At 38.7% G+C, this 72089-nt stretch overlaps 1 pseudogene; it reads right to left on the bottom strand.

The window, feature by feature from the left end:
• Positions 1 to 63405: 63405 nt before the first annotated feature.
• LOC102412892 lies at positions 63406 to 71490 on the bottom strand (annotated as a pseudogene).
• Positions 71491 to 72089: the final 599 nt, after the last annotated feature.

Genomic DNA, 72089 nt, shown 5'->3' with positions numbered 1-72089 from the left:
CGATCTGCTAGTGTTGGAGGGTCTCCTGTGTAGGTGTGGGTTAGCAGGGGCTCATTGTTAAGGGCAGCAGTAGTCCTGGGAGGTACTCTTCCGCATAAGCCTTCTCGGCGTTTACCATTAACCCCACCATAGAGCCTGCAGAGTCTGGGGCTGGGTTGCCTCAGGCCAAATCAAGAGACAATTGGATTAAAGTTCTAGTGAACTCAGCCTTGCCCACCAGAGCAAGACCTAGTTTTTCGCACCACCAGTCCCTCCTATCAGAAAGTTTACAGAAGCCTCCTAGCCTCATCCACCAGAGGGCAAACAGAAGAAGCAAGAAAATCTACAGTCCTGCAGTGGCCAGAAAGAAAACCACATCACAAAAAGTTAAGCAAAATGAAAATGCAGAGCATTGTGTACTAGATGAAGGGACAAGTTGAAATTCCAGGAAAACAACTAAATGAAATGGAGATAGGCAACCTGCAAGAAAAATTCAGAATAATGATATTGAAGATCATTCACGATCTTGGAAAAAGGATGGAGAAGATGCAAGAAATATTTACCAAAGACATACAAGAACTAAAGGACAGAGATGAACGATACATTGGAAGGAATCAATAGCAGAATAACTGAGGCTGAAGAACAGATATGAGACAGAGAAGACAGAATGGTAAAAATCAGTGCCCCAAGACAGGATATAGAAAAAATAATGAAAAAATGAAGATACCTCTGGAGCAACATTAAACATGCCAACATTTTCATGATAGGGGGCCCAGAAGGAGAAAAAAGAGATAAAAGGCCCAAGAAAATATTTGAAGAGATAATAGCTGAAAATTTACCTAACATAGGAAAGGAAACAGTCAACCAAGTCCAGGAAGTGGAGAGAGTCCCATGCAGGATAAACCCAAGGAGGAAAACACTGAGACACATAGTAATCAAATGGATAAAAATTAAAGACAAAGATAAAATAGTAAAAGCAACAAAGGAAAATGAAAATACACAAGGGAACTCCTGTAAGGTTATCAGATGATTTCTCAACAGAAACTCTACAAACCAGAAGAGAATGGCACAAAATATTTAAAGTGATGAAAGGGAAGGACCTACAACCAAGAATACCCAGCAAGACTCTCATTCAGATTTGACAGAAAAATCAAAAGCTTTACAGACAAGCAAAAGTTTAGCGATTTCAGCACCATAAAACCAGTTTTACAACAAATGCTAAAGCTAATTCTCTAGGCATGAAACACCAAAGAAGGAAAAGACTTACAAAAAAATAAACCTAAAACAATTAAGAAAATGGTAATAGGATCATAAATATTGATAATTACTTTAAATATAAATGAATTAAATGCACCAACCAAAAGATATAGACTGGCTGTGTGGGTGAAAACATGTGCATGTAAGCACTTCTACTTATCACATCACTCTATTTAAGTCCCCAAATTATAAGTAGTTATTTTACACTGTTAGGTTAATCATGTCTCCATTATGACTTGCAATTGTAATTATGTTCTATATATTGTCTGGCTATTGATTGTGAAAACTGATTAAGTCTTATTTACTATTGAGATTATGTAACTTGTATTTTTAATACTACTGTTGTATGATGATTGGTCAAGAGAAAATAATATAATTTTTTATCACTAAAACTACCATTTAGTAGAAAAACCTGTAATCAGTTTTTAAAATCCAGATGCACAATAGAATTATCTTGGAATTTTTTGAAAAATACAAATACCCAGATATTGTTTTTTCCTGCAAAGCTCCAGATATGATTCTGGTGAATAGCTTTGTTTAATAACAACTGAACCATATGATGATCTTTTACTTCTGTCTAGTTTGTCTCACTTTTTATATTTCATATTCAGTGGTCCCATCTCATTTAGTTTATGTTTGCCAGTTTTCTGTCTCTTTTTTTATTGTTCTTTCTCAGGCCTTTATTAAGGATAGTAATAAAGCTTTTGTGTGTATATACGTATATAATATGCATAATATATATTCTAGAAAATGTATGAATTTTTCCTAGCTAAAGAATTATGATATGTTGATTCCACTGTTTGACTAAATATGAATAGAATGCTGTATCTCTAATATATATTCACATAAAACTTTGATATAGTTCCATTTATTCTAGCAATACTATTACTGCTAAAAGTCTAGAAAGTTTATTATTTTAGAGACTTTTTTAAAAATTGCATGAGGCTTGAAACTTCTAACTCAATTCTTTTTTTTTTTTAAATTTTATTTTATTTTTAAACTTTACATAATTGTATTAGTTTTGCCAAATATCAAAATGAATTCTGAGAATATAAAGAAATATTCTGCTGTTAAAAAGAAATTAACCTGTAATGCAGTATTATTAACTAAAGTACAGATTTTGTTCAAATTTCACAAACTTTTGTGTGTCCATTATTTGTTTTCGTATCTTATTCAAAATTCTACACTGTATTTAGTTGCATTGAGCAGTTTCAGTTGCATGCAATAAATTCTGATAAATTCTCCTTTCATTTTTATTTTGTTACAAATATTTTCTAATTTTCCTTGTTAAGGGTTCTTACAAATACCCATCATTTAGAAGTGAAGATTTAATTTCCAAAAATATGGGGTTTTAAAGTATGTTTGATATTAATTTCTCACTTTGATATTAATTTTTCATTTAAATGCTTTCTTCTCTGCGATCACCCCCTGTGTCTTTTCAGTCTTCTAAATTTATTGAGGCTTTCAATGATTAAGCCAAAGATCTCTCTTGGTAAAGGTCACATTGCCCTTGAAAATATGTAGGTTATTCTAAGATATCTTTTGATATCAATTTCTAACATAATTCCACAGTGATAAGAGAACAAATTCTGTATGATTTCAAGACGTTTAGATCATGACATCTTTTCCCCCTGTTTTATGTTCTTGGATGTGTTTCAGTGTCTCTTGGTTTAAAGTCTATGGGAACTTGAATAGAATTTGTATCTTCCAGTTGTGTGGAAATTACATAAAATCTTAATTATGTTAAATTGCTTCATAGTGCTTTTCAGGTCTACTCTATCCTACTTTTTTCAGACTATTTATTCTATAAATTTTTGAGAGTTTGATATTGAAACTTCAACTAAAATCTTAATTCATCTACTTAAAAATAATAGTAATATATTGTAAAGCTTTCTGTTTTCCAAGTCTCCTGTAAATGTGTTATCATATGTTCTTAATTTAAAAACTAAAAAAGAAACTAAATAAAAAATAATATTCTGTGACCCCTGAACACATAGGATGCTTAAATTTCAGAGTTCATATATACAGTTGTATTGTAACACAACCACGCCCATTTGTCTACATGTTGTCTACATCCACTGTCATTGCATGGAGGCAGATTTGACTGTGACAGAGACTATATGGCACTGAAAGCCTAAAACATTTTCTATTTGGCCCTTTGCAGAAGAAGTTTGCTGACCCTTGACAAAGAGGGGAAAAATCTGAGTGGGGAAGAATCATTCTTCCTGACATTTTTACTGCAGGTGGAATCTCCCTCTGTTTCTGTCTTTGATGTGGGACCAAACCTTCAGCCCCACTGCTGAAAATCTGGTAGGCATTTCATGATTTTCCTTAATCACCTTATCTAACTCATCATCAGGTTTTTTTTTTTTTTTTCCGTTTCTTCCACTTTTCCTGCAAGATTCATATCTTCACAATTAGACAAACTGCTGCAGGGGCAGCACTTTTCCAATTAGACATCTTTATTCCACTATCTCCTTCATCTTTTGGAATTGAAAATAACTTTAGAGACTTTCTATTCAATCTCTTCATTTGAAAAATGAGGACACTGTTACTCTATGAGGCAAAACTTGTTGTTCAGCCACTCAGTTTTGTCTGGCTGTTTGTGACCCCATGGACTGTAGCACGCTAGACTTTCCTGTCCACTATCTTCAAGAGTTTGCTCAAACTCATGTCCATTGAGTTCAGTGATGCCTCCCAACCATCTCATCTTCTGTTGCCCCCTTCTCCTCCTGCCCTAATTCTTTCCAAGTATCAGGGTCTCTTCCAAGAAGCTGAGGCTCTTCAAATCAGGTGGCCAAAGTATTGGAACTTCAGCTCCAGCACCAGTCGTTCCAGTGACTATTCAGGGTTCATTTCCTTTAGAATTGACTATTCTGATCTCCTTGTTGTCCAAGGGTCTCTCAAGAGTCTTCAGCACCACAGTTCAAAAGCATCAATTGTTCAGCACTCAGCCTTCTTTATGGTCCAACTCGCACATCTGTACATGAATATTGGAAAAACCATAGCTTTCCCTATATGGACTTTTGTCAGCAGAGTGATGTCTCTACTTTTTAATACACTGTCTAGGTTTGTCATACTTTTTCTCCCAAGGAGTAAGCATCTTTTAACTTTATGGCTGCAGTCACCATCCACAGTGATTTTGGAGCCCCCCAAAATAAAGTCTGTCACTTTTTCCATTTTCCCCCATCTATTTTTGCCATGAGGTATAGGCCTAGATGCCATGATCTTAGTTTTTTGAATATTGAGTTCCAAATCAGCTTTTTCACCCTCCTCTTTCATTTTCATCAAGAGACTCTTTAGTTCCTCTTTGCTTTCTGCCATTAGGGTGGTGCCATCTGCATATCTGAGGTTATTGATATTTATCCTGGCAATCCTGATTCCATCTTGTGCTTCATTCATCCCAGCATTTCATATGATGTTCTCTACATATAATTTTAATAAACATAGTGTCAATATACAGCCTTGATGTACTACTCCTTTACCAATTTTGAACCAGTTTGCTATTTCATGTCTGGTTTTAACTGTTGCTTCTTGACCTGAATACAGGTTTTTCAGGAGGCTGGTAAGGTGGTCTGGGTACTCCCATCTCTTAAAGAGCTGTCCAAAGTTTGTTGTGACCCACACAGTCAAAGGCTTTAGCATATTCAATGAAGCAGAGGTAGATTTTTTTTTCTGGAATTCCCTTGCTTTTTATATGAGCGATCAGATGTTGACAATTTGATCTATAGTTCCTCTGCTTGAACATCTGGAAGTTCTCAGATCATGTACTGTTGAAGCCTAGCATAAAGGATTTTGAGCACTTCCTTGCTGGCATGTGAAATAAGTGTAGTTGTGTGGTAGTTTGAACATTCTTTGGCATTTCCCTTCTTTGGGATTGGAATGAAGACTGACATTTTCCAGTCCTGTGGACACTGCTAAGTTTTCCAAATTTGCTGACATATTGAGTGTGGCACTTTAACAGCATCATCTTTTCAGATTTGAAATAGCTCACCTGGAATTCATCACCTCTACTGTGTTTGTAGTAATACTTCTTATGGTCCACTTGACTGTTACACTCCTGAATGTCTAGCTCTATGTGAGTGATCACCTCAGTGTGATTATCCGGGCTGTTAAGACCATTTTTTTGGTACAGTTCTGTGTGTTTTTGCCACTTCTTCTTAATATTTTCTTCTTCTGTTAAGTCCATACTGGCAAAATAACTTCCCTAAATTTGCACATCTAAACTGATAGACTAGGACTGGACTCCGGGTCTCCAAATAATATCCAAATTATTATTGGATATTATTGGATACTCCAAATCTCTCCAGAGATCCTTCTACCATGGCAAGTTCTTTGTTCATATTGTCCTGTACACAGCGTGTCCAAGAAAAGTTTATAATCTAGACCAGGAATAAAAACAAAAACAAAAACAAAAACATATAGTACATTGGCCAAGTTTTGCTCTCCTCCTGCTTTTTGGAAACTGAGCTTTTTGGGACCTCAGCCACAGTGATTTTCTTACCTATTGTCTATGGCTGCTTTTGCATTACTGTCTGTGGCAGAGTTGAGAAGTTACATCAGAAACTCACAAAGCCTGAAATATTTGCTCTCTAGTCCTTGAGAGAAGACATTTGCAGAGTCCTGATCTAGAATCACTCTAAATACTCCACTCTACTCCACATTATTCCCTGTGGCACTGATGTCTAGTTTATTCTTATTGATGCCTATATTTATTTCTACTTTTAACAGAAAGAAAATTTTCTTTTTTTTTTCATGTGCTTGTCATGCTAAGCACATGCTAGCCTGAAATGAAGACCACATTTTTTAGTTTCCCTTGTGTCCCAATGAAATCTATGAGAATCCAGTGGATTTCTGTGTGCAATTTCCAGCAATTGTCCTCAAAGGAAGAAAGTGTCTTTAAAAATGAAAGACTCTTTTTTGTTTCTTTACCTCCTCCCTTCCAGCTAGAATGATGCCAATATGACTGGAAAATCTAGCTTGCACAACCAGAGCCACAAGATAGAAAGATTCTGGGTTTTGGTGTCGGAGTGTTTCCACCACCCTCATATCGCATAGCTCTGGGATTTTACATGAGAGACACATGCAATTGTATTTTAAACAAAGCCCTCCAATAATTAGGATTTCTCCACACTTATAACTCATCCCAAGTGATACACTTTGCAAGAGGAAATTTCTCTTGCAGATAAGCCAGTGATTTTAGAACTTGCTGAATCAGCCGTGCCCACTCCCACATCTCCATATTTTTGCTCATGCTGGACTGGTCCTTCACTCCTGTCCATCTGACCACGTTGTATGAACTAGTCAAAGCAGTTGATTTTCTAGCCACATCCTGAGGTATTTTTCTTCTCTTTTCCTGTTTAAGAGTAAGTACAATGAATTTGGGCAACTGCGATTATACACTGCATTACATTCTTTGAGTAATGTGTTTTGAACTTTTGTGCTCAATGATGACATAGCCTTATGAAAGATTGGGATTATTTTTGTTGTTGTTGTTTAATCTTTATTTTCAGGGTCCCCATACATAACCTCAGATTGTTTGGTGGATTTGTTTGAGTAAATATTGGCAAAAGTAGTCATACATACTCATGAGCTCACAGGCTCTCATTCTTTAAACACTGGATGTCTCCCAACACCTGAATCATAATGTACGAACTATCCAAATGAAAATCTGTCCCAGGATAAGTCATTTGAAAATGTATATGATGGACATTTAGGCATAGTTGTATGCTGTCTAGTAGCAGCATCATGAGAAAATGAACATCACCTTGAGGGATAATAAACTGGCCAGATGTGCCATGTTCTCACTGAAGTGAGTAAGTCAATTCTATGTTCAAGTTCTTCCCTTTATTTATGAGATGCTCTGAAGCCCTGGAAGCTATACAGCCATACCTTCTGCCAAGGTGATTGCACATTAAACAGATATATTTAAATGCTGGAACAAAAAGCTACTCAGATACTGTTTATATTTGTCCCAGCTCATGAAAGAAACAGAAAGTACTGACTTGTGAAGGACTTGAATAGCAGAGCTCAAATGTTTCCTGAGCCAAGACACAGGCGGCTTGCTCCCTGTGGAACTACGGAAGGTAGGTTAAAGCTTGTTTACCTACAAGGAATAGGGCCGTTCATGAAAAACCCAGCCTGCAGTTCTTAAATGGTGATGTGTAGTCTGTCTCTTCACATTAATTGACAGCAGAGCCCTTAGAACATTCTTACAAATGAATTGATTTCAGTGCCAGACAAAAGCCTACCTACATATAAGTGCCAGGAGCTGCTGAAGGTAGAAGTGAGTGAAAACCACATGAACCCTGATTTCTGTGTACATGAAAGCTGCTTGCTCCCAATTCTCTGCATTCACCATTTAGGGTAGCCCAAAAGCCAGCCTCCTGGGGAGACAGACAGTCGCCTATCTGTAGAAGCAGCAATTTGTCAGATGGCTCAGGAACAGAACAGCTCTCTAGTCTTTTGTTTATTGTAGTGAAAGTGTTCCTGTCCAGATCCCCAAAGCCTTCTTCTCCAGGTTGAACTGAATATTTTGTTCAAATTGTCTTGATTTCTTCATTAGTTGTTGCTTTCTTGAAGTTCTTGTCAGAAGTTCTCTTTTTCTTAAAGAGAATATGTCATTAAGTTGTGACTTAATGCCAAGTCATTAAGTTGTGACCTAATGACATATGTCATTAAGTTATGCCATTAAGTTATGACTGTTTGCACTGTTTCTGCCAACTTTGGTTTGAGACAAAAATCATACTCCTTTATCTGGCTTCTCACTTTCAGCCCAGCTCTGCCTACTTTAGAAAATTAGAAAAGCCAGAAGCCCACAGAGCATTCTGAGACCTCAGCACCAATGGAACAGGAACAAAAGTTACACACTGCCTTTTATTTTTAAGGTAGCAGTTCTTCTTAGGTGTCTTAAGTCACATGTACACTTCAGCTCCCATCCATTCCTCGATACCCTATTATAGACCACTCTCCATATTTCCACTCCCATCTTTGTCAGGGACTTCTCCAGCTGTAAAATTTATCTTATTCACTGTAAATATTCTTCCTTACTTCATGAGTCCTCCCTTCACTGATTATGTTAGGAAAATATAATTAAAAACAAAATCTTTTCCCAACCCAGAAAACCTTCCCACAGAGGAAGAGGAGAAAGGAAACAGCATCCTTATGGAATAAGCATTAAACCAGAGTGTGATGTGCATCACAGGCAGTCCACAAACAGATACAAAGACAGATATCTTACCCTTTATACCTCAGTGCAGATACAGCATGCTCCATGTGTGTGCAGGATGAACAATGACTAGTGCTTAAGTAAGAGGGCTTGACAGCACCGTTTGTTACACAGACTTCATCCTGGCTCAACTGATTATTGGGGTGACCATTTGTATTAGCTAATTGGCTTTATCCAGGGGAAAAATAATCTCCTCATCTCTTTGTGACAGGAGGCAATTTTGCAGCTTGGAGGCAGATACCCTCAAAATTAGTCTCCAGCCTTCCCACAGAGATGGAGAGCCTGGGCAGTATGACTCTTGATGTTTACATTTCAAAGGATGGTTCTTGAGAAAGTCATTCCTGTGTCATAAAGCTGACCAAAAGCCTATCTAGCACTCAAAAGGATTTATAAAATCTTACAGAATGGAGAAAGAGCTTACTAAAGTAAGTGCTCTAAATAAATTAGAGAGGGGTTGTCTCTTTTCTTATTTTCTGCAGAGATAATTGGGCTTCTTATTTTAAATTTGTCATGACAATTATACCTTAACATTAATCTCCTTGTTCTAACTAATACAGTCATGGGTAATGAGGGAGGAGAAGTATGAAGGCCACTTATGGAAAAGCTCCAAAAAGGAGACTGTATAGAGGAAACCCCTTCATGGATCACATCCTTGTCATGGCAAAGAGGCTGGCTTGACTCAATGAAGCTATGAGTCATGCCATGCAGGGCCACTTGAGATGGGCAGGTCAAATAAAGTCCTTTATGATTACACAGTAGAAGTGACCAATAGATTCAAGGGATAAGATCTGGTAGACAGAGTGCCTGAAAAAATACGGGCAGAGATTCGTAACACTGTACAGGAGGCAGTGACCAAAAGCATCCCAAAGAAATGCAAGAGGGCAAAGTGGTTGTCTGAGGAGGCCTTGAGAATAACTGAGAAGAAGAGAAGCAAAAGGCAAGGGAGAAAAGTAAAGATATACACAATTGAATGCAGAGTTCCAGTGAATAGCAAGGAGAAATAAATAAGCTTTCTTCAATTAACAATGCAAGAAATAGAGGAAAACAATAGAATGGGTAAGACTAAAGCTGTCTTCAAGAAAATTGGAGATATCAAGGGAACATTTCACTCAGTGATGGGCATACTAAAGGGAAAAATGGTAAACACCTAACAAAGGCAAAAGAGATTAAGAAAAAGTGGCAAAAATACACAGAAGAACTATACAAAAAAGGTCTTAATGACCTGGATAATCATGATGATGTGATCATAGAGTCTGAAGTCAAGTGGAAACATTACTATGAGCAAAGCTAGTGGAGGTGACAGAATTCCAGCTGAGCTATTTAAAATCCTAAAAGATGATGCTGTTAGAGTGTTGCACGCAATATGTCAGCAAATTTGGAAAACTCAGCAGTGGCCACAGGACTGGAAAAGATCAGTTTTCATTCCAATCCCAAAAAAGGACAATGTCAACGAATTTTCAAACTACCATGCAATTGAACACATTTCACATGCTAGCAAGGTTATGCTCAAAATCCTTCAAGCTAGGCTTCAGCAATATGTGAACTGAGAACTCCAGGATGTATAAGCTATATCCAGAAAAAGCAGAGGAACCATAGATCAAATTGCCCACATTCATTAGATCATGGGGAAAGCAAGGGAGTTCCAGAAATACACCTACTTCTGCTTCATTGACTACACTAAAGCCTTTGACTGTGTGAATCACAAGAAATAGTGGGAAATTCTTAGAGATGGGAGTACCAGGCCATCTTACCTGTCTCCTGAGAAACCTGCATGCAGGTCAGGAAAAAACAACTATATCAGACATGGAAAAATGGACTGGTTTAAAATTGGGAAAGGAGTACAAAAAGACTGTATATAGTCACCCTGTTTATTTATCTTCTATGCAGAGTACATCCTGCAAAATGCCAGGCTGGATGAATCACAAGGTGGAATCAAGATTGCCAGGAGAAATATCAACAACCTCAGATATGCAGATGATACCAATCTAATGGTAGAAAATGAAGAGAAACTAAAGAACCTATTGATGAGGATGAGTGAAGAGAAGAGTGAAACATCTGGTTTGAAAATCAACATTAAAAAAAAAGAACTAAGATCATGGCATTCAGTCCCATCACAGCATGGCAAATAGAAAGGGAAAAAGTGGAAGCAGTGACAGGTTTTTATTTTCTTGGGCTCCAAAATAACTGCAGACAGTGACTGCTGCCATGAAATTACAAGATGCTTACTCCTTAGAAGGAAAGCTATGGCAAACTCTGACAGCATATCAAGAAGCAGAGTCATCACTTTGCAGACAAATGTTCATCTAATCAAGGCTATGGTTTTTCCAGTAGTCATGTCCTAATGTGAGAGTTGTACCATAAAGAAGGTTGAGCACTAAAGAATTAATGCTTTAGAATTTTGATGCTGGAGAAGCCTTTTGAGAATCCCTTGGACTGCAAAGAGATCAAAATAGTCAATTCTAAAAGAAATCAACCCTGAATATTCATTGGAAAGACTGATGCTGATGCTGGAGCTCCAAGAGTTTGGCCACCTGATGCAAAAAGCTGACTCATTGGTAAAGATCCTGATGCTCAGAAAGATTGAAGGCAAAAGAAGAGGGTGGCTTAGGATGAGGCTATTAGATAGCATCACTGACTCAGTGGACATGAATTTAAGCAAACTCTGGGAGACAGTGGAGGACACAGGAACCTGGTATGCTACAATCCATGAGACTGCAAGGAGTCAGATACAACTTAGCAATTAAACAACAAGAAAGAGAGGTACAAAGGAGAAAAGAAGCATAGACCTTGCTCTTGGGCAGGAGGAAGATATGGTTCTTGAATGCAGTTCAGAAACACTGATTGTCACTGATGGATGAAGTATCAGGTGGGCTCTTGGGACCCACCACAGACATTTGCATTCAGTAAGTTTCAGGAGCTTAAATTTAGGGTTCAAAGCATACAATTAAAGAAAAATTTCTTGGAGAGATCAATATGGCAGTGTAGGAGGATGGCAAGCTCATCTCCTGCAACAAACATATCAGAAATACATCTCCATCTAGAGATGGAGCAATGCTCAATGATAGCAAATTGGAGACTGGGAGAAAGACTCCTGTACAATCAAGGCTATAAGAAAGATCCAAACAGATCCAGGTAAGAAGGGAGAAGTGACAAGGTCAGGGCCCATGGCTCTGGGAGCACAGGAAGGAGCTCAGAGGGAAAGGGTTTTCACACAACCTGAGGACCACCTGGAGAGTGAGTGGTTGGAGCCACGTGTTGGAAACCAAGGCCTGGGATCCAATACCAGGGAAGAGGAGTCCACTCAGCTGGTTAAAATCCAATGGGACTGATATAGACCTGTAAGAAATCTGTATTACTCTTGTGAATAAAACACAAAGTCCATCTAGTCAAAGCTATGGCTTTTCCAGTAGTCATGTGTGGATGTGAGAGTTGGACTATGAAGAAAACTGAGTGCCGAAAAACTGATGCCTTTGAACTGTGGTGTTGAAGACTCTGAGAGCCCCTTGGACTACAAAGAGAAACAACCAGTCCATCCTAAAGTACATCAGTCCTGAATGCTCATTGGAAGGACTGAAGCTGAAGCTGAAACTCCAATACTTTGGCCACCTGATGCGAAGAACTGACTCATTTGAAAAGACCCTGATGCTGGGAAAGATTGAAGGTGGGAGGAGAAGCAGATGACAGAGGATAAGATGGCTGGATGACATCACCGACTCAATGGACATGAGTTTGAGTAAACTCTGGCAGTTGGTGATGGACAGGGAGGCCTAGTGTGCTGCATCCATGGTGTTGCAAAGAGTCTGACACGACTGAGCAACTGAACTGAACAAAATAGCAAGAAGTACATGCCTATCAATATCACTTTAAATGTCAGTTGAATAAATGCTCCAAACAAAAGACATAGGGTGGACGATTTATTTAAAAACTCTATATGGTGCTTACAAGAGACTCACTTCAGAGCTAAAGACACACACAGACTAAAAGGGAAGGAAAGGAAAGTTATTCCATGCAAATGGAAAATACAATAAAACATGGATAGTTATACTCATATCCAATGAAGTAAACTTTAAAAGAAAGCCTATAACAAAGAAGGGTATTATATATGGATAAAGACATCAAAAGAGGAAGCTATTATACTTATCAACATATAGGCACCCAATACTGGAGCTCCTAAATATATAAAGCAAGCAGTAGCAGACGTTAAGAGAGAAATGTACAATAAAACAGTTATAGTCTGGAACTTTAATGTACCACTGACATCAATGACAGATCATCCAGAAAGAAAATCAATAAGGAAATATTGGTCTAAAATGACACAATAGGCAAGTTGCACTTAGATATCTACAGGATTCCACCTAAAAACAGCAGAATACACATTTTTTTTCTCCGCATGTTCTCTGAGATAGATCACATGTTAAGCCACAAAACAAGTCTCAACAAATTTAAGAGGATATAAATTATATTAGCATTTTTTCTGAACACAGAAGCACTAAAATAGAAATTATTAAAAATTATAGGGAAAGACATATAAACACATGGAGACTAAACAACATTCTACCAAAAAACCAAATGGTCAAAGAAGAATTCAAAGAGGAAATTTAAAAAAATACCTTGTGAGAAATGAAAATGGAAACACCACTGTCCAAAATGTATGAAGTGAAGCAAAAGCTTCTAAGAGAGAAGTTTACAGCAATACATCAAGACATAAGAAAAATATCATAAAGCAACCTAACCTACTATTTAAAGGGATTAGAAAAATGAAGAATAACCGAAGCCCAAAGTAAGCAGAAGGAAGGAATTAATAAAAATTAGAAAACAATTAAAATAGAGACAAAAATAGAAATGATCACTGAAACCAAAAAACAGCTTTTTTTGCAAAGATAAACAAAATTGATCAACCTTTATCCAGGGTCACCAAGAAGAAAATAGAGATGTCCCAAATAAACAAAATAAGAAGTGAAAGAGGAGAAATAACAATTGATGCCATAGAGGTATCCAAAACCATAAGAGGATACTGCTAGTTTGCTTCAGTCGTGTCTGACTCTATGTGACCCATAGACGGCAGCCCACCAGGCTCCCCTGTCCCTGGGATTCTCCAGGCAAGAACACTGGAGTGGGTTGCCATTTCCTTCTCCAATGCATGAAAGTGAGAAGTGAAAGTGAAGTCACTCAGTCGAGTCTGACTCTTAGCGACCCCATGGACTGCAGCCCACCAGGCTCCTCCATCCATGGGGTTTTCCAGGCAAGAGTACTGGAGTCGGGGTGCCATTGCCTTCTCCAAAGAGAATACTATAAACCGTTATATGTAAACAAATTAGATAATACAGAGGAAATGGACACATTTCTAGAAATATACAAACTTGCAAGATTTAATCAGGAAGGAAATAGACAGTCTGAACAGATCTGTCACTAGTGATGATATTGAAGTTGTGACTAAAAAAAACTCCAGCAAACAAAAGTCCAAGACTGGACTGCTTCACAAGGGAATGCTACCAAATATTTAAGAAGAACTCATATCTATTCCAATAAAATAAAGAGGATAGAAGACTCTTTAATTCACTTAATATTATAAAACTGATTTAAAATGGGCAGAAGACCTTTAATAGATATCCCCCCCCCCAAAAAAAAAACTATATAGGTGACTGACAGGCACATGAAAAAATGCACAACATTGCTAATCATCAGGGAAATACACAGTGAGATATGATCTCACATCTGTTAAAATGGCTATCATCAAAAAGTCTACAAATAACAAACATTGATGAGGATGTGGTACAAAGGGATCTTTAGTACATTGACATGAATCCCAGTGTTCATAGCAGCATTATTTACAATAGCTGAGCTATGGAAACAACTTAAGTGTTCATCAACAGAGGAATTAATAAAATAGGTGCATTATATATTTGTATGCTGTAATAATACTCAGGATAAAAAGAAATAAAATTTTGCCATTTGCAACAACATGAATGGACATAGAGGGTGTTATGCTTAGTGAAATGTCAGACATAGAAAAAAAAAAAACACTGTATGTTTTCACTTACATGTAGAATCTAAGAAATAAAACGAATGAATATAACAAAACAGAAATGGACTCAGATGTAGAGAACAAATTAGTAATTACCAGTTGGGAGAGGTAAGGTGGGGGGATGGGGGCAAGATTGGTACAGGAAATTGAGAGATACAAACTACTATGGATAAAATAAGTAACAAAGATATATTGTACAGCACAGGGATATATAACCATTAATTTATAATAACTTTATATGGAGTATAATCAATAAAATATTGAATCATTACATTGTATACCTGAAACTAATACTATAAGTCAATGATACTTCAATAAAATTTACTTATTGCTTAATCAATTAGCAGTAGAGGAGATGAAAACCTCTTCCAAATGATATTTATAGGCACCCAGATATAAGAACAATTGCCTTGGGGGTATAACAGCATTAGCGTTTCTCTCATCTTTCCCTTGATTCTATCCTACAGAGTTTGCCCTAAGATCTTGGAGAAACCAAGATATAAATAAATAAAATATGTAATACTAGTAGCATATTAAAAAGATAAATAAGCAAAGGCCAGTCCATTTGAACATTTTAAAAACAGAATTAAAAAATATTTTTCCTACCATAGAATATAGAGCATTTTTAGATTCCACCTATGAGTGATACCACACTGTACTTGCAGAGACACAATAGAATGCTGGTTACCAGGGACTGGGAGTGGAGGAACTGGGGAAATATTGGTCAAAGGGTATAAACTTGCAGTTAGAAGATAAATATGTTCTGAAGATCTAGCGCACAGCACTGTGATTGTATCTAACAACTTCAAAGTTTCTAAGAAACTAGACCTAAATGTTTTCATCACACACAAAAAAGACAGGACAATGATGGGATATGATGTGGAGTTAGCCGGTGCTACAGTGGCTGCTGCATCTTGATATGTAAATGTATTGATTCCACACATCATATACTGTAAACTTACATGATGTTCTACATCAATTATTACTGGGGTCCAGCCCCAGCAGGATTCAGGGGTTTCAAAGGGGAGACGGCTTCGGTGATCAAGGTACGATAGAATTAAAGATATAAAGAGTGATTAAATAAGGATAGTTCAGCGAAGAAATTTAGTGAAGATAAGAGGCTGAATAACTTGGTTTACGTGGAAAGCCAATAAAATTCCAAAACAAGCAATTTGCGTCATCTACATAGGCCACAGGCGTCCTCCCGTTCTCCCGAAGGAATGGAGACACTAAGCCCTCCCCGGTCAGATCTTAGAAGCCCAGGCAAAATTAGTAGGCTTGACGAGCCTCCATGCTCCAGATGGGAATTCAGCCAGAAGGTGAGAGAAAGAACGACATGGAGAGAACAAGCTTCGGTGAACAAGGCCCTCACTTTATTTTCCAAAGTAGTTTTTATACCTTAAGTTGTGCATAGAGGATAATGGGGGAAGGGGTAGAGTCAGCAGTAAGCCAGGCTTTCTTCCTGCAAACTTACCATATGCAAAAGTTTAGGTGATTTACTTCATCTTCTGGCCAGGAGGCCTGTTAACATTTTATGATCCTTTCTTCAGAAAACTTATTTTTATCTAAAGGTGATTATTCTAAAGTCAGGCACTACCCTCCAAAAGCATTAGATAAAGTTGCATTCCTATAGGGCAAAGTTGTGGTGGGCTATAGCAAGAAAAGAATTAACTCAAGGGTCCAAGGTTACAAACATTAAAGCTATTACTTACATTCCTATACACCAATTATATTAATCAATACACTCCCAGGGACACAGTAGGTAAGGGATATGGAAGCTTAGCAGCAAACATTGGCCCAACAAGTGAAAAACCCTTCACCAATACAATTTCTAATCAATCTTTTAACTGCTCAAAGGAATCTGTATTTAGACAGTTTAGAATATCTCATGCCTCTCACGGCTGGGAGGCTGTGAACAATCACATGTGGCCGGAAGAACCTGTTCAGGCAGGCTAGAAGACTTCCAAAGGCGTTTGTAGGTTGAAACATTCTTGTCACGCCTAGGAACTTTATTAACTGGAGCTGTAAGTTAACTCATTTTCAGAGAGAGGTGGTGGGGGACAGCCCCCCGTAAAGTCAGAGGTGTAGGTGAGAGCACAAAGTAGTAAAATAGGCAGACTCTGGTTTTGGGGGTAGATGCTTGAGAATTTCCAGGGGGACTCCTGAGGCTCGATCCCGCCTTTGCATATGCCGAACCTCCTTCCTCATGACCTTTGCCACAGGCGGAGGGAGTTCCTCACGCTGGCTCCCGGAAAATTATATTTCAATAAAAAACAATAGAGGGCTCTTCCTACAGGTGATTTCTGCTCCCCTTCTGTATGTCATGGGGTCTGAGGTGTGGATGTCAGCCAAGGCCCTGGGGCTTCAGAGGAGGCAGACAGAGATACCAACCACAGAGGTCTCTAAGTCACAAGAAAAGGATGCTTCCAGGAGGTGGGAAAGACTTGAGGGAAGGAGACATGGGTGGAAACTCAGATCAGCTATCATTACCCTCAACCTCATTCTCTTGATTGCCTTCATCCAGACTTTTATTTGTTCAAGTGCAGATTTTTTGAATTTTATTTTTTATGTGTTTGTTATTTTTTGGCCTCACTGTTCAGCTTGTGGGGTCTTAGTTCCCCAACCAGGGATTGAACCTACACCCCCTGTAGTAGAAGCACAGGCCACTAGGGAACCACTGAACCACCAAGGAAGTCACCAGACCTTTAGATGTATGATGAAAAGCCAAAGGTGAAGGCATCGTTTCTTCTGACAGTTAACTGACAGCAATAATTAAGGACAAAGATCGGTTGAAGGTTGCGTTTTCTGAGTACCATTTGGACCTTTGGAGGCTGATAAAATATCAATTTCTCAGCCCCTGTGTTTAGACTAGAAAGCCTACAAAAGATGTTTTTGAGAGTTCCTGGTAGGGAAGCAGCACTGTTCAGTAACAGTGTTCTGTCTCAGAAACAGATGGTCTAGAAGTAGGATCTTGAGCACAGTGGGATGGGTGGAGAGACGCAGCAGTGAGATAAGAGTGCACAGGGATGCTTTTATAAAGCAATGTGATTTAATAAACATCACAGGGGAAAAGCAAAAGGACCTAATAAAAGGATTTAAATTCAAGACGGACTGGGATCAGAGATGACATTAAACATAAATGCTTTTTGAAGCCCACTGTAGGTAATATGAGCCTTTTATAATCTTATCCACCAACCAGAACCATATCCATCCGAAAACCTCAAAACTGGAGTAAATACCATTTCACATCGCTGGAGTCATGAAAGCAACAAAAAAAAAAATGGAAGTGACTCCTATTCTCAAATGAAATTCAGCCTTTTCTGATAATTAGTAGATATCCAATTTCTCCAACAACATTGCATTGAGCAGACAGGCTACTGAAAATGTACTTGTAAAGATGCCGTGAGAAATACTGCTATGGTTGAGCACCTCCAGTGTACCAGGCGAGAGGCGAAGTATCCTGCACAGGTTGTCTCAGAAATGCTCAGAGTAATTATAAGAGTTAATTAGGTATCATTTACATTTTACGAATACGGAGTCTAAATTTCTGAGGAATTCATTGCTCAGACTTATGCAATGAGAGGTGGTGGGGGCAAAACTGAATGTGGGGAGATCTTTTCATCCTGGTTCCTAGTATCAGTTCTGTGGACTGTGTGTCCTCTGGGCTTCTACTCTAGAAACTGATTCTAAATGGTCATGAGACAGAGGAGCTCTTATTAATCCTTTTCTTGTCTGACATGCTGACCCTGATGACTTTAATCACCCAATTATCTTCAAAAGGGCAGTCTCACATTCTTATTGCCAGTGGTCTCCTGAATCAGTGGTCTCTGAGCTTAATGTTCCTGTATGTCCATAATTTTTTGACAATGCAATACCAATACATGTATATTTATTGATCATTTTATACTAATATATTAACTGTTACATACATTATTACAATTGTCCAAAAATACAATAATTTTACCTTGAGATTAAATAAAAAATTTCAAGGTAATAATTTTCAGTACTTTTAAGTTTTATTTACCAAAACTGCCCAAATATATTGAGTACAATATGATTAAATATACTGCCTTATTTTTTAAAATCTTGGCTTAGTATCTTGTTATGATTAATTAGATTCCAGGTCAGTTTCTAAGTTCAGTTTATTTTGATATCTACATGAGGCATTTTCCATTAGGCCATGGCCATCATTAAAAGCAAATACTTAACTGTTAAATATGCTTTTCCTTGATCTCATCTGACTGTGCTCGAAACTCATTAGACAGTATAGCTTGTTCTTAACAAGGGGTTTCAAATACCAAATAAAATGAAATATTTTTATAAAATTTCAGTTCGGTTCAGTTCAGTCACTCAGTCATATCTGACTCTCTGTGACCCCTTGAATCACAGCATGCCAGCCCTCCCTGTCCATCACCAACTCCCGGAGTTCACTCAGACTCACGTCCATCGAGTATGTGATGCCATCCAGCCATCTCATCCTCTGTCGTCCACTTCTCCTCCTGCCCCCAATCCCTCCCAGCATCAGGGTCTTTTCCAATGAGTCAGCTCTTCGCATGAGGTGGCCAAAGGATTGGAGTTTCAGCTTCAACACCAGTCCTTCCAATGAACACCCAGGACTGATCTATCTCCTTCAGGATGGACTAGTTGGATCTCCTTGCAGCCTAAGGGACTCTCAAGAGTCTTCTCCAACAGCACACTTCAAAAGCATCAATTCTTCGGTGCTCAGCTTTCTTTGTAGTCCAACTTTCACATCCATACATGACCACTGGAAAAACCATAGCTTTGACTAGACAGACCTTTGTTGACAAAGTAATGTCTCTGCTTTTTAATATGCTGTCTAGGTTGATCATAACTTTCCTTCCAAGGAGTAAGCATCTTTTAATTTCATGGCAATCACCATCTGCAGTGATTTTGGAGCCCAGGAAAATAAAGTCTGTCACTGTTTCCACTGTTTCCCCATCTATTTCCCATGAAGTGATGGGACCAGATGCCATGATCTTCATTTTCTGAATGTTGAGCTTTAAGCCAACTTTTTCAGTCTCCTCTTTCACTTTCATCAAAAGGCTCTTTAGTTCTTCTTCACTTTCTGCCATAAGGGTGGTGTCATCTGCATACCTGAGGTTATTGATATTTCTCCCGACAATATTGATTCCAGCTTGTGCTTCATCCAGCCCAGGGTTTCTCATGATGTACCCTGCATATAAGTTAAATAAGCAGGGTGACAATACACAGCCTTGACGTCCTCCTTTTCCTATTTGGAACCAGTCTGTTGTTCCATGTCCAGTTCTAACTGTTGCTTCCTGACCTGCATACAGGTTTCTCAAGAGGCAAGTCAGGTGGTCTGGTATTCCCATCTCTTTCAGAATTTTCCACAGTTTATTGTGATCCACACAGTCAAAGGCTTTGGCATAGTCAATAAAGCAGAAATAGATGTTTTTCTGGAATTCTCTTGCTTTTTCCATGATCCAGCGGATGTTGGCAATTTGATCTCTGGTTCCTCTGCCTTTTCTAAAACCAGCTTGAACATCTGGAAGTTCACAGTTCAAGTATTGCTGAAGCCTGGCTTGGAGAATTTTGAGCATTACTTTACTAGCGTGTGAGATGAGTGCAATGGTGCAGTAGTTTGAGCATTCTTTGGCATTGCCTTTCTTTGGAATTGGAATGAAAACTGACCTTTTCCAGTCCTGTGGCCACTGCTGAGTTTTCCAAATGTGCTGGCATATTTAGTGCAGCACTTTCACAGCATCATCTTCAAGGATTTGAAATAGCTCAACTGCAATTCCATCGCTTCCACTAGCTTTGTTCATAGTGATGGTTCCTGAGGCCAACTTGACTTCACATTCCAGGATATCTGGCTCTAGGTGAGTGATCACACCATCGTGATTATCTGTGTCATGAAGATCTTTTCTATATTTAGAATATTCTCTTTCCAAGTTTCTTAGATGTGTATGGGGAAAGGAAAAATGGGTGTGGGGTAAATGTGAGTGTATAAGTGTATGTATATATGTGTATGTCAATGGCACAGGTTGCTCAATGATTGAAAGACATCCAGATGTTCACTTTCAATATACTTTCTCTATAGTTCAAAAGGCAGTTATTTTCTCACTTAATGTTATTACAAAACTTCATGTATATACCTATATGGAATCTAGAAAGACAATACTAATGATCCTATGTCCAGTAAAGGAGACACAAACATAAAGAACAGAATTTTGGACACAGTGGGAGGAGAGAGTGGGATGATTTGAGAGAATAATACTGAAACATGTACATTACCAGATGTAAAATAGACAGCCACGGGAGTTTGATGTATGCTGTAGGGAACCCAAAGCCGGGGCTCTGTGACAACCTGGAGGGGTGGGGGAAAGGGGGAGGGGGTTCAGGAGGGTGTGGACACAGGTATGCCTACAGCTGATTCATGTTGATGTATGGCAGAGGCCATTACAAAGTTGTGAGGCAATTATACTCCAATTAAAAAAAAGAAAACTTAATGTGGATAATGTGAATGCATTTAGTAGACTCTATTAGATCTGAGCAGACTGTCACTGTTTCTAACCACGGAGTGCGGCTGACACAGAGCTCCAGCCACAATGTTACTCTGACAGTTTCTTGTGTGCATGGGTGCTTATGTTATAGATATCATTTTCAAACTGTAATCTCCATACTAATATTTTAAGCCTCTTTTCTGTTCCCTGAGGTATATTTATTAAACTCCATAATAGGCTTGGTAAATCCATTTATCCAATAATGTTACTGTGTGGCAAGGCCCTGATTAGACTTGTGAGGGGCCACTGTCAGCCCAGTCTCAGTGCAAAATTAAACTCTACATGCAGGGAATCTTACTTACTATGTATAATCAATCCTATTTAAAAAACAAAACAAAGCAAAAAAAAACAGAAGGACAACCCAGGAACCCCAGTGCCCATCCATGATGACATTTAGTAAATTTTAATTCTTTTCATAAAAAAATTAAAAATAAATTTAATCAGAGATTCTTATATTTTCTCCATACACCATAAGTGGTGCCCAACCCCTTCCTGGAGATTGCTGAGTGGACAACTCTAACTTAGATGCCCTATTGACACTCTAAACAGTTTACCCAAAACAGAATTTCACTTTTTTATATTCTGCCACAAACCAAAACGTTCCCCTTTCCTGTGTTCCTATCTTTAAATATTAAAAGAAAATGCTCCAAATCACAGATGGAGAGAACAAATGTATGGATACCAAAGGGAAAAGTGGGTGGGATGAGTTGGGAGACTGAGATTGGCATATATACACTACCGATCCTGTGTATAAAACAGATCATTAATGAGAACTTATTGTATAGAACGGGGAACTCTACTCAGTGCTCTGTGGTGACATAAATGGGAAAGAAATCCCCCCAAAACCGAGGATATGTGTATGCATGTGTGTGTGCTCAGTGGCTTCAGTTCAACTCTGTGCGACCCCATGACCTGTCCATGGGATTCTCCAGGCAAGAATGCTGGAGTGGATTGCCATGCCCTCCTCCAGGGCAATATTTGTATGTGTATAGCTCATTCATTTTGCTGTACAGTAGAAATTAACACAACATTGTGAAGTAACTAGATGCTAAATCACTTCAGTCATGGCCTCCTTTTTGCGAACCTATGGACCACCAGGCTTCTCTATCCAAGGGATTCTCCAGGCAAGAATACTAAAGAGGGTTGCCATGCCCTCCTCCATGGGATTTTCCCAACCCAGGGATTGAACCTGCATCTCTTATGTCTCCTGCATTGGCAGGTGGGTTCTTTATCATCATTACTACCTGGGAAGCCCCCAAAAGTAACAATATTCTGAAAAAAGAAGAAGTTGTGCAGTTTCCTAAGTCTCATATATTCATTAATAAGTAATTATGGTTATGTAAGAATAAAATTTCAAAGAACAGTTTTCTTTCCAAAGGAAAAAAAAAAGGAAACATCTGTTAGTACTTACAAGGTGCCAGTATTGTGTCAGAAAATACAATGCAAATCCAACCCAAAATGTCAAAATTCTTAATCTACAATGCACTTTTATAAACTGATAATAAAAAGTGATGAATTTTTAGAAATTAATGAAATGAGATTTGACTTCATTAGTAATCACATAAGCACAACTTAAAAAAAGAGAGGTCACTTTTTATCAGTCAAGTCACACAAGATATTTTAAATAGCTGTACTCTGTACTAGTGGTGAAGGGAATGATCTTTATAGAAGACCATTTGACAGAATTTGTCAAGGACTTTAGAAAGTTTGTACCACTTTAAAATATAATTAACAATGTCATTTTCATAAATTTATTCCAAATAAATAATCATAAATGTACAGAAAGATTGATTTAAAATTAGCCTAGTAAAAAGTGGGAGACAATTATATATTCAACAGTTGAAGATTAGGTAAATGAATCACAGTGACTCTAAACAATAGACAACTGTGTGATTATTAAAATTAGATTTTGGAACAAAATTTAATGATATAACTGTAAGTGAAAAAAAGACAGGATATAAAAGGATATAGAGTAAATAAAGTTTTGTAAAAAATTTTCTTAAAAAATAAGAATGGAAGGAAAAATTTTTAACAATGTAGGTCTCTTTGTGATGGAGTTATTAGTGGTTTCTACATAAATTTTTTATGCTCTTTCATATTCTGACAAATTTCTACAATGAATATATGTATTACACAGGTATATGTTATGCACACACCATACACACATACAAATTCTATTCAATATAGACATTTCTAAAACTTGAGATATATTTGCATATTCTCTTATGCAGCCAAATCAAATCCTGTATACATGTATACTTATGCATATACAGGATTTGATTTGGCAGCTCACCATAGAAAATCCTAATACATTGCCTAAGCAAGACAAAGGTTTTTCTCTCACTTGACTGAGGTCTGAAGGTAGGGAGTCTGGAGTCTGGCAGGTCCAGGTTACCAGTGGCCAGGGCTCTTCATATGTTTTTGTTCTACAAGTAGAACATGTGCTCCTTGCTTGGCGTCACCTTACCGTCCATTCCATCTGCTTTCCTGGCAAGAAGAGGGATGAAAGAGGGCGGGCAAAGGGCCCACCTCATAGCAAGGTAAGCCCTGTGAGGAGCCTGCTGGGAGTCCTGCCCAGTAACACTCATGGCCACCGGGTCTGCAGGCTGTGACCAGGAGCCTTTACCTGATACACATCACAGCTTGGAGGAAATGCAGGGTTATTCCCTAAGGAAGTAGGAAAGATGGCATTTGCATAGGCAATTAGCGGACTGTACTACACTGATAAAAAAAAAAAAAAACTGCCTTTTAAATTTTTCTGTAAAGTATGATGATGGCAGAACAACAAAAAGAACCTATATGAGAAAAAAATGGAGGTGAAAAGAGGAGATGCAGATAAAACTAAAGGATCACCGAGATGAAAGATTATTTTGACACTCTTTAGAGGGGAAAGAGAGGACTCAGCAATGCATTCAAATATCAGCAAAGCTAAATTTCTAACATACCTGTACCACTTTCCAAAAATAAATTCAAAGGAAAATAAATTGAAAAGGAGAGAGAAATCTGAAGGTCTATGACATTCTCTCTTGCTTATCTCTTTCCAGGATTCCTAGGAATTGAAATCAATCTTGGGAAGAGAGTACATACACAAAAATTAGGATGGGGAGGGAGATGGAGGGGGGTTCAGGATGGGGAACACGTGTACACCCATGGCAGATTCATGTTGATGTATGGCAAAACCAATACAATATTTTAAAGTAATTAGCCTCCAATTAAAATAAATAAATTTATATTAAAAACAAAAATTAGAGTCTGGTTTCTTCGTTTCTCCCTGTGTAAAATAGAGAAGGCCAGAATTCCTATAATGTATAATTTGTATCTTAAAAACATCAGTGCAATCAGTCTCCTACCCTGTGGGGTTAACATTTCTATACAATGCTTGCTATTAAACACATTTCCTGCTTTTCATGTGAATTTGCTGTTAAATATGCTGCTGCTGCTGCTAAGTCACTTCAGTCGTGTCTGACTCTGTGCGACCACATAGACGGCAGCCCACCAGGCTCCCCTGTCCCTGGGATTCTCCAGGCAAGAACGCTGGAGTGGGTTGCCATTTCCTTCTCCAGTGCATGAAAGTGAAAAGTGAAAGTGAAGTCACTCAGTCGTGATCGACTCTTAGTGACCCCATGGACTGCAGCCCACCAGGCTACTCTGTCCATGGGATTTTCCAGGCAAGAGTACTGGAATCGGGTGCCATCTCCTTCTCCCTGATAAATATGAATAATACATATATCTTTATATGTAATTTTCAATATTTATATGTAAATAATAGATATGTAATTTTCTGTATTTGGGCTTCCCTGGTGGCTCAGACGGTAAAGCATCTGCATGCAATGCAGGAGACCAGGGTTCGATCCCTGGGTCAGGAAGATCCCCTGGAGAAGGAAATGGCAACCCATTCCAGTACTCTTGCCTGGAAAATTCCATGGACTGAGGAGCCCGGTAGGCTACAGTCCATGGGGTCGCAAAGAGTCGGACATGACTGAGTGACTTCACTTCACTTTCTGTATTTACATATAAATACAGAAAATTACATATAAAGATATATGTATTATATATATATATATATATATAACTTTTTTAGCCATAATGAGCCATTTTCACAATGACATATTATGAAACTATCAAAGGAAAGGATTTTGACTTTATCTTGAAGTTAAAAGTTGAACTTTATATCAGGCACATGATGCTAGGAAAGTTGGTGCACAGAGAGTAACAGAAAGCCTTAAAATTAAATAAACACAAAGGATCATCCCAGTTTATCAGTTATGTAGCTGAAAAAGTCACAAGAAAAAAAATTCCTACATAAATTGTAGATTAGCTAACAGAAAGATATTAGCATTTCTGAGTTAACAGAATGGTCAAAACTCCAAAGAGAATTTGATGACTGGGTCTAAAATGGAACTACAATGCTTATTCTGGAGAGAACCATTAGAAGACGCTCAACATTGAAACATGGAGGTCTTCTATCTCTTCCGAGATGAAATTGAGTATATGACAGTGGCATTGCCTTCCATGCCACCCCAGAGGTCTGTGTTTTCACTTCCTTTTTTTTTAATTTGATAAATGTGAGATTGTGTGTCTATTGACATAGAGCCTGTCTTGCAAAAGAAACAGTAATATCTATAAATACCTACTGACACTTCCACAATCAATAGACATTTCCATGATGCTCCCCTAAAAGTGATGGCCCTTCCTGTTCTAAGGCCTAAGGTCTATGATAACACCCAATCCCACCAGAAAGCTGCCTTTTGATGCTAAGCAATAGGATGTTGATAATCACAAGAATTTAATTTCCCCACTTAATGTCAGTAGTAAATTTGGTTAAGGCAGGACAACACCATTATCAATGAACAGCTAGCAGATCATTGAAAGGCTACTAAATTATGCCATGGGATCTTCCAATTTATTATCACTGCATTCTACTGACTCATTTATCTGTGGCACCAGAAAGCTCCTAAATTCTGAATCCTTCTTACTTGATCATTCAGAATCAAGAAGCTGAACAGCATTTATCAGAAGTTTCCTGGGATGTTTTCCAGTATTGGGAATTTTACCAAGAGAATATAATACCTGATGTCTAGAAACTTTCCTTGTGAAAACAAAGCCTTGTTAAAATGTTAAAAAGAAGTTTAACAGCTGCCTGTTGTGTACTGTTCTTTGTCACACATTGTCCTAAATGTGTCATAACAACCCAGCATAGCTGGCACAATTATCTTCATTAGATAAGGCAGTGGGCCCAATAATACAAAACTAATCATAAGTGATACCAGTTTCAAATATAACTCAAATAACAACAATGGCCTGGACCCACATAGAGCAGAAACGGCCAAATTTTCTAAGCACAGCACAACTACAGTACGTTAATTTTAAAATATGGTGTTTAAATATATTTGCAACATAAATATGAATATATTTTATAAATATAAGCAAAAACCAAATGAAAGCACAAATAACTTAAACTGAAATAAGTCCACATTGGCTTCATTTAATCAACTAGGTTAAGACAAAATTTTCCTAGTCAAGGCTCAATAGATAATAACTTCTATTAATATTATTATTATTAAAGTAGTGAGCTTTGTGAGGGGTGGGGTGGCTTCTTCAGGGTCTCAGCAGTAATCTGCCTGCAATGAAGAAGCCACAGGAGATGTTGGTTTGATCTCTGGGTCAAGAAGATCCCCTTGAGGAGGGCATGGCAACCCACTCCAGTATTCTTGCCTGGAGAATCCCATGAACAGAGGACCCTGGTGGGTTATAGTCCATGGGCTCATAAAGAGTCAGACACGACTTAGCACACATGGACAATGAACTTTAGAATAATTGAATAATATGAGGAGTGTGGGTTCCCTGATTGGTTATCACCCCAAATCTCAGATCCATAATAAATGCCTTTTCCTTCCCAGCTGATACTAGACATCTAGAAGTAATCCAACCAGAATACCACTTCAAAATAGGTAAAAAATTAAAATCAATTCTTTCTTTACTGTGATACAGGCAGATACTACAACACCAGCTGTTAATGCACGAAGATCCTTGCTTCCTTCAGTCTAATGCTGGACTAATTTTCCCAAACCTGGGAATATATCCCCAGCCTAGCTATCTCTGGCCTGCACATCTCCCTGGATGAGTCTTTGCTGTCTTTTCTGTAATGTAGCAACTCTGCATGGTTGAAGAGTTAACACTAATCATAAACGAAGTGTCAGGGAGGAAATAGAAGAGCATAGATGTCAGCTCACGTGGGATTAGCTCTATTCTTCTGGATCTGAGAGCAGCTTTACTCAACACAAAAATCTTCAGGATACAAAATAAAGCAACTATTGATGCTTTTGAACTGTGGTGTTGGAGAAGACTCTTGAGAGTCCCTTGGACTGCAAGGAGATCCAACCAGTCCATTCTGAAGGACATCAGCCCTGGGATTTCTTTGGAAGGAATGATGCTAAAGCTGAAACTCCAGTACTTTGGCCATCTCATGCGAAGAGTTACCTCATTGAAAAGACTCTGAGGCTGGGAGGGATTGAGGGCAGGAGGAGAAGGGGACGACAGAGGATGAGATGGCTGGATGGCATCACTGACTCAATGGACGTGAGTCTGAGTGAACTCCGGGAGTTGGTGATGGACAGGGAGGCCTGGCGTGCTGTGATTCATGGGGTCACAAAGAGTCGGACACGACTGAGCGACTGAACAGAACTGAACTGAACTGAAGCTATACTTTGTGTCTTCAAGTCAAAAAATCCATCACTTAATGTAAAAAACTTAACTTAAATATTGTCAATAAATCACCCTCAGTAGCAGTTTCCAAAACAAAACAAAAGGTAAAATATAGCATATTGTCCGAATTTATGGCTTGTCTGCATTATAAGACAAAAATGTATCCCGATGAGTTTTCTGAATGGTAAACTTATACTGCCGAGCCTATCAAGTGATTCATTTTCAGGCTAAAAGGCCAGTGTTTCCATCTTGACTCATTTTTATAGCTACGTTTACTAGATTGTTATGACCTAGAGTTTAGCATTCTGGTATACAAACAATAAACTCTTAGAATCTTAGAAACATTTTATTTATATTTCTTTGCAACAACTGAAATGTGTTAAGCCTACGAACTTTATTTGTAGATTTGTAGAATGTCAGAGTAGATGAAACATTTTGGGACACAGATATCAGAAAAATGCAAAATACTGTATTGGTCATGTTTATAAAATTTGTTCATTGTATTATTAGTTTCTTTCATGGGGAAAGTTAATATTTATGTTTAAACAAGTACAATTAAAAAGTCAACCTGTACTTTTCAACCTGCACCAAAAGACGATGAGGTTTTTAGCTTAGGTTTAAGATTTAAAAAAACCTAATTTTATAATGGTCAGATTCAATTATTTCAGTTTTAAAATACTTCATGGCTATGTCTCATTAATATTTGAAAAAACTAATTGTGAATATAAATTTGAATATAAAAGTGAATATAAATTCACTTTTCTAGATTTAATAACATATGTTCAACTTTCTAATCTACGTTTACTAATTCTTTCACAAAAATCTAACTTTAAATACTTCAATACCAACAGTATGGGTATTGAAATAGTTTCCCTAGTTTTTTAATGGTTTCTGGAGGCAATTTATTGGAACAAAGGAATAAGACATGGATTTTAGATTTAAACAGACCTTGAAGAATGGAGGGAGAGAGAAAGATGACAGATAGATACATACAAACAACATACTTACAAACATACATACATAAAATATTTTGTCTTGTTTCATGGATTCTATTTCTTGGTTATTCTCTCTGAAAAACCCTTGATTTATCCTTTTGATTTTAAACATAGTTATTTTAACCTTTGTTTCATATTGCTGTGCAGTTTCCTGTTCTTGGGAATAAGTCCTTTCTCTCCTGGTAATGGACTTTGTTGCATACCTTGCAATTTCTTTCTGTGATCTCCTCTCTGATGGAATGCACCTTCAGATAAAAGGCTTTCCAATGTCCAGGTTCGATGCACGATACTGGATGCTAGGGGCTGGTGCACTGGGATGACCCAGAGGGATGGAATGGGGAGGGAGGAGGGAGGAGGGTTCAGGATGGGGAACACATGTATACCTGTGGCGGATTCATTTTGATATTTGGCAAAACTAATACAGTTATGTAAAGTTTAAAAATAAAATAAAATTTAAAAAAAGGGGGGGGAATAAATAAAATTGAAAAAAAAAAAGGCTTCCCAATGACTTATTTTATTTTTAAATGGTGAGAATGGACATCTTTGTCTTTTTTCTAACCTCAGGAAGAAGCCCTCAATATTTCACTATTAAGTATGTTTTCTGTAGAGTTTTTAATAGTTAACCTTTGTAAGATTTTGTCCTTTATTCCTAGTTTTCTAGATGTGTTGAATTTCAGATATTTATAGGCATCTATTAAAGTAATGCTCAAAATTCTCCAAGCCAGGCTTCAGCAATATGTGAACCGTGAACTTTCTGATGTTCAAGCTGGTTTTAAATTGCCAACATCTGTTGGATCATGGAAAAAGCAAGAGAGTTCCAGAAAAACATCTATTTCTACTTTATTGACTACGCCAAAGCCTTTGACTGTGTGGATCACAATAAACTGTGGAAAATTCTGAAAGAGATGGGAATACCAGACCACCTGACCTGCCTCTTGAGAAATTTGCATGCAGGTCAGGAAGCAACAGTTAGAACTGGACATGGAACAACAGACTGGTTCCAAATAGGAAAAGGAGTATGTCAAGGCTGTATATTGTCACCCTGTTTATTTAACTTATATGCAGAGTACATCATGAGAAACGCTGGACTGGAAGAAACACAAGCTGGAATCAAGATTGCCGGGAGAAATATCAATAACCTCAGATGACACCACCCTTATGGCAGAAAGTGAAGAGGAACTAAAAAGCCTCTTGATGAAAGTGAAAGTGGAGAGTGAAAAAGTTGGCTTAAAGCTCAACATTCAGAAAACGAAGATCATGGCATCCAGTCCCATCACTTCATGGGAAATAGATGGGGAAACAGTGGAAACAGTGTCAGACTTTATTTTTCTGGGCTCCAAAATCACTACAGATGGTGACTGCAGCCATGAAATTAAAAGACGCTTACTCCTTGGAAGGAAAGTTATGACCAACCTAGATAGCATATTCAAAAGCAGAGACATTACTTTGCCAACAAAGATTCATCTAGTCAAGGCTATGGTTTTTCCTGTGGTCATGTATGGATGTGAGAGTTGGACTGTGAAGAAGGCTGAGTGCCGAAGAATTGATGCTTTTGAACTGTGGTGTTGGAGAAGACTCTTGAGAGTCCCTTGGACTGCAAGGAGATCCAACCAGTCCATTCTGAAGGAGATCAGCCCTGGGATTTCTTTGGAAGGAATGATGCTAAAGCTGAAACTCCAGTACTTTGGCCACCTCATGCAAAGAGTTGACTCATTGGAAAAGACTCTGATGCTGGGAGGGATTGGGGACAGGAGGAGAAGGGGATGACAGAGGATGAGATGGCTGGATGGCATCACTGATTCGATGGACGTGAGTCTGAGTGAACTCCGGGAGTTGGTGATGGACAGGGAGGCCTGGCGTGCTGCGATTCATGGGGCCGCAAAGAGTCAGACACAACTGAGCGACTGATCTGATCTGATCTGATTGAGATAATACAATTATTTTCATCCTTTTATTTATTAACGTGGATGTTGGTGTTCAGTCACTAAGTTGTGTCTGACTCTTGGCAACCCCATGAACTGCAGTGTGCCAGGCTTCACTGTCCTCCCAGAGTTTGCACAACCTCATGTCCATCGAGTCAGTGATGCCATCCAACCATCTCATATTCTGTTACCCTCTTCTCCTCTTGCACTCAATCTTTCCCAGAATCAGGGTCTTTTCCAATGAGTCAGCTCTTTGCATCAGGTAGCCAAAGTATTGGAGCTTCAGCTTTAGCATCAGTCCTTCCAAGGAATAGTCAAGATTGATTTCCATTAGGATTGACTGGTTTGATCTCCTTGCAATCCAAGGGACTCTCAAGAATCTTCTCCAGCATCAAAATTTGAAAGCATCACTTTTTGGTGCTCAGTCTTCTTTATGGACCAACTCTCACATCTGTACATGACTACTAGAACAACCATAGCTTTGACTATTTGAACTTTGTCAGCAAAGAGATGTCTTTGCTTTTTAACAGGTTGTCTAAGTTTGTCATAACTTGTCTTTCAAGGAGCAAGTGTCTTTTAATTTCATGGCTGCACTCACCATCTCAGTGATTTTGGAGCCCAAGAAAATAAAGTCCATCATGCTTTCCATTGTTTCCCCATCTATTTGCCATGAAGTGATGAGACTGGATTCCATTTTCTTCATTTTTTGAATGTTGAGTTTTAAGCTAGCTTTTTCACTCTCCTCTTTAACCCTCATCAAGGAGTTCATTAGTTTCTTTTCACTTTCTGCCATTAAACTGGTATCATCTGTATATCTGAAGTTATTGTTATTTCTCTTGGCAATCTTGATTCCAGCTTGTGATTCACATAGCCTGGTATTTTGTACAATGTATTCTGTATATAAGTTAAATAAGCAGAGTGATAATATATAGCCTTGACTGTACTCCTTTCCCAATTTGGAACCAGTCTGTTGTTTCATGTCCAGTTCTAACTATTGCTTCTTGTCCTGCATACAGGTTTCTCAGGAGACAGGTAAGGTGGTCTGGTATAAATTCTATCTATTAATATTTTTAAAATTAATTTATTTTAGTTGGAGGCTAATTACTTTACAATACTGTGGTGGTTTTAGCCATACATTGATATGAATCAGCCACGGGTGCACATGTGTCCCACCATCCTAAACATCATCCCTCCTGCTCCCCACCCCATCTCTCGGGGTTGTCCCAGACCACCAGCTCTGAGCGCCCTGCTTCATACATCGAGCTTGCACTGGTCATATATTTTACATATGGTAATATACATGTTTCAGTGTTATTCTCTCATATCTTCCTACCCTCACCTTCTCCCACATAGTCCAAAAGTCTGTTTACATTTGTGTCTCTTTTCCTGTCTTGCATGTAGGGTCATAATTACCAGCTTTCTAAATTCCATATATATGTGTTAATCTACTGTATTGGTGTTTCTCTTTCTGGCTTACTTCACTCTGTATAATATGCTCCAGTTCATCTACCTCATTAGAATTAATTCAAATCTGTTCTTTTTTATAGCTGAGTAATATTCCATTGTGTATATGTACCACAACATTGGCATTTGTCTGCCGATGGACATTTAGGTTGCTTGCATATCCTAGCTATTGTAAACAGTGCTACAATATTTATCGATTTTTTAAAAGTTACTAAATCATACATACCTGAAACAAATCCATATTGCAAAAATTTTGACTTTTTATTTTAGATTGGAGTATAGTTGGTAAGGGCTTCTCTGGTGGCTCAGATGGTAAAGCATCTGTCTGCAATGCAGGAGACCCGGGTCCGATCCCTGGGTTGGAAAGATCCCCTGGAGAAGGAAATGGCAGCCCACTCCAGTATTCTTGCCTGGAAAATCCCATGGACAGCGGAACCTGGTAGGCTACTGTCCATGGGGTCGCAAAGAGTTGGACATGACTGAGTGACTTCACTTTCATTTTCTTTCATAGTTGGTTAACAATGTAATAGTTTCAAGTGTACAGCAAAGTAATTCAATTACACATGTACTTATTCTTTTTCAAATTTTGCTCTTGTTTAGGTTCTTACATAACATTGAACAGAGTTCCCTGTGCTAAACAGTAGGAAGTTATTGGTTATCCATTTTAAATATAGCAGTGTGTACATGTCAGTCCCAAATTCCCTAACTGTATCTCCCCCAACTAATTCCCACTGGTAACCATAAGTTTGTTCTCTAAGTCTGTGAGCCTATTTCTGGTTTGCAAATAAGTTCATTTGTATCAGGTTTTTTTTTTTTTAGATTCTGCATATAAGCAATATTATATGATATTTCTCTACCTCTGTCTGACTTACTTCACTCAGTATGGTGATCTCTAGGTCTATCCATGTTGTTTGCAAGAAAAATTTTAAATTAGCCATGTTCATGGCTCTATGGAGCTCACTATTTCCAGGCAGTTATTATATTATCATCTTAGTTTGGGGTTATGGTACCAGGAGGATAATCCAAATGGCCATCTGAATTTAATAATCTAGAATCATTTTTTTGTGGATATATGATACATACCTCATGCATGTATGCATATAAATACAGTGGATTTCTATTATTCTGATTATAGCTCACTTTTCCAACAAAGCTAAGGAACTTAATAAAAAATGAATATTTAAATGTAGAAAAAAATTTACATTTTCCTAAAATTTACTGATTTTTACCCAATAGAGTTCCTTGGGCATTGGCTTGAGCATGAGACTGATGAGAAATAACTAAATGAAGGAGAATTTAGGAAAATAGTTACAGGCAGGATCATGGAGCAAAGTGCCAAAAGCTGATGAAGGCAAGAGTCCTCCCCTTCTTTGTCTTCTTGTGGGCAAACCAGAAGGAAATCTACAGCTCCTGGGACGTGGGCCTCATAGTGTAGGGCAGTGCGACAACAAATGTTTATAATGATGATCCTGCCATCTAGAAAACATTAAATTATGTTTATTATGTTATTATTTTGTTCTGATTAAGAATACATAAAGGTTATTCCAGGTATTTTATGTGAAATGGTCGACATTCCAAGACTCATAAAGAGGCAAACTTTTAATTATATATATATATATATATAGTTGTATATAAAGTTATACTTTATATATCATATATTAAGGTATGTGCATGTTAAGTCACTTCAGTCGTGTCTGACCCTTTGTGACCCCATGGACTGCAGCCCACCAGGCTCCTCAGTCCATGGGATTCTCCAGGCAAGAATTCTGCACTGGGCTGCAATATCCTCCTTCAGGGGATCTTCCCAACCCAGTGGTCAAATCGCATCTCTTATGTCTTCACCACTGTCAGGCAGGTTCTTTACCACTAGTGCCACCTGGGAAGCCCATATAAAGGTACGTTATATATAATAAAAATAGCATTATAAAGCTTTAAGTGAATATGTAGTTATATGTAATTTTATCCATATAATTATGTATTTAAGATTCACTTTTAGTTCTCAGAATAACTGAAATATAACTTTTCTATGGCCATGAATTCATTCTTTGTCACTCTTATAAAAGTAAATGCATTGTACTTATCAGCTAAGAAATTTCACCCAGCAATTTCAGTGCTGGTTTGAATAAACAACATCTGTCAAAACAGTATCGATTTACCTGCTCTCCCATCTTTACATCCATAAACTCTGTTACACAAGAATGTACTGAGGAATAATTAGTTCATGTTTTTAAAAACATTTTGAAGCTATAAAAGATCACTCCAAATGCTAATTTTGATTATTATCATAATAGCTAAAAGGCAAGAAGAAGAATATAATGCAGTGATTCTAACTGGTGACTTAATGCAGATGCCTTCAACCATCTGTAAAAGGGATAAAGAAAAAATCCTTTGGGCCCAACAGCAGAAGCAAGGTAACAAACTCAAAACTGAAGAAGGATGGGGTTTCTTGTTAGACAGTCCTAAATGGATTCTTCACCTTCTGCCTGACAGAGCATAGTCTTCAAAACAAAGTAATCCTTCCGTCTTTAACTGTATCCTGACGTTTCCACAAAATTCTGTTAGGCACTAAAACCCATTCTAGAGTAAAATCCAAAGTTTATGGGACCTGAGATAGCAAAGATGGCAAATTTAACTTTATGGTAAGACATACCCATTTACGTGCCCTGGGTGTTTTGCATCCACAGAACAGGTGTATGTCCATATGAATGTCTCCTCTATCGCATACACGTTGGTAACTTCCACCTGTGTATCTGTGGACATCTCCCCTGAGCTCCAGACGCACATGTTCATTGTGATATCAGATGTCTGTTTGATAGCTCCAGCTGAATGTCTTACAGGCACCACAAATTTCATATACATCTCAAATATAGTGCCTACAATACTCAGTCCTCAGGTTTTTTGCTGTATATATTCCACAATTTTCCCTGTGTGGCACCACCACTCCCCTGGGGCTGTTTCTGATCCCTCTTTCTTTCTCAGCACTTATGTATAATCGATCTTCAAGTCTTATCCACTCAACAACAAACCTGTCTCGATTCTCTTAGCTGCCACTGCTTTAATGACTCTTGCCTAAGTTATTATAAAGTCTATGTATAATCCTTCCTACTTTACTACAGCTATTTTTGCTACAGTAGCCAGAGCAGTCTTTTAAAAATATAAGTCTGAACATGTCACTTTCCTGTTAAAAGCACTCTAATGATTCCCATTTCACTTAGAACAAAATAAAGTAATTTGTTAAGGCCTACAGGACTGCGATCAGGCCCAGCTTCATCTCTCCTGTTCCTTTTCTTGAGTTCCTGCCCCAGCCACACTGGCCTGCTTTAGGTTATCAAGCACACTGAGCTCTTCCCTTCCTCAAGGTCATCACAAAGGCTGTTCCTTCTACCTGAAACACTCTTTCTTCTGATGGCAGACTTCTCAGGTCTCATGACTAATCTCAAATATCTCCTCCCCAGGGTGCCTTCTATTAATACGATGCTGTCCAAAACAGTTTTATCAACCCCAAAATATTTCTCAATAGTCTCTCTTACTGTACGCTTTATCTCCTTTTCACACCATCTATTAATAGTAAAATTGATTAGATATTTGCTTGCTCGCTTACTTATTTTCTTGTCTCTACCCAGGCTACAAGTTCCGTAGGACTGGGGCCAGCCTCTCCTGTTCAGCAGTGTGAGTACAGCACGGTGGACTTGAAGCATGCCTGCGTGGGGCTGCTGATAGGTGTGTGTTTACGGAAAGTAGAGAGTCTTCAGTTAAACCGGCTTCTCATTGCACTCAGTTCAGAGGCTGATGCTTAGCTGATAATGGGATGTTAGAGTGGGCTGCTGCAGTGCTTTCTAGGGGATTGAATGTTCACCATATGCTAAGTCTCCTCTTTTCACTTTCTGTATTTTATCTCTTCTCCCTTAGAAAATAGCTAGTCCTTCATTTGCTAGGCAAAAGAATGATCTTCCTCCTTTACAGCTCTCGGTGGTACTCTATCCTGAATTGCCAGTCAGTCTGGATGTCCACGTCACTCTCCGCAGCCCAGCTACCTGTATCACCGTGATCGCTTCCCCCACTTGTTTCCAGAGCACTAGTCAAGAAACAACACTCCCTTCCCCTTCTGTCTCTCTTTCTATAGATACTTTATAGGACAGTTTATGCTATTTCAAAAACCTAGAACAAGTTCCCATCTGCCATCTGTTAAAACATCATTCCTCCTTCATTAAAAAATCTTTTTAAAATTCAAGCTCATTTCAGAAAAAGTATGAGTCTGGGAAGCAGTGAGTCTCAAATTTTGATTCATGTGTCTGGTACTGTACTCTATATCTACCTGGGTCTCCTTAATAAGAGTGGGGCTTCCCTGGTGGGTCAGTGACAAAGAATCTGCCTACCAAGGCAGGAGACACGGGTTCAATCCCTGGGTTGGGAAAATCCCCTGGAGAAGTAAATGGCAAGCCACTTGAGTATTCTTGCCTGGGAAATCCCATAAGCAGAGGAGACTGGCAGGCTACAGTCTACTGGGTCGCAAAAGAGTCGGACACAACTGAGCAACTAAACAAAAACAATTTAATAAGAAAACAAAAATTTTTAAGTGCCAAAATAGAAAAGTAGAATTGTAGCATTTATATATTTTAAACACATGTGACCATATTTATACATATGCATATTATGTTTGTGACATGCTACAATTTTGCAAAGCCTTTTTTTCCCCCAAATCTTGCAAAGACTAGAACCATGCTTCCTTTCTACACACTGCCTAGTACACTGAAGATACGCAATAAACATACATGTATGTTATAAATGTGATAAAGTGCAAATTGCAGGTAATTGCATATGAAATTTGAAGAGAATTTCAGATTGGCAGTTTTTGTTAAACATAACCACTGGTCTATTTCACCTGACTGAGGAGGTGTCTCTACACAACAGTGTCAAGCTGGCTGACATATATATAGCTCTCCTCTTCCTGAAGTATTTACACATTTTGTGTTCTTAATGAGGCTACACTCACCAATGTAGGATAAAGAAATTTGACATCTCCACAATGTGGGTGCAGTACATCATTAATATCAGGCTAGAAATAAAGGAAGCTTTGGTTAAACTTTGTCCCAAACCAAACACTATTGTAATTCTGTAAATCACTGACTAGCTAGGCATCAGGACCACAGTTTAAAAATGGTGCAACTGATAACAGACCTTGAGTTCATTGTGAGTCAGCAATGGGTTATTAAAGGACTCCTACTTAGAGGAGTCAGCCAGATGAGAGGAAGCACTGCTTTCCCTATACTTGTATGCTCTTAATGTTGATCTCTGTATTTTAAGTTTGGATAATTTGAAAAAGATGCTGGAAAAAAAGATCAAAATTATGGGTAGGTAGAGTTCTCTGTGCTATACAGTGGTGACCTAAATAGCAAGGAAGTGCAAAAGGGAGGAGATATGTATATACGTGGCTTATTCACTTTGCTGTACAGTAGAAACTAACACATCATTTTAAAGCAACCATACTCCAATAAAAATTAATTTAAAAATTATGAGTAGGATGATAAAGCTTATTAGGAAATAATGAAGCATTTGGATTGTTTAACCTTCAGAAAAGAACATAATGGGATGACAGCTACTTTAAAAAGTAAGAAATTTTTATATAAAGGGCACTTCCTAGGTTTGCCCCTACTATGAGAGCTATATAAGGTGGAAAGTAGATTTATATTGTGATTAAGAAGAGGCTTAGAGAGTAGAATGATTTGTTGATAGAGATAACATTCAAAAAGAGGCTTCTGCAATAAACACTGGAGTACGTCATGCATTGTCTTTTTTAATTATAGTTTTCTTGGGGTATATGCCCAGTAGTGGGATTGCTGAGTCATATCACTTCATGGCAAATAGATGGGGAAAAAGTGGAAACAATGACAGATTTTATTTTCTTGGACTCCAAAATCACTGTGGATGGTGACTGCAGCCACGAAATTAAAAGATGCTTGCTCCTTGGAAAGAAAGCTATCACAAACCTAGACAGCATATTAAAAGTCAGAGACATCACTTTGCAGACGAAGGTCGGAATAGTCAAAGTTATGGTTTTTCCAGTAGTCACGTATGGATGTGAGAGTTGGACCATAAAGAAGGCTGAGCACCAAAAATTGATGCTTTTGAACTGTGGTAGTAGAGAAGACTCTTGAGAGTCCCTTGGACTGCAAGGAGATCAAACCAGTCCATCCTAAAGGAAATCAACCCTGAATATTCCTTGGAAGGATTGATGCTAAAGCTTAAGCTCTAATACTTTGGCCACCTGATGGCCAATTCTTTGGAAAAGACCCTGATACTGGGAAAGATTAAGGGCAAGAAGAGACGGGGGTGACAAAGGATGAAATGGTTGGATGGCATCATCAACTCAGTGGACATGAGTTTGAGCAAACTCAGGGAAATAGTGGAAGACAGAGAAACCTGGAGTGCTGCAGTCCATGGGATCGCAGAGAGTCTGATACGAATTAATGACTGAACAACAGTAACTACAATGGTGGTTTTATTAATAGTTTTTAAAGAAATCTGCTTACTGTTTTCCATCATGGTTGTATCAATTTACATTCCCACCAACAGTGCAAGAAGGTTCCCTTTTCTCCACATCCTCTCCAGCATTTACAGCTTGTAGATTTTTTGATGATGGCCATTCTGACTGGCCATTTTTAATGTTGAGGTGATACCACATCATACTTTTGATTTGGATTTATCTAATAATGAGTGATGTTGAGCATCTTTTCATGTGTTTGTTGGCTATCTGTATGTCTTCTTTGTCAGGACATGGATGCAACCTAGATGTCCATCAACAGATGAATGGATAAAGAAGTTTTTGTACATGTATACAATGGAATATTACTCATCCATGAAAAGAAATGAATTTGAGGCAGTTAAAATGAGGTGGATGAATCTAGAACTTGTTATACAGAGTGAAGTAAGCCAGAAAGAGAAAAACAAATATTGCATGTTAGTACATATGTATGGAATCTAGAAAAATGGTATTGATGAACCTATTTGCAGACCAGGAATAGACACACAGACATAGAGGGTGGTCTTGTGGACACAGCAGGGAAAGGAAAGTTTGGGACAAGTTGAGACAGTATCACTGACATAAAAACAGCACCATGTGTATAATGGATAATGGGAAGCTGCTATGTAACACAAGCCTAGCCTGGTGCTCTGTGATGACCTAGAGGGGTGGGAGGTGGAGGTAGGAGAGAGGCTCATGAGGCAGGGGACATATGTAAATGCTTATGGCTGATTCACATTGTAGTACGGCAGAAATCAACAGAACATTGTAAAGCAATTCAGTTCAGTTCAGTCACTCAGTCATGTCCGACTCTTTGCGACCCCATGAATCGCAGCATGCCAGGCCTCCCTGTCCATCACCAACTCCTGGAGTTCACTCAAACTCACGTCCATCGAGTCGGTGATGCCATCCAGCCATCTCATCCTCTGTCGTCCCCTTCTCCTCCTGCCCCCAATCCCTCCCAGCATCAGAGTCTTTTCCAATGAGTCAACTCTTCGCATGAGGTGGCCAAAGTACTAGAGTTTCAGCTTTAGCATCAGTCCTTCCAAAGAAATCCCAGGGCTGATCTCCTTCAGAATGGACTGGTTGGATCTCCTTGCAGTCTAAGGGACTCTCAAGAGTCTTCTCCAACACCACAGTTCAAAAGCATCAATCCTCCAGTAAAAGAAAGAGGCTTCTATAGACATTAGTACAGTCTCCATACTCAGAAAGCCTTGGAGAAGGATGCATCATAATCTATCTCAGGTTGCTTTGGTATCAGAGAAAAGTATCCTAGCAGTTTGCACTTAATAATTGATATTCTGTGATCTTCTTTCAGTGACTCTGGGAAATATTTTCCTTAAAAATAACAATTTTTTATTTCAATAGTATATGGGCTACTATTTTAAAACACTAATGCTGATTATTAGAAATCTCTATGATGCAAAGAAAGAGCAAGATGTCAAAATGAGGCAGTGAAGAAGGGGGGAGGATAACTTTCCTATGCTCATAGGTTAATTGTAAAAAAAGCATATCTTTTTTTCTTCTTTCTCTCATACTTCTGAAGGTCAATTCTGATGCAGCATGAATCCTAAAAGTGAGGAGTTAGGAGCAGTTACCACTAAATTTAAACTCTGGAAAAGTTTAAACATGGAAAGCTTCATAATTGAACTTGTCACAAATATTGCATGCCGAAGAATTGGCATTAATTACACACAGAGATGTCCTCATTGCCAATTTGCAGAACCATTCAAGAGTGATGGGGTCACCCCTACATCATGGATATAAATTCCACTGTCCTCCATCTGGTTCTGACATATCCGTCCACATAACATGTGTGCTGGCTCAGTTCCAGGTTGACCTTTATCTTTCCTGTAATGAAAGCTCCACAGTAATATCTGCAACTGCAACAGGAAGTTCCTGAGCTTGACCTTCACCTGGCACAGGAAGGAGATTGTGTGACAATGGTACTCTGCAAAAATGCTATACTTGTGAATAGAAAGCTACTCATTCACAAAGAAAATGTTGTTTCAGGCTAAGTCACTGAGAATTTAAGGATTTTATAAAATCTAAATAAAGACTCCATCAGCAGTAAATATGTACAATTGTACCAAGTTACCAAAAATTTCACCCTATTTATGGAAGATATTTTATGATTATAATCAAGGTGTACAAAATAAACACAAATGCATTTATCTAGTTAAGTGCATTTTCAGTTTTGCTGATCTTCAGTTTTTCCATTTGAGAATTTATATTACAGCTGATTTCTGAGAACTTTCCAATTAAAAATTTTTAAGAGGCTCAATTCAGTGACTTCCTTTTGATTAACAGGATGAGTCCAGAGATCACAAAGTGCCTTATATATTAATGCTCCTTTAACTACAGTTTCTGCTAGCTTTTTAGCAAGAAAAATCCATTCAGAAAAGCGATCTGTACAAACATTGTACCAATCCAAAGAAAACATCTCACACATGCCTTGTCACCATGCCCAGCTCAGAGTCAAGGTACTCACCCTGGAGAAAGAGGAAGTGGAGAAAAAGTGTGAAACAACAAATTATCTCCAGTTGGCTTAAAATTTCTAGCAAAGATAGGACAATAGGAGGGATGAAAAAATGATCAAGGAGAGAAATATTTGAAAAGTACTGTTACATATATACGTGGCATGTGTCTGAATTTTGAAAAGAAAAAATCAATTATTTGACTATCTACACATTTTAAACATATGGCTTCGTTTCTAAAAAGATGCAAATAACTGACTGAAATAAGTTCTTTAATTCAACCACAAGGTCAGTGACTTTTAACAGTAGCCTCAGCTTTTGCTAACATTTCAGTTCAGTCAATCAGTTCAGCCGCTCAGTCGTGTCCGACTCTTTGCGATCCCATGAATGGCAGCACGCCAGGCCTCCCTGTTCATCACCAACTCCCGGAGTTCACTCAAACTCATGTCCATCGAGTCGGTGATGCCATCCAGCCATCTCATCCTCTGTCGTCCCCTTCTCCTTCTGCCCCCAATCCCTCCCAGCATCAAAGTCTTTTCCAATGACTCAATTCTTCTTATGAGGTGGCCAAAGTAAGGGAGTTTCAGCTTTAGCATCATTCCTTCCAAAGAACACCCAGGACTCATCTCCTTTAGAATGGACTGGTTGGATAACAACCAAAAAAGATGTCCTTTTCATTATAGTGCACTAGAATGCAAAAGTAGGAAGTCAAGAAACACCTGGAGTAACAGGCAAATTTGGCCTTGGAATATGGAATGAAGCAGGGTAAAGGCTAATAGAGTTTTGCCAAGAGAACATACTGGTCAGAGCAAACACCCTCTTCCAACAACACAAGAGAAGACTCTACACATGGAGATACCAGATGATCGACACTGAAATCAGATTGATTATATTCTTTGCAGCCAAAGATGGAACAAGACTGGGAGCTGACTGTGGCTCAGATCATGAACTCCTTATTGCCAAATTCAGACTTAAATTGAAGAAAGTAGGGAAAAACACTAGACCATTCAGGGATGATCTAAATCAAATCCCTTATGACTATACAGTGGAAGTGAGAAATAGATTTAAGGAACTAGATCTGGATACATAGAGTGCCTGATGAACTATGAACTGAGGTTCGTGACATTGTACAGGAGACAGGGATCAAGACCATCCCCATGGAAAAGAGATGCAATAAGGCAAAACGGCTGTCTGGGGAGGCCTTACAAACAGCTGTGAAAAGAAGAGAAGCGAAAAGCAAAGAACAAAAGGAAAGACATAAGCATTTGAATGCAGGGTTCCAAAGAATAGCAAGGAGAGATAAGAAAGCCTTCCTCAGTGATCAATGCAAAGAAATAGAGGAAAACAACAGAATGGGAAAGACTAGAGATCTCTTCAAGAAAATTAGAGATACCAAGGGAACATATCATGCAAAGATGGGCTTGATGAAGGACAGAAATGGTATGGACCTAACAGAAGCAGAAGATATTAAGAAAAGGTGGCAAGAATACACAGAACTATACAAAAAAGATCTTCATGACCCAGATAATCACGATGGTATGATCACTGACCTAGAGCCAGACATCCTGGAATGTGAAGTCAAGTGGGCCTTAGAAAGCATCACTACGAACAAAGCTAGTGGAAGTGATGGAATTCCAGTGGAGCTATTTCAAATCCTGAAAAATGATGCTGTGAAAGTGCTGCACTCAATAGGCCAGCACATTTGGAAAACTCAGCAGTGGCCACAAGACTGGAAAAGGTCAGTTTTCATTCCAATCCCAAAGAAAGGACATGCCAAAGAATGCTCAAACTATTACACAATGGCACTCATCTCACACGCTAGTAAAGTAATGTTCAAAATTCTCCAAGCCAGGCTTCAGCAATATGCGAACCGTGAACTTCCTGATGTTCAAGCTGGTTTTAGAAAAGGCAGAGGAACCAGAGATCAAATTGCCAACATCCACTGGATCATGGAAAAAGCAAGAGAGTTCCAGAAAAACATCTATTTCTGCTTTATTGACTATGCCAAAGCCTTTGACTGTGTGGATCACAATAAACTGGAAAATTCTGAAAGAGATGGGAATACCAGACCACCTGATCTGCCTCTTGAGAAATTTGTATGCAGGTCAGGAAGCAACAGTTAGAACTGGACATGGAACAACAGACTGGTTCCAAATAGGAAAAGGAGGACGTCAAGGCTGTATATTGTCACCCTGCTTATTTAACTTATATGTAGAGTACAACATTTCAGGTTGTTTGCAAGAATTAAAGCATACTTCTTTCTTTATGTTTTATGAAGCTTAACTAATTATCATCTAGATTGCCAGACAGTGAACATATCCTAAGGATGGAAAAAAGGAGAGTGTTGGTGAGGGTGTGGAGAAAGGGAACTCTTGGATGCTATTGGTGGGAATGCAAACTGGTGCAGCTGCAATGGAGAACAGTATATGGTTTCTTTAAAAACTAAAAATATAGCTGTACTTTCATCCACCAATACCTCTGCTGGCTTTATAGTTAAAGGAAATTAAATCAGTATCTTGAAAAAAAAAAATCTGCACTCTTAGGTTCTTTTCAGCAGTACTCATAATAGCCAAGACATGGAAATAACCTACATGTTCATCAATGGATGGTTGGATAAATTGTGGTATTATATACCACAGTTCAATGGACAAATTTAATTCCTTCCACCCTTGGATATACTCTAAGAGAAATAAGCCAGACATAGAAAGAAAAAAACCTGCATGACCTCACTTACATGTGGAATCTGAAAAAGTCAGATACATAGAAACAGTAGAACAGAGATTACCAGGGGGGTGAGGAAAATGGGAGAGATTGGTCAAAGGGCACAAAGTTGCATTTATGAAGGATGAAAGAGTCTAGAGATCTAGTGTACAGCAAGCTATGGTTAGTAAGAGTGGATTTAAGGTGGAAATTTACTAAGAGGATAGACTGCAGGTGCTCTCACTACACACACACAAATGGTATGAAGATATGCTGATTAACTTGACTGTAGTAATCATTCCACTATGTACGTGTGCATCAAACTATTAAATCATCACTGTAAATATACAAAATTTTTTAAAGAAAATATAAATGAATAATAAAGCAGGGGAAAGGTGAGTTAGGAATACGAGATTAATATTTATGCAGTACTAATTCAGAAGATCAGCCCCGGGATTTTTTTGGAAGGCATGATGCTAAAGATGAAACTCCAGTACTTTGGCCACCTCATGCGAAGAGTTGACTCATTGGAAAAGACTCTGATTATAGGAGAGATTGGGGGCAGGAGGAGAAAGGGACGACAGAGGATGAGATGGCTGGATGGCATCGCCGACTCGATGGACGTGAGTCTGAGTGAACTCCAGGAGTTGGTGATGGACAGGGAGGCCTGGCGTGCTGCAGTTCATGGGGTCGAACTGAACTGAACTGAACTGGTATGTAAAATAGATAACCGGTGCTTCCCTAGTGCCTCAGTGGTGAAAAACCCACCAGCCAATGTGGAAGATCCCTGGTCTGGGAAGATCCCACTTACTTTAGAGCAACTGAGCCGTGCACCACAGCTATTGAGCCTGTGCTCTCGGGCCCAGGAGCTGCAACTACTGAGCCCACGAGCCACAGCTCCCGAAGTCTGCACATCCCAGAGCCTGTGCTCTAAAACAAGAGAAGCCACCACAATGGGAAGCCCAGGCACCAGAACTAGACAGCAGCCTCACTTTCCACAACTACAGAAAAGCCCACAGTGAGGAAGACCCAGAACTGTCAGACATGGATAAATTATTAAAACAATAGACAACCAACAAGGACCACTGTACACCACAGGGATCTAACTGAATGCTTTGTAATAACCTATAAGGGAAATTAATCTTAAAAAATATGTATATATCTATATATGAATCACTTTGCTGTATACCTGAAGCTAATATTATTGTAAATCAACTATACTTTGGGAAATAAATATCCTAAATAAATATCCTAAAAAATTAAAATAAAAAAACACCAGAATATTCACTTACATTTCATGCCATTTCAACATTCAGATACCTCCAAATAAGAGAATATGTTAATTTGCTTTCAAAACTAGGTTTATGAAGATTTTTTGAATGTGGATTTTCACAAAAGAGAATTCTGGATGTCTGAAGTTGGTGATGTGAACAAGCCAGGGACAAAGGAGAAGGGGCTGGAGAATGGGGCTAAGGTTCCCTGCTGCTGAGAATGCTGGGTGGCAGAGGGCAGAAGCCAGATCAAACTAGCCAAAGCACAAAAGAGATACATTGGCAGAGGTAACTAAGGGACTCTTGACATAGTTCAAGTATGATAAAATCTAGGTACAATATCATCCCGTATCTGAGACTGTCTATTTCTACCCTCCGGTTTCCCCTACGTCTGCTGTATTCCGGGAAGATTCAGTCACACGACAGCAAAGATGATCCCCAGCAACCCCAGGTTGCTGCTGCTGCTGCTAAGTCGCTTCAGTCGTGTCCGACTCTGTGCAACCCCATAGACAGAAGCCCGCCAGGTTAGAGCTAAGAAAACCAGAGGAAAAAGAGGCACACTGCCTCCCCCAGCATCCATATCAATCTGTATCAATGATGTGTCCATCCCTGAACCAATCGCTTTGCACAGAAGCACGAGCTAGCCCTGATCAGCCTGGGTGGCGTGCTCCCGTGTCAATGGAAGTGAGGCTGGGTGTTCAATTCTCACCGTAATGACGAAGAGGTGGAGATTTCAGCTCCTAAGAGGAAAAGATCACCCCTTCGTCTCTACCCCAGCATCCTCTAACACATACGAGTAGTTGATGTATTCTGCGGCGGGTGAAGGTCTTAATCATTCCATTATATGCTGTGATTACGCTGCCTCGTCTTTTTTCCATGTCTTTTGTCGATCTTCTTTTGTTGGAGTTTTAGGTCTTTTATACATTTCTTACTGATTTATAGGGTCTGCCCCCTCGGAACTCTTCTTTCTTCCTTTCATTCCCTCCGTCACTCTCTCTCTTTTATTCTCCCTTTCTTCCTCTTTCTCTCTCTCACCCCCTCCTGCCCTCCCGCTTCATCTCTCTCTCCCTTCCTCCCTCCCTTCTTCCTTCCTTCCTTCCTTTTTCCCTTCCCTCCTTGTTTGTTCGAAATAACACACCGGTGGCTCAGACAGTAAAGAATCTGCCTCCAATGTGGGAGACCCAGGTTCGATCCCTGGGGTTGGAAGATCCCCTGGAGAAGGGAATGGCAACCCACTCCAGTATTTTTGCCTGGAAAACCCCAGGGATAGAGGAGCCTGGAGGGCTACTGTCCATGGGGTTGCAGAGAGTAGGACAGGACTGAGCAACTAACACTTTCACTTTCATATGTTTTAGAGGGCTTCCCAGGTGGCTCAATGGTAAAGAATCTGCCTGCCAATTTTAAGCTATATTATCTCTTTATTCTGGGCTTCCCTGGTGGCTTAGCTGTGAAGAATCCGCCTGCCAATGCAACAGATACAGGAGACATGGGTTCAATCCCTGGGTCAGGAAAATCCCCTGGAGGAAGAAATGGCAGCCCACTCCAGTTTTCTTGCTTGGAAAATCCCATGGACACAGGAACCTGGAGGGCTACAGTCCATAGGGTTGCAAAGAGTCAGACATGACTGAGCGTCTGAGCACCTCTCTTTTTTTTTTTTCCTTCCCATTTCTAAATAGCAGACTTATAAATAGTATATCATTATTTTTTAGATACTATCAATTGGCATCCTACACAGAAGCACATTTTTTATTTTTATTTTTTTTTAATTTTATTTTATTTTTAAACTTTACAATATTGTATTAGTTTTGCCAAACATCAAAATGAATCCGCCACAGGTATACCCGAGAAGCACATTTTTTAAATCTCTTAAACCACATGTTTTAAAAATGTGTTTTAAATCTCTTAAACCACATCTCTTAAACATATATACATCTTACCTCATTCTCACAATATGGTTATATCATAGTTTTTTATTAAGTCAATATTTACTTTTTAAAAAATTGTGATTATACATACATTGTTACAGTTCATTCACATAGTACATATGCAATTATATTTTCTTTCTTTGTAATATTTAATTTTCATTTACTTTTCCTAGTGTTTATATTTGACTGGGATGTTTTTGTTTGTTACTGTTGCTTATTTGTTTACTTCATCTGGTTTGCTTGCTTACCTTCTGTGCATTCATCACTAATAAATCAAACCAATATTGTAGAGGAATTATCCTTCAATGAAAAATAAGCAATTTAAAAAAATCTCCTAGCTCTCAGATTCATCTCAGTACAAACACATCAGGTATCTCACCAGTTCATTGTGCTCTTTTGGGGGAGACTTCCAAGGGGTGGCCCCCAGTTCCTCTGCTCTAACCCAGGATTACCCAGCTGAAGGCCTGGCACCTCCCTCTACCAGAAGGCTTGGAATTCCCTTCGCCCATTTCCTTTGTTAAGACCCTCTGTCCGCTGACCCTGCACCTTCTCTTTTATTGTTTACTCTCTAGTTTTGATGAAGCACTTTCTCAATCCATTTCTTAAGAAAATATAAAGAAGATAAAGTTTTGAGACCCTGCATGTATAAAAAGTATTTCTTCTGTCCTCACATTCAGCTGGTGATTTGAGTGTGAAATTGGGTAGATTCTTCAACAGGAAGGCTGTATGACAGATCTGTTGATGATCTCTTCTGTCCCATTGACTTTGGTTTCACTGCCCAGAGCCCTGATCTGTCAAATATTAGGACTCCTGGATTGATCCTCTGCTTTTTAAATATATATTCTCCTATTTTCCATCACTTTTGTTCCTATTTTATCCTTTGTTCCTACTTTCTGAAAATGTCTTCAATGTTTTATGTCTATTAGCTGTGCTCTATTTCTGCTACTGTATTTTATATTTCTGAGACTTCTTTCCATTTTACAGAATAATATACCCGCTTTTATAGCTACTTGGGTATTGTTATTATTATCATTATTACAAAAGCAGCATCTTCTAGGATTCTTCTATGAATAGTGTAGAATTTGTTGATATATCCCTCTGTTCCTGTATTGTCTCTGGAGTTTATTTCACAAAGTCTGCTTTCTTGATATTTATCTTTGGGTCTCCATATTCATGTTACAGGTTTTTCTCAAATGTCTGATGTATGTTCCATGCCTCTTTCTTAGGTTTTGGTGCTTTGCTGGCCATCTTTGGGTTATTTTGACTTGTAGAGGCACCACCCAATTTCTTCCTGCATCTTCACACTGTGCTCTCTCTGTGATTCACCTCTGTGTCTAAATTTCTCCAATTTATAAGGCCACTGTCATGTTGGACTAAGGCCCACCCTGATGATCTTATCTTAACCTGATAATCTGCAAACACTTTGCAAACTTATTTCCAAACAAGGTCACATTCTTAGGTACTAGGGTTAGGACTTCAACATGTGAATTGAGGGTAAGGGGGAGATATTCAGGCCATAAAACCCAGTGCTACGTCATGATGACAGAGAAGAAAATCTGGGGATCTTGATAAGGAAAGAGAGTAGACTGGGTCTGAAGCAGCCTGTGAAAGGCAGGTCTGCAGGTAACATCTCATGAAGGCATCCCGCTTCTCAGGCCGCAGAAGGAGGGCATCTCCCCAGGAATGAGCGAGGGGGAAAACCAAGAGGTGGAAACGGTTGATTGATGTCTATCCCTGAATACGAGAGGATTTTACATGGAAGGATCTCACTTTTATTTATAGCTGTACTATAGTCTGTAGGGTAGCAAAGAGTCGAGCATGTCTGAAGCTACTTAGCATGCATGCATGTCCTCTTATTTCAGGCATGAATGTTTCATTATTTCTTTATTCTGCAGTTGAAGACAATCACATTGTCTTCTTCCCAAACAGAAGGGATTGAATTCTCTGTTTCACAGAGTGAAAGATATGGAACTCAGATGTTACCTGATCGATCCTTTTGACTACTTCCTGACTCTAGGGCTAAAAAGCAGTGTTCTCCAGCAAAGGAGCTGTCACACCCACTAAATTTCTAGTCCCCGATCTGCATCAGGGTAGAAGCATCAATTTCACCTAAGAATAGTCACCCTTTTCTTCCCCAAAGCAATCATTAGATATAACAATTACCTTCCTTGGATGGACAGGTAATAGATTGTCATCATCATGATCCCAGCACAGAATCGATGCTAAAAGCAACAACCTTCTTGGAACATTGGATGTTTTTGTCACATCCAACTTATTACTTTTTCCCAGTGTATTAAAGAGCCCCATCATCTTTAATCTGTATTTGAAATTTTATTTCATCAGAATTCTGGTATTCATCTAGGTGGTTCAACACTAACCACTTTTGCTAGTGTTGTGGATTAGTAGTACATATTTGCAAATAAAAATAACACAAACAATAATAATAGTAATACTTACGACCAAAGATAAATAAGTATTTTGAGATTAAATGAGTAAATTTTCAGGGACGTAGCAAGAGTATTACTTACTCATTACTGTTAATAAGGAAGAAAATAAGATTTTTTTTTCTTTTTTTTTAAGTAAGGATTGAGAATGTCTGTAAGCTACATTATTAAAATCCATTTTGTTTATGTGACACCTTTCATTGCCTCTCCAGACCTCTTTTTTTCCTTTTTTCAAGTCAATCTTCTACTTTTCCTGAGAAGGATGAAATGATCCAATGTGACTTCTCTTTCCCCTTCCTTTTGGCCTCTCACCTGGAGTGCTGTAGCATGGTAATCTTCCTGGAAGGGAAGACAAAGGACCAAATCTTCATACTGTATTTGTGAGCAAGTACACTGGTTTTAATGCTATCACATTGGCACCAATGAACAAAAATTATTCCAAAGATCACTTATTTACATTTTAAATAATGTTAAGAAAAAGCCATTCCTCACTTTAAAGATGATGGTGATGATGGTGATTCTTTTTTTTTTTAATTTATTTTTTATTGAAGGATAATTGCTTTACAGAATTTTTCTGTTTTCTGTAAAACCTCAACATGAATCCGCTTTGTTGTAGCTTTGATGATAATTCTAGATGTAAGAGACAGGGCAAAAACTTCTCCAATCAACATGATCCTTGTATTTTGACAGACTCCCCATTTTTTCATATTTGTTTCTCTCTGCCAAAGACCTATGTTCTGCTTCCTCTTTGAAGTTGTGTTCTAAACATCCCAACCTGTCTCTATAAAAATTTGACCCATGGGGACTTACCTGGTGGTCTAGTGGTTAAGATTTCATGCTTCCACTGCAGGGATACAGGTTCAATCCCTGGTTGGGGAACTAAGAGCCTGTGTGCCACATGACTTGGCCAAAAAATGAGAAATTGACCCATGAATTATCCACTCTTTCATAGTTTAAATATTTACCTTTAAATACCTTCTACCACCTTCTCTGGAAAGTCTACAGATAATAGATTTTTTATTGAGATATAATTGACATATGATATTATATTAGTTTCAGGTATGCAGCATAATGATTTGATATTTGTATATTTTGCAAAGTGAACACCACAATCCATCTAGTTAACACCCATCACCATATATAATTACAGAATTTCTTTTCCTGCAATGAGAACTTTCAAGACCTACTCTCTTAGCAACTTCCTAATAGACAGTGGAATCGTATTAACTACAGTCACCATGCTGTGTATTACATCACTGTTTCTTCAGGGACAAAGGCAGCCAGTGAGTTGTCAGGGGGAGATTGAGAGGCTAGTGCTCTGTCTATCCACCACCTACAGCAGCAGGAAGGCTTTTACACATTTTGGATTTGAGGTTTCAGGTACTTCTTTTTTTTTTCTTCTGAAATGAAATTTTCACAGCTAGAAGTCTGACCCAGCACACAGATATATTATATCTTCTCTGCATTCTTCCCTCTTTAACAAGATTTAACCCCATTAGAAATCATTCATTAGCTTGCTTCACCTCCAAATTATCTGCAAACTTTGCTGATCTCTATTACTATTGTTATTTTTCTTTCTTCACCATCTTCTCTCTTCCTCCTCCTTTTTTCCTCTTCCTTCCTCTTTTTCTTCTTTACATTCTTTGATTCCTCCCATGAGAACATAAGCTACATGAGAACAGGGATTTTGTTCTGTTTTTCCCTCCATATATTACCTAATGCTTAGAATGTGTGTGTATGCATGCTAAGTTGCTTCAGTTATGTCCAACTCTGTGACTCTATGGACTCTAGACCTCCAAGCTCCTCTGCCCATGGATTCTAGAGGTAAAAATACTGGAGTGGGTTGCCATGCCTTCCTCCAGGAGATTTTCCCAAGGGATAGAATTGTCATCTCCTGGGGCTCTTGACTTGCAGGCAGATTGTCTACTGCTGAGCCACTGGGGAAGCCCATGCCTAGAAAAATAACTGACAAAAAGCTAATACATACTTGTCAAGTAAAACAAAACAAAGTATTAGAAAGAATAGTTTCTTTCTGCAGTCCACGGGGTCTGCAGTACACGGGATTGCAAAGAGTTGGACACGACTGAGTGACTGAACTGAACTAATTAGAAAGAATAAAAATTTAAAGAAACAGAAACAAAAATAACTTATTTTAAATATCACAAATAAACTATCCAAAGCTAACATTTGAGTGAGGTACTTTTCTTTGCAGATATATACCATATATTCTTCCAGAAACTCATAGTCCTGAGAAGACAGAAATATATATTAGGATACAGTACAAAGCTAGTGGTGATGGAATTCCAGTTGAGCTATTTCAAATCCTGAAAGATGATGCTGTGAAAGTGCTCCACTCAATATGCCAGCACATTTGGAAAACTCAGCAGTGGCCACAGGACTGGAAAAGGTCAGTTTTCATTTCAATCCCAAAGAAAGGCAATGCCAAAGAATGCTCAAACTACTGCACAATTGCACTAATCTCTCACGCTAGTAAAGTAATGCTCAAAATACTGCAAGACAGGCTTCAGCAATATATGAATCATTAACTTCCAGATGTTCAAGCTGGTTTTAGAAAAGGCAGAGGAACCAGAGATCAAATTGCCAACATCTGCTGGATCATCGAAAAAGCAAGAGAGTTCCAGAAAGACATCTATTTCTGCTTTATTGACTATGCCAAAGCCTTTGACTGTGTGGATCACAATAAACTGTGGAAAATTCTGAAAGAGATGGGGATACCAGACCACCTGACTTGCCTCTTGAGAAAGCTATATGCAGGTCAGGAAGCAACAGTATGAAATGGACATGAACAACAGACTGTTTCCAAATAGGAAAAGGAGTATGTCAAGGCTGTAGATTGTCACCCTGCTTATTTAACTTATATGCAGAGTAAAAACCCTGGGCTGGATGAGGCACAAGCTGAAATCAAGATTGCCGAGAGAAATATTAATAACCTCAGATATGCAGATGACACCACCCTTATGACAGAAAGTGAAGAGGAACTAAAAAGCCTCTTGATGAAAGTGAAAGTGGAGAGTGAAAAAGTTGGCATAAAGCTCAACTTACAGAAAACTAAGATCATGGCATCTGGTCCCATCAATTCATGGGAAATAGATGGGGAAACAGTGGAAATAGTACCTGACTTTATTTTTGGGGGCTCCAAAATCACTGCAGATAGTGATTGCAGCCACGAAATTAAAAGACACTTACTCCTTGGAAGGAAAGTTATGTCCGACCTAGATAGCATATTCAAAAGCAGAGACATTACTTTGCCAACAAAGGTCCATCTAGTCAAGGCTATGGTTTTTCCAGTGGTCATGTATGGATGTGAGAGTTGGACTGTGAAGAAGGCTGAGCGCCAAAGAATTGATGCTTTTGAACTGTGTTGTTGGAGAAGACTCTTAGAGTCCCTTGGACTGCAAGGAGATCCAACCAGTCCATTCTAAAGTAGATCGGTCCTGGGTGTTCTTTGGAAGGACAGATGCTAAAGCTGAAACTCCAGTACTTTGGCCACCTCATGTGAAGAGTTGACTCACTGGAAAAGACTCTGATGCTGGGAGGGATTGGGGGCAGGAAGAGAAGGGGATGACAGAGGATGAGATGGCTGGATGGCATCACCAACTTGATGGACATGAGTTTGAGTGAACTCCGGGAGTTGGTGATGGACAGGGAGGCCTGGTGTACTGCAATTCATGGGGTCACAAAGAGTCAGACACGACTGAGCAACTGAACTGAACTGAACTGAAGTTGGTTGGCTCATGAGGTAACCTGCCAGGATTATATGTTACAGGTATTACTCATACTGTGAACCACTGTGAAATCAGATAACTTTTAAATGATGTATCAGAAAGTCACAGGCAAAGAATGATTGTGAGTAGGGAAGCCCAGGTTTTATATCCTGAATCTTATAGTAAATATGGAGTTGTTTCTACTCTTGTCTGTAAGATGGGGCTAATGGGGACTTCCATGGTGGTCCAGTGGTTAAGACTCTGCACTTCCAATGTAGGGCATGCAAGTCTGACCCCTGGTCATGAAACTGGGATCCCATGTGGCATGTAGAGTGGCCAAAAAGTGAAAAATATGATCCAGCAATCCCACTGCTGGGTATACACACTGAGGAAACCAGACTTGAAAGAGACACGTGTACCCCAATGTTCATCGCAGCACTGTTTATAATAGCCAGGACATGGAAGCAACCTAGATGTCCATCAGCAGATGAATGGATAAGAAAGCTGTGGTACATATACGCAATGGAGTATTATTCAGCCATTAAAAAGAATACATTTGAATCAGTTCTAATGAGGTGGATGAAACTGGAGCCTATTATACAGAGTGAAGTAAGCCAGAAAGAAAAACACCAATACAGTATACTAATGCATATATATGGAATTTAGAAAGATGGTAACAAAAACCCTGTGTACAAGACAGCAAAAGAGACACTGATGTATAGAACAGTCTTTTGGACTCTGTGGGAGAGGGAGAGGGTGCGATGATTTGGGAGAATGGCATTGAAACATGTATAATATCATATATGGAATGAGTCGCCAGGCCAGGTTCGATGCACGATACTGGATGCTCGGGGCTGGTGCACTGGGACAACCCAGAGGGATGGTATGGGGAGGGATGAGGGAGGAGGGTTCAGGATGGGGAGCACATGTATACCTGTGGCAGATTCATTTTGATATATGGCAAAACCAATACAATATTGTAAAGTTAAAAAATTTTTAAAAAAATTAAAAAAAATAAAATGGAGCAACTACAACAAAAATTGAGATAAAAGCAGAAATCAAATAATCAGGAAACAAAAAAATTAAAAATAAAGCAAACAAAAATGCAGGACTGCTAATAAGTCCAAATTTCCCTCTTAAAGTTCCATTTTCCAGGCTAATCCCTTCTATTAGTTTAAGGATTCATTTGAAACTTTGCCTACTGTTAAGAATTAATGGGATTAACACTCAAGGAGGATGTGAATAGTCTCATCAGAAACCACAACTTCTGCCCTTTTATCCCCTAAAAATAGACATCATCTCCAGTGGCTGGGGTTGGGAGCCTGCAATTCTCCGTATTTTATATATTTTTAATTCCACCAATCAAACAAACAAAACCAGAATGGCACCCAAGATAGTTCAGTTTTCTACCCCTAAATCTAAGACCAATAATATAAAGGTCATAGCTAAGCAAGACTTGGGCATTTATCTAATGAGGAATAAGTGGACAAGAGATAGTAATACCAGACCACCTTACCTGCCTCCTGAGAAATCTGTATGCAGGTCAAGAAGCAACAGTTAGAACTGGACATAGAACAACACTCCTTTTCCAAACTGGGAAAGGAGTACATCGAGGCTGTGTATTGTCACCCTGCTTATTTAACTTATATGCAGAGTACATCATGTGAAATGCCAGGATGAATGAAGCACAGCTGGAATTAAGATTACTGGGAGAAATATCAATAGCCTCAGATATGCAGATGACACCACCCTTATGACAGAAAGTGAAGAGGAACTGAAGAGCCTCATGATGAAAGTGAAAGAGGAGAGTGAAAGAGTTGGCTTAAAGCTCAGCATTCAGAAAACTAAGATCATGGCATCCGGTCCCATCACTTCATGGCAAATAGTTGGGGAAACAATGGAAACAATGACAGGATTAATTTTCTTGGGCTCCAAAATCACTGCAGATGGTGATGCAGCCATAAAATTAAAAGACACTTGCTCCTTGGAAGAAAAGCTATGACCAACCTAGACAGCATATTAAAAAGCAGAGACATTACTTTGCCAACAACTATCCGTCTTGTCAAAGCTATGGTTTTTCCAGTAGTCATGTATGGATGTGAGAGTTGGACTATAAAGAAAGCTGAGTGCTGAGGAATTGATGCGTTTGACTGTGGTGTTGGAGAAGACCCTTGAGAGTCCCTTGGACTGCAAGGAGATCCAACCAGTCCATCCTAAAGGAAATCACTCCTAAATATTCATTGAAAGGACTGATGCTGAAGCTGAAACTCCAAAACTTTGGCCATCTGATGTGAAGAACTGACTCATTGGAAAAGACCCTGATGCTGGGAAAGATTGAAGGTGGGAGGAGAAGGGGATGACAGAGAATGAGATGGTTGGATGGCATCACTGACTCGATGGACATGAGTTTGAATAAACTCCGGGAGTTGGTGATGGACAAGAAAGCCTGGCATGCTGCAGTCCATGGGGCACAAAGAGTCAGACACGACTGAGCTTCTGAACAGAACTGAACAGAACTGAAGTAGATCAGATCACATCACATCACATCAGTCACTCAGTCATGTCCGATTCTTTGCGACCCCATGAATCACAGCACGCCAGGCCTCCCTGTCCATCACCAACTCCCGGAGTTCACCCAGACTCACGTCCATCGAGTCAGTGATGCCATCCAGACATCTCATCCGCTGTCGTCCCCTTCTCCTCTTGACCCCAATCCCTCCCAGCATCAGAGTCTTTTCCAGTGAGTCAACTCTTCACATGAGGTGGCCAAAGTACTGGAGTTTCAGCTTTAGCATCATCCCTTCCAAAGAAATCCCAGGGCTGAACTCCTTCAGAATGGACTGATTGGATCTCCTTGCAGTCCAAGGGACTCTCAAGAGTCTTCTCCAACACCACAGTTCAAAAGCATCAATTCTTCGGTGCTCAGCTTTCTTCACAGTCCAACTCTCACATCCATACATGACCACAGGAAAAACCATAACCTTGACTAGACGAACCTTTGTTGGCAAAGTAATGTCTCTGCTTTTGAATATGCTATCTAGGTTGGTCATAACTTTCCTTCCAAGGAGTAAGCGTCTTTTAATTTCATGGCTGCAGTCACCATCTGTAGTGATTTTGGAGCCCAGAAAAATAAAGTCTGACACTGTTTCCACTGTTTCCCCATCTATTTCCCTTGAAGTGATGGGACCGGATGCCATGATCTTCGTTTTCTGAATGTTGAGCTTTAAGCCAACTTTTTCACTCTCCACTTTCACTTTCGTCAAGAGGCTTTTTCATTCCTCTTCACTTTCTGTCATAAGGGTGGTGTCATCTGCATATCTGAGGTTATTGATATTCCTCCCGGCAATCTTGATTCCAGCTTGTGTTTCTTCCAGTCCAGCATTTCTCATGATGTACTCTGCATATAAGTTAAATAAGCAGGGTGACAATACACAGCCTTGACGAACTCCTTTTCCTATTTGGAACCAGTCTGTTGTTCCATGTCCAGTTCTAACTGTTGCTTCCTGACCTGCATACAAATTTCTCAAGAGGCAGATCGGGTGGTCTGGTATTCCCATCTCTTTCAGAATTTTCCACAGTTTATTGTGATCCACACAGTCAAAGGCTTTGGCATAGTCATAAAGCAGAAATAGATGTTTTTCTGGAGCTCTCTTGCTTTTTCCATGATCCAACGGATGTTGGCAATTTGATGTCTGGTTCCTCTGCCTTTTCTAAAACCAGCTTGAACATCAGAAAGTTCATGGTTCACGTATTGCTGAAGCCTGGCTTGGAGAATTTTGAGCATTACTTTACTAGCATGTGAGATGAGTGCAATTGTGCAGTAGTTTGAGCATTCTTTGGCATTGCCTTTCTTTGGGATCGGAATGAAAACTGACCTTTTCCAGTCCTGTGGCCACTGCTGAGAACTAAGTGGACATGAAAACTTCAACCAGTTTCTGATCTTGAAGACGTGAAATTTTCATACCATTGAAATGAAATGAATCAAGATGATATATGATCTGAACCATAGAGTGATGGCATCTCAAATTTTGAGTAGATTAAAAACCAGAAATAGCAATGATGAGCAGGGAGGTTCGGTTGTTATTGACCAGTCTTTCAGTCATGTCCAGCTCTTTGTGACCCCAGTGACTGCAGCACAGCTGGCTTCCCTGTCCTTCACCACCTCCGAGAGCTGGCTCAAACTCAAGTCGATTGAGTCAGTGGAAAGGCAAAAGTCATATGGGGAGGAATGAGAGGCTTGTGAAGTGAAGTGAAGTGAAGAGAAGTGAAGGATATGGAAGACAAGACAAGAAGAATAGGTTGTAGCAGGCATGTATACCAGTATAATGAGTGTGGAATTTGCATTACACATCACCTTATGTGCTGTTTATTATTGCTGGGCAGCAAGCTGGCAGTTTAAATAACTTCCATCAAGGGCTGTGGAGGTTCAATAAAAGAGAGTATTGAGGCACACTGCGAGTATTTCCCAAGACCAATCTCACTTCTGTCTCTTCCTCCCCATTTTGCCAAAGTCTGGGTGCAGCCTCAAGATGTTTTCTGCACAAACAGAGACAGAAATAGGGATAAAGAGTTTGCTTTAAAACTGAAAATACTTTTGCAGAGCACCTACATGTAAATGAATGATCTGGGGCGCAAAAACTTGTAGCTGGACTAGAAAAGAATAAGTTGGCAATCCATCGAATACACTGATTTTTATAAATTAAGAATAAAATATTATAGCAAAAAAAAGTTACTGTGGGTTAGGGATCAGCAGGGTTTTTGGAAATGGTCTGATGATCAATATTTTAGACTTTGAGAGCTACATGGTCACTTTTGCAATTACTGAACTCAGTTGTTGTAACTTGAAAGTAACCATCAACTACACACAAATCCAGTACAACATGATAGACACTGCAATTGGAATTTTATATAATTTCTACATGTCACAAAATTTATTCTTCCTTTGATTTTGTTCAACCATCTAAAAACGTAAAAATCATTCTTAGCTCCTAGGCAGTTTCTCATCGAGTTGCTTGCAAAATCCTGATGCAGGAAGGCTCCTTCAAGAGCTTCCTTTCTGCTTTGCCTCCAGCATTTTTCTTTGGCCTTAAAAGTCTTTTTTCCCCCTCTAAGTATGAAACAACTATACGTAGAATATTGGGAACATACAGATAAAATATGATGTATTATTCTATATATTTGGTTAGCTAACATTATTGGAAAAAAATAAAAAGGGATCATTCACAAAAAGTGAGGGGGAATGTTTCAACTACAAAAAAAAAGTCAATAATGATCTCTTTGAAAAAAATTATAATGTAGCATCAGTTATACATTTAGAGGAATTCCAGAAATATATATACTTTTAAATCCTGCAATCATTTAGATTGTATTCCCTGAAATTATTTAGCCCTTATCACAAAGCCCTTAAACAGCAGACTACAAATGGGGTCACCTGGATAGATTCTATTTTAGTGCAGCAGGAAGAGGCAGAGATGTCCCAGTTTAGTCAATCCTGTTTTTGGTTTTGCAGGTCACACACCAGCCTTTCAGTTCATGAATATGCTCTCTATTTCTGGACTAAAAGCCTACCTTTCCTGTAGAGCACTTCAACCATGTCAACTCGGAAAGGAAAGAACTGATGGGACTGATTTCCTTGCTGGATGTTGTGAGCAAGACAGCATAAAACTGACAAGCCTAAAGATTCAAATGAAATAGCCCAATTAAAGTGCAGATGAAATGTGAAGACTAGTACCACTAGCAATATATATGCAAGAAAAAAAAAAAAAGAAAGGAAGAAAAGAGCATAAACGTGGCCAATGTCACACAAGAGAGAACATGGGGAAGGACTTCAAATGAGGAGTTTTCAAGCTCTAAAAGGAGGTTATAGACAACAGGATGGAGATGAGAGATAACATAAGCCTACAATAAACAATGTACCCCACTAATGAGACAGCACTGCAGTAATTCATCCCAAAAAACCTTTTAGAGGGTAAGAGGCAAAGAACAGCTTCTTTATAAGATTGCTTGATTCATCTCAGAATAATATTTTCATTTTCCTTAAGTCGTCTTCATAAATTTATTTCAGTGTACAGTTCACCCTTGAATACGTGCATGGGTCTACTTATATGTGAATTTTTTTGATAAATAAATGTATTTCCATTGCCCACAGTCTCCTTCCTTCAATTGCACTTATTTGTCCTTTTAAATTGCAGAAATGTAAGAATAAACACATGAACAAACTCAATTTAATAATGTAGATATCAGAGTATGATAAATGGCTCATAGAAAGATGAAGAAGAGGCAGCAGTGATAAGCAAAGACAGAAGTACTTGGAAGATGTAAGTGAGCAAAAAATTCTAAAAGTCTTAAGTCAAAAAACTGAATGCATACCACATACTACATTCAGTGGGCAGATATATTGGCTTTTGCCGGGATTTTGTTGATTCACACAATATTTAAAATTTATGAGTTAGTTACCAACGTTAACAAACCTGAAGATTTTACATAAAGTTAGAGCTTTCTGATTCACTTGAAGTTCTGTAGATCTAACCCTGACTTCTCTGAATGATTTTTGCAGTTATCCTCACTGTGCCTGAAATTCCTCATCTACTAAATGGAAACAACAATATACCTCATTTTATAAGACTTTTGTTGAAGATTAATCAACAATGTACTGAAAGTACTTGGAACAGTACTTAGCACAGTGTATGTAACACATATTTAGTATTAGTAGTAACATGTTTTATTAGGGCTTCCCTATTGGCTTAGCAGTAAACAATCCACCTGCCAATACAGAAGACGTGGGTTCGATCCCTGGGTCAGGAAGATCCCCAGGAGAAGGAAATAGCAACCCACTCCAGGATCTTGCCTGGGAAATCCCAGGGACAGAGGAGCCTGGTGGGGTACAGTTCATGGGGTCACATAGAGTAGGACACAACTTAGCAACTAAAACAACAGCATTAGTAGAAACAGTACTTGCTGCTGCATTTGACAAACTGAGGCTTAGAATTCTTGAGGTGAGCATTGAAAAGGACACAGGAAAATGATGTACACTGATCAGCAAGATGTACATTGTGAAGTACAGAAACAATTGAGTTATTCGGACTTCCAACCTAATGATTTCCTTTAAGAAAGCATTGCATGCGCTCAACAAAGTGTAAAAGCCCTTTAGAAGCATCTTCAGTTTCAAAATTCTGTGCACACTGAAGTAACTAATCACAAGGAGGCATAAAACTCACCTTGAAAGTCACTAAAAAAGCATGCTTCAAAATACGTCAGTAGTATTCAAGTGAATCTTTTTTTTTTTTTTAATTGAGGTACTGCTGGCTTTTCATACTGTTCATGGTCAAAAGTGAGAGTTGGACCAAAAAGAAGGCTGAGTGCTGAAGAATTGATGCTTTTGCACTGTGGTGTTGGAGAAGACTCTTGAGGGTCCCTTGGACTGCAAGGAGATCAAACCAGTCAATCCTAAAGGAAATCAACCCTGAATATTCATTGAAAAGATTAATGCTGAAGCTGAAGCTCCAATACTTTGGCCACCTGATGCGAAGAGCTAACTCATTGGAAAAGACTCTGATGCTGGGAAAGATTGAGAGCAGGAGGAGAAGGGGATGACAGAGGATGAGATGGTTGGATGGCATCACCAGCTCAGTGGACATAAGTATGAACAAACTCCAGGAGACAGTGAAGGACAGGGAAGCCTGCTGCGCTGTATAGTCCACGGGTTCGCAAAGAGTTGGACGCTACTTAGTGACCACACAACAGCAACACTGGCTTCTAACAGTCCATGATTCATGTGTAAAACACTATACTTCTTCTTACACTGCGGGGCGCTCACCACCTGGTTTGGTGTCCATCCATTACCATGGTTAACCCCTTTTACCACTATACCTCCTTCCCTCTCCCCTTTCCCTTTGGTGACCACTATTCTGCTCCCCGGGTTTTGTTTGTTCATTTTATTTATTTTTTAAAATTCCACATACAACTGAGGTCATGCGGTATTTTTCTTTCCCCGTCTGACTTATATCATTAGTATAATACCCTCAAGGCCCATCTATGTGTCACAAATGGCATGATTTCATCTTTTTATGGCTGAGTAATATTCCATTGTGGAATCTGTTCATCCATATGGACAGTGAGGTTGTTTCCATATCTTGCCTATTGTAAACAATGTTGCAATGAACATAGAGGTGCAGGAATAATTTTGAATTAGGGTTTTCATATCCTCAGATAAATACCCAGAAGTGAAACAGCTAGATCATACAGTTCTATTCTTAATATTTTGAGGACTCTCCATATTGTTATCCACATTGGCTGCACCAATATACATTTCCATCAACAATTTATGAAAGTTCCTTTTCCTCCACATACTGTCCAACACTTGCAATTTCTAATCTTTTTGATAACAGCTTTTCTTATGGATGTGAGGTGATATCTCTTTGGGGTTTTGACTTGCATTTCCCTAATAATTAGTGATGTTGAGCATCTTTTCAAGTGTCTTCGAGTCATTTTTCTTCTTTGAAAAATTATTATTTAGATACTCTGCCCATTTTTAACTAGCTTTGGTTTTTGTTATTGCAGATGTTCTTGAGTTGTGTGAGTTCTTTATGTATATTTTATATTAATCCTTCATTGATCATATGGTTTTTGAATAATCTCCCATTTGGTAGGCTGTCTTTTCATCTTGTTGATGGTTTCTTTTTCTGTGTGGAAGCTTTTTAGTCTGGTGCAGTTCTGTTTGTTTATTTTTGCTTGTTTCCCTTGTCTGAAAAGACAAATCCATAAAGATTGCTAAGACCAATATCAGACAATGTATTGCTTATGTTTTTTTTCTAAGAGTTTTATGGTTTCAGGTCTTATATTCAAGTCTTTAATCCATTTGGAGTTAGTTTTTGTCTATGGTGTAAGATATTGCTTCAGTTTCTTTCTTTTGTTTGTGGCAGTCCCATTCTCCCAATATCATTTACTGAAGAGACTATCTATCTCCATTGTATATTCTTTGCTTCTTTGTTGTAAATTAGTTGTCAGTATCTGTATGCACTTATTTCTGGGCTTTCTATTATATTTCATTGATCCATGTGTCTGTTTTCTGCCAAAACCATGCTATTTTGGTTAAATATAGCTCTGTAGTGGGCTTCCCAGGTGGGGCTAGCTGTAAAGAACCTGCCTGCCAGTGCAGGAGATGCAAGAGACACAGGTTTGATCCTTGAATTGGGAAGATCCCCTGGAGGAGGGCATGGCAACCCCCTTCAGTATTCTTGACTGGAGAATCCCATGGACAGAGGAACCTAGTGGACTACAGTCCATAGGTTTGCAGGGAGTTAGACACGACCAAAGCAACTTAGCATTCACTCAGCTTTGGATTATAATTTAAAAGCAGAGTGTATGATGTCTCTAGCTTTGTTGTTTTTTCTCAGAATCACTTTGGCTATTTGCAGTCTTTTATGGTTGTAAATAAATTTAAATTTTTCTGTGAAAAATGTCATTGGGTTTTTAATAGGGATTGCATTGAATCTATAAACTATTATAGGAAAAAATGGACATTTTTAACAGTTTAATCCTTCTAATCCATGAGCACAGAATATTTTCCCATTTTTTGTGTCTTATTTTTCAACAATATCTTATCATTTCTGGTGTTGTTTTTAGTGTTTAAATTTATTCTTGGTATTTTTTTGTTTTTTGAGATTGTAAGTGAGTTTTTTCTTGTTTTATTGAAATATAGTTGATCTACAGCTTTGTGCTAGTTTCAGGTATACAACAAAGTGATTTGTGTGTGTGTGTGTGTGTGTGTGTGTGTGTGTACACACACATGTATTCTTTTTCAAATGCTTTTTTATCATAACATTTGATTATGGTTCAGAAAACATTGAGTGACTAATGTTCTCGGAAAAAATATATTGACTCTGTGTGTGTGTCAGTTGTTCAGTCATGTCTGATTCTTTATGACCCCATGGACTGTAGCCTGCCAGGCTCTTCTGTCCATGGGATTCTCCAGGCAAGAGTACTGGAGTGGGTTGTCATTCCCTTCTCCAGGTGATCTTTCCCACCCAAGGATCAAACCTGGGTCTCCCACATTGAAGGCAGATTCTTTACCACTGAGTAAACAGCAAAGCCTCTGTAGACTGCAGTTATTGGGGGCAGGGAGGGTAGGGGGCAGCTGGTAAGTTAAATTTACTCTATTTTCTATTCTGAAGATGACAGAAAGTCCCACATCCAGTCTGATTATAGAGATGAATGTTCCCCAAATGGCTGAGAATAAATACAACAAGAAAGGCAGAGCTGTAAAGCTAAGGGCATGTAATAGGCTTTGGAGAAGTCTCAAAAATACTCAGAGTGGCAAAAAGAAACGTTTGACTGGAATCTGAAGTTCTAGGTCGTCTTGGTCTTTTGCTCCATGCTGAAGGATGTGCATGAAAGTGATATAATGGAAACTCCCCTTTTTGTCAATAGGTGCTTTTCTGTACAGCTCCTCCACTTCCTCCTCTGTAAACCAGTTTCCCACTGCAGCCAGCAGCTCTCTCAACTAATCCTCCTGAATGGTGCCAGTTGCTTCATCAAAGTAAGTAAAAGCGTTTCTGATGACATTTTCCGGATCTGCACCATTTATCTTTTCACCAAACATCGTGAGAAACATGGCAAATTTTGTGGAACCCTGAGCCTTATTCATCATGGCATCCAGATTCTCATCAGTTGGATTTTTCCCCAGGGAGGCAAGCTTATCACCCAAGTCTTCATTGTTAATGAAGCCATCTCTGTTCTAAACCATCATACTGAAGGCCTCCCTGAACTCCTGAATCGGTGACTGGTTGAACATGGACACCACACTGGAGGTTGTGCACTGGGGGCACTTCTTGGTGGTCTTGGTCTTTGCTCTTTTGCTCGACACGGTGGCAGTTAAATCCCTGCTCAGCTGCGAGAATCCGAAAGCTTCAGGGATCCCCTTGCTGCCCTGGCTGCCACTACCAGATCACTTCCCTGAATGGTTTTTCATTATAGATTATTATGAAATATTGAATACAGTTTCCCATGGTATACAGTGGGTCCTTGTTGTTTATCTACTTTATATATAACAATGTGTATCTGTTAATCCCAAGTTCCTAATTTATTCTCCCCACCTTGTTCACCTTTGGTGACCATATATTTGTTTTCTATGTCTGCAAGTCTGCTTCTATCTTGTAAATAAGTACATTTGCATCATTTTTTAGATTCCACATACAATATGTGCCTTTCTCTGTCTTACTTACTTCATTTAGTATGATTATCTCTAGGTCCATCCATGTTTCTGAAAGTGGCATTATTTCGCTTTTTTGTCTGAGTAATATTTCACTGTGTAAATAGACCACATCTTCTTCATCCATGCATCTGTTAATGGACACTTAGACTGTTTCCATGTCTCAGCTATTATAAATAGTACTGCTGTGAATATTGGGGTGCATGTCTCTTTTAGACTTACAGGTTTGTCTGAGTATATGCCCAGAAGTGGGAGCGCTGGATCACACAGTAGCTCTATTTTTAGTTTTTAAGGAATTTCCATACTATTTTCCATGGAATAGGAGGCTTCTCTTTTCTCCACATCCTCTCTTCAGTTCAATTCAGTCACTCAGTTGTGTCTGACTCTTTGTGACCTCATGGACTACAGCATGCCAGGCTTCCCTGTCCATCACCAACTCCCAGAGCTTGCTCAAACTCATGTCCATTGAGTCAGTGGTGCCATCCAACCATCTCATCCTCTGTCTTCCCCTTCTCCTCTTGCCTTCATTCTTTGCCAGAATCAGGGTCTTTTCCAAGGAGTCAGTCCTTCATTATCAGGTGGCAAAAGTATTGGTGCTTCAGCTTCAGCATCAGTCCTTCCAATGAACATTCAGGACTGATTTCCTTTAGGATTTACTGGTTTGATCATCTTTCAGTCCAAGGGACTCTCAAGAGTCTTCTCCAACACCACAGTTCAAAGGCAGCAATTCTTCGGCACTCAGCCTTCTTTATGGTCCAACATCCATACATGACTACCGGAAAAACCTTAGGTTTGACTAGATGGGCCTTTGTTGACAAGGTAATGTCTCTGATTTTTAATATACTGTCTAGGTTGATCATAACTTTTCTTCCAAAGAGTAAGCTTCTTTTAATTTCATGGCTTCAGTCACCATCTGCAGTGATTTTGGAGCCCAGGAAAATAAAGTGTGTCACTGTTTCCATCGTTTCCCCATCTTTTTGCCATGAAGTAATGGGACCACATGCCATGATCTTCGATTTTTGAATGTTGAGCTTTAAGCCAATTTTTTCTCTCTCCTCTTTCACTTTCATCAGGAGGCTCTTTAGTTTATCTTCACTTTCTGCTATAAGGGTGGTGTCATCTGCATATCTGAGGTTATTGATATTTCTCCCGGCAATCTTGATTCCACTTGTGCTTCATCCAGCCTGGCATTTCACATGATGTACTCTGCATATAAGTTAAATAATCCGGGTGGCAATATACAGCATTGACATACTCCTTCCCCAATTTGGAACCCATCCATTGTTCCATGTCCACTTCTAACTGTTGCTTCTTGACCTGCATACAGATTTCTCAGGAGTCAGGTAAGGTGTTCTGGTACTCCCGTCTCTTGAAGAATTTTCCACAGTTTGTTGTGATCCACATAGGCAAAGGCTTTGGTGTAGTCAATAAAGCACAAGTAGATGTTTTTCTGGAACTCTCTTGCATTTTCAATGATTCAAACAGATGTTGGCAATTTGATCTCTGATTCCTCTGCCTTTTCTAAATCCAGCTAGAACATCTGGAATTTCTCAGTTCAGGTACTGTTGAAGCCTCACTTGGAAAATTTTGAGCATTACTCTCACTAGCATGTGAGATGAGTGCAATTGTGTGGTAGTTTGAACACCCTCTCTAGCGTTTATTATTTGTAACTTTTGGTAATGGCAATTCTGACTGGTGTGATGTGATACCTTATTGCAGTTTTGATTTACATTTCTTTAATAATTAGTGATGGTGAGCATCTTTCCATGTGACTGTTGGTCATCTGTATGCCAAAGCAATCCTGAGAAAAAAGAACACAAACTGAAGGCATAACCTTACCAGACTTTAGACACTACTACAGTTCAGTTCAGTTCAGTAGCTCGGTCGTGTCCAACTCTTTGCGACCCCATGAAGCGCAGCACACCAGGCCTCCCTGTCCATCACCAACTCCCGGAGTTCACTCAGACTCATGTCCATGAGACACTGCTACAAAGCTACACTAATCAAAACAACAGGGTATTGGCCAAAAAAGCAGACATATTCATCAATGGAACAGAATAGAGCCCAGAAATAAATCCACACACCTAAGATCATTTGGAGAAGGCAATGGCACCCCACTCCAGTACTGTTGCCCAGAAAATCCCATGGACGGAGGAGCCTGGTAGGCTGCAGTCCATGGGGTCGCTGGGAGTCGAACACGACTGAGCGACTTCACTTTCACTTTCCACTTTCATGCATTGGAGAAGGAAATGGCAACCCACTCCAATGTTTTTGCCTGAAGAATCCCATGGATGGAGACGACTGGTGGGCTGCTGTCTATGGGGTCGCACAGAGTCAGACACAACTGAAGCAACTTAGCAGCAGTAGCAGCAAGATCATTTAATCTTCAACAAAGCAGGCAAGAATATACAATGGAGAAAAGATAGTCCTTTCAGCAAGTATTGTTGGGAAAGCTGAATGGCTTCATGTAAATCAATGAAGTTAGAACACATCCTCACACCATATACAAAAATAAACTCAAAATGGCTTAAAGACTTAAATATAACACAGCACATAAAATTCCTAGAAGAGAACAGAGGCAAAACATTCTGTGTGATAAATTATATCAATGCTTTCCTAGATCAGTCTTCCGAGGCAAAGGAAATAAAAGCAAAAATAAATAAATGGAACCTAGTCAAACTCACATGCTTGCCAGAAAAGGAAACCATAAAGAAAATGAAAAGACAATGTATGGAATGGGAGAAAATATTTGCAAATAATGCAGTCAAGTGCTTAATTTCCAAAATATACAACAGCTCGTAGAGCTCAATTAAAAAAAATAAAATAAAAAACTGGACAGAACACCAAAATAGACATTTTTCCAAAGAAGATACAGAGATTGCTTTCTTAATTTTTCATTCTACTAGTTTGTTGTTAGTGTATAGAAATTAAACAGATTTTTATATTGATTTTCTACCCTGCAATTTTACTGTATTCTTTTATCATTTCTATCAGTTTTTGGTGGAGACTTTAGGGTTATACGTGTGTGTGTGTGTGTGTACGTGTGTGTACATGCTAAGTCACTTCAGTCATATCCAACTCTGTGTGACCCTATGGACTATAACCTGCCAGGCTCCTCTGTCCATGGGAGTCTCCAGGTGAGAATATTTGTTTGGGTTGCCATGCTCTCCTTCAGGGGATCTTCCCAACCCAGGGATCAAACCCTCTTCTCTCATATCTCCTCCATTCCATTCCTTCTCTAATATCTTCTCCATTTACAAATAGGTTCTTTACCACAAGCAACACCTGGGAAGCCATTATATATATATATATATATATATATTATATATACATATTCATGTTATCTGCAAATGATGACAGTTTTACTTCTTCATCCAAGTTTGGATGCTTTTCTTTTCCCTTGCCTAAACACTATGGTTAAGACTATGTTGAATAAGAGTGGCAAGAGTTAGCATCTTTGTCTTGCTCTAGATCTTAGAGGGATAGCTTTCAGTTTTTCACCATTGAGTATGAAGTTAGCTGTGGATTTCTCATAAATGAGCTTTAGTAAGTGGGATACATTCCTTATATACTGTTTGTTGAGAGTTTTAACATGAATGAGTATTGAATCTTATTAAAAGCTTTTTCTGTACCTATTGAGATGATAAGTTGATTTTTATATTTCATGTTGTTAATCTGATTATCATGCTAGTTGCTTTGCACATTTGAACCATCCTACATCCCTGGAATAAATCCCTCTTGATCATGGTCTATGATACTATAATATATTGTATTTTGCTAATATTATGTTGAGGTATTTCCATCTCTGTTCATTAGAGATATTGACCTGTAATTTTGTATGTGTGTGCTGTACTGGTCTGGTATTGGTATCAAGATGGTGCTAGCCTTGCAAAATGACTTAGGAAACAGTCCCTCCTCTTCAATTTTTTGGAAGAATTTGAGAAAGATCAGTATTAAATCTTCTTAAAATGTTTGGTAAAGCTATTGAGTCCTGGGGTTTTGCTTTCTGAGAAGCTTTTTTAAATTACTGTCTCAATCTCCTTACTGGCGATGAGTCTAATTGGATTTTGTATTTCTTTATGATTCAGTCTTGAAAGGTTGCATGATTCTAAGAATTTATCCATTTCTTCTATGTTGACCAATTTGTTGGTAGATAGCTGATCATAGTATTCTCTTATAATCTTTTGTATTCTGTTTTATCTGTTGCAATTTATTCTTTCATTTCTGATGTTATTTATCTGTGCCTTCTCTCTTTTTATTTTCTTGAGTCTAGATAAATGTTTGTCAATTTTATTTCTCTTTCCAAAGGATCAGCTCTTAGTTTCATTGATCTTTGGTGTGTTTTTTAGTCTCCACTTGTTTATTTCTGTTATGATCTTTATTTCCTTCCTTATACTGACTTTGGGCTCTGTTTCTTCTTCTTTTCCTACTTCCTTTAGATGTAAGTTTAGACTACTTACTTGAGTTTTGAATTGCTGAATTGCTATAAAATTCCCTCTCAACACTGCATTTGTTGAATTCTCATGCACCAGCAAAGTAATGCTAAAAATTCTCCAAGCGAGACTTCAAAAGTATGTGAACTGAGAACTTCCAGATGTTCTAGCTGGATTTAGAAAAGGCAGAAGAACCAATTGCCAGCATCCTTTAGATCACAGAAAAAAGCAAAAGAGTTCCAGAAAAAAACATCTACTTTTGCTTTATTGACTACACCAAAGCCTTTGATCACAACACACTGTAGGAAATTCTTCAAGAGATGGGAATACCAGACCACCTTACCTGCCTCCTGAAAAATCTGTATGCAGGTCAAAAAGCAACAGTTAGAAAACTGGACATGGAACAATTGACTGGTTCCAAATCGAGGTAAGAGTATGTCAATCCTGTATATTGTCACCCTACTTATTTAAGTTATATGCAGAGCACGTCATGTGAAATGCCAGGCTGGAGGAAGCACAAGCTGGAATCAAGATTTCTGGGAGAGATATCAATAACCTTAGATATGCAGATGATACCACCCTTATAGAAGAAAGTGAAGAGGAACTAAAGAGCCTCTTGATGAAAGTGAAAGAGGAGAGAGAAAAAGTTGGCTTAAAACTCAACATTCAAAAAACAAAGATCATGGCATCCGGTCCCATTGAAAGTGAAAATGAAAGTGAAAGTCGCTCAGTTGTGTCTGACTCTTTGCAACCCCATGCCAGGCTCCTCTGTCCATGGGATTCTCCAGGCAAAAATACTGGAGTGGATTGCCATGCCCTGCTCCAGAGGATCTTCCCAACCCAAGAATCAAACCTGCATCTCTTCTCTCCTGGATTGGCAGGCAGGTTCTTTACCACTAGCGCCACCTGGGAAGCCCATTACTTCATGACAAATAGATGGGGAAATAATGGAAACAGTGACAGACTTTATTTTCTTGGGCTCCAAAATCACTGTAGATGGTGACTGCAGCCATAAAATTAAAAGAGGTTTGCTCCTTGGAAGAAAAGTTATGACCAACCCAGACAGCATATATAAAAAGCAGAGACATTACTTTGCCAACAAAGGTCCATCTAGTCAAAGCTATGGTTTTTCCAGTGGTCATGTATAGATGTGAGAGTTAGACTATAAAGCAAGCTGAGTGCCAAAGATGCTTTTGAACTGTGGTGTTGGAGAAGGCACTTGAGAGTCCCTTGCACTTTAAGGAGATCCAACCAGTCAATCCTAAAGGAAATCAACTCTGAATATTCATAGGAAGGACTGATACTGAAGCTGAAGCTCCAATACTTTGGCCACTTGATGTGAAAAACTGACTCCTTGGAAACTGACTCCTGATGCTGGGAAGGATTGAGGGGGGAGGAGAAGGGGATGACAGAGGATGAGATGGATGGATGGCATCACAGACTCAATGGACATGGGTTTAGGTAAACTCTGGGAGTTGGTGATGGACAGGAAGGCCTGGCGTGCTGCGGTTCATGGGGTCACAAAGAGTTGGACACGACTGAGTGATTGAACTGAACTGATTCTATGTTCTTAAAAATTACCCCCTTTATCATAAAATGTCTATTTTGATTGACGTGAATATGGCTACACCCTTTTTATTTTGCCTGCCCTCTGCTTGGAGTATCACCTTCAATCACTTCTCTTTGAGCCTATGTTTGTTTCTAAAGCTGAGGTGTTTCTCCTAGAGTCAGCATATAATTGGATCTTACTGTTTAACCCATGCAGCTGCTCTGCTTTTGACTGGTGAATGAAATGCATTTATATTAGGATGATTATTGACAGATGATGACTTAGTTGTGCCACTTTATCTTTTGTTTTCCAATTGTCCTATATCTCCATTGTTTCTTTGTCCTTGTGTTTCTGTCTGCCATTTTAGTTTGGCTGTTTTCTATATATTTTTTTTCAGATTCACCTCTTTTTAAATATTTCATGTCTCTGCTATATTTATGTTTTGTGGTTGCCACGATGTTTTCTAAAAATAATATTTTTATACAAAAAAACACTCCTGTGCCAAAAAAAAAAAAAAATCATCATAGTTAAAATAGTCCTTTCTCTGCTGATAACAATTTGTCTTTATTTGCCTATACAGATTCCATTCATTTTCTCTTCCTCTTTTATTTTTTTTTATTTTATTTTATTTTTAAACTTTACATAATTGTATTAGTTTTGCCAAATATCAAAATGAATCTGCCACAGGTATACATGTGTTCCCCATCCCTTTTTATGTTGCAAGTTTGTTACCAAATTGAAATAGCTATTGTTATTTTTACTGTTTTTTCTCCTTTTAATCTTTATGCTATAATTAATTGTTTAACAACCTCTTCTGATACAGAGCTGTGATTTTCTGATCCAGTCTATTTATCACCTTACTTAAGATTTTCTGCACTTTTGCCCTTTCTTTTCCTTTTTAAGGGTGAATAGCTCCTTTCAAAATATCCTGTGAGGCAGATCTAATGGTGATGAACTCCCTCAGCTTACATTTGTCCAGGAAAGTTTTTATTTCTCCATATCTAAAGGGGTAACTTTCCTGGATAGGGTATTCTTGGTTGACAGTTTTTGCCTTCAATATTTTGAGTCTGTCATTCCACTCTCCCCTAGCCTGTAGAGTTTCTGCTGAGACAGCCATCGTTTGTTCCTTGGCTGCTTTGAAATTCTTTCTTTTTCATCGATTTTTTGACGTTTTAATATCATGTGTCTTAGAAACAGTCTTTGTGCATGGAGGTAACTAGGTATTCTCTTAGCTTTCTATACTTGCATACCCTGTTCCTTCCCAGATTTGTAGTGCTCTCAGCTATGATTTAACAAACTCCTACTCTTTTCTCCCTCTGGGATACCCATTATCTTCATGCTGTACTTCCTAATGAAGTTTGATAGTTCTTATAGAATTTTTAAGATCTTCGTTTTCCCTCTTCTTCTACCTGTACCATTTCTATCACTGAGCTCACTTATTCTCTCTTTCTTATAATCTGCTCTGTTTCCAGGGCTTTGTAATGCATTCTTTATCTCATTTATTCAGTTCCTCAGCTCCAAAATTTTTGCTTGGTTCTTTTTAGAGTTTCCATTTCTTTGGTAAATATTCCTTCTGTTCATTAATTTTATTCCTGAACTCACTGAACTTTCTTTATGAATTTTCTAATACCTCATAGAGTTGTTTCCTGACAGCTATTTTGAATTCTCAATTAGATCACAATATTCTGTGAATTTATCAATTTCTTTGTAGGATAC

Source organism: Bubalus bubalis, chromosome 10 (assembly GCF_019923935.1).
Source record: "Bubalus bubalis isolate 160015118507 breed Murrah chromosome 10, NDDB_SH_1, whole genome shotgun sequence".
Classification (NCBI taxonomy): Eukaryota; Metazoa; Chordata; class Mammalia; order Artiodactyla; family Bovidae; genus Bubalus; species Bubalus bubalis.
Note: the sequence above shows the minus strand (reverse complement) of the source record. Positions and strands in the feature narration are given on the sequence as shown.